Source organism: Arvicanthis niloticus, unplaced genomic scaffold, assembly GCF_011762505.2.
Source record: "Arvicanthis niloticus isolate mArvNil1 unplaced genomic scaffold, mArvNil1.pat.X pat_scaffold_676_arrow_ctg1, whole genome shotgun sequence".
Lineage (NCBI taxonomy): Eukaryota > Metazoa > Chordata > Mammalia > Rodentia > Muridae > Arvicanthis > Arvicanthis niloticus.
The window spans coordinates 1-61,890 of record NW_023046289.1 but is presented as its reverse complement, the minus strand read 5'-3'; the positions used below and the strand labels follow the sequence as shown (position 1 = coordinate 61,890).

Here is a 61,890-nt window from a genome sequence, read left to right as displayed (position 1 = left end):
CTTCCTCTTCTCTCTCTCTCTCTCTTCTCTCTCCTCTCTCTCTCTCTCTCTCTCTCTTTCTCTCTCTCTCTCTCAGACAAACAATGCCAATCAAATCCCCATATCTTCTGCATATAACTGTTCCTTCCTCTTATGACGCCTCCAACTGCTCCTTTGGAACTCATGTCCCAAACATGTCATGGTCATGGCTGAGACCATTCTGAAGGCTTCAGGGTTGGATGTCGCCCGGCGCTCTGGAAAGCCGGATAGTTTCCTTTGTTCCTAGCTGTTCCTAGACTCGCCGCCCTTCCTACCTCGTGGAGCGCATTGCACTGATGGCTCCTGAGGGCAGCACATTATAATCAGCCTCTTGGTGAACATAGCGTCCTCCCTTTTGATTGCATTGATTCATCTTGCATTTATTCTTTCTAAGTTTATCTTTTATGTTCTCTGAAGATTTGGTCTCATACTTGTTTAGTCTTTAAAAAAGAAAAACACCAGATCTTGAAAGACTACCTGGCAGCCCTCGTACCGCCTCACTGGTTCTGATAACATTTCCAGTTGTTGTTTCCCAGCCCTCGCTGCAGTTCGCCTCTGACCTTCATTCATTAACCAAATAGTTACTACTGGCATCTTCTGATTTCAAATACTGTATTAAATGATTAGGTACAAAAAGGGACAAGGGCCAGGGGCAAGCATGCTCCAACGCTGTCCCTTAGAAGGTAAAGCACAAACAAACACACGCTAACATAGAACACGAGATATAGAACCAGAGCAAGGTCATAAGGAGTGAAGGAGGACCACCTCCAATGGCGTCGGTGAAAGAAGACCTCTCTGAGACGGTGCCTTCTGCACTTTGGTCTGAGGGAAGCAGAGCATGAGGTTCTAAGTGGCCCCAGGTGTGTGCAGGTCCTAATGCAGAGCCAGATGACATGTTCCAGGAACAGCAGAGAAGCCTGCAGTGAAAGGCGTTTCCTAGGGGAAGCCTTGGAAAAGTGATGTAGGGCTATGACCTCTGGGCTTGGTGCAACAGAAAAGGAGTGTGAGTCTTACAGTGGCTTCAGAGAAAGCCACCATGGTGTTCCTTCAGTGTCTGCCATCCAGGTTGAGTCTGAGAAGCTGTGGCACAATGTGTTAAAAGTGGGATCCAAGGAAAACAGACCACGTCATCAAGGGGATAAGGAAATGATCCAGATCCATGTACCTGAGGGCAAACCTGATGGCTAAGACTTCCCAACAGAGGTAGTTTCTGACTATTCTAATTAGGTAGCATCTGTTTCTTTTGTTGATTTTTGTTTGTTTGGTTGGTTGGTTTTGTCTGTTTGTTTTCTCTGTGTAGCTCTAGCTATTCTGGAATTAGCTTTGTAGACTAGGCTGGCCTCAGACTCAGAGATCTGATCTGCCTGCCTCTGCCTTCAGAGTACCAGGATTAAAGGTGTGCACCACCCGGCCCTATTAAATAGATGAGGCAGTACTTTTTTTTCTAATTAAGGGAGGAAAATAGGAATCTCAAGAATGGGGGCCAAAGGCTGTTAAGAGGTTAAGTAGAATGACAAGAAAGAACGGTTGATTCTGCAACAGCATGCTGCAGACAACACTGACCAGAATGTGAGATTACCAGCCATTGAGTAGAATTAGCACAGTAGGAGCGGGGACAGACAAAAGGGGGTCCACTCCGCTCCACTCACTCAGTGGTGGTGTGAAGCTGAGAAAGTTGTTTTTGCTTTATTTTGTCAAAGTCCCATGGTACCAGAGCACACTTGGGTGTGTCATGCACACTTGGGTGTGTCATAGAAGAACTTTACAGAAGGGAATTGCATTGAAAGTGAGGCTGAAGGTTGTTGCAGGAGTCACTCAGTGAGAAGGCAAGAAGATGAGGTGAGACCCAGAGCACAAGTGGAAAGCTGCCAGTAGGAACCTTGTGTGGGTTCCGCTGTGGTAAAGCTCCTGTCCCCTGAACACCTGTCAAGATGCTCCTGGTGGGCTCAAGTGACTTCAAGATCTTCTCCTTTTGATGTATAACCAGCATGCCCTTAAAAGACACAGGGAAGCAAGACCTGAAAGAGACATAGTGCACACACCCAGCTGGGCCAGCAGCATGACTTCTGCACAGCTCCAAGTCCGCTCAGGATCTCCTGAGCCTAGAAAAGCTGGCATGTGTCGTGACACCTAAATGTCCACATAGCATGTCCTTGCTGGAGGAGCTCACAGGACGTGTTCTTTGTGTCAGTTCCGAGAGGGCAGTTGCTCTTCTGCTCCACTGCCCGTATGGCTGTGTAACGAATAGGAAGGCCCGGAGAGCTCAGGCTGCACAGGCAGGAAGCTACACAGTTAGGATTCCAATCACACCATTCATTTGTAGCCTCAGTGCTCAAGCTTTTAAAAAGTATGAAATGCGGCCCAGCGTATCTTCCCAGTGTAAAGGAACCATGGTAAGAAGGGTGCACGGTGCCGCAGACAGCTCACTTGAAAATAGCACATCCGATCCTGACGGTGAGTATAACCCAGCACTGCACTGAAGGCTCAACAAGTGGGGATTATTCCAGAAGTGCAAAGAGTCCAGACCTAGAAAACCAATGATATGATTGATCATATTAACAAACTAAAGGAACAAGATTTTTACCTGTTTGTAAAAATAGTGGTTGATAAAATTCAGTGAAACTCAATTGCTAGAAAAATTTAAGAGTATTTTCTTAGTATTAAACATCTGTGGCTAGTAACAGATTTGGGAGAACACAGTGTGTGTGTGTGTGTGTGTGTGTGTGTGTGTGTGTGTTGTTGTTGTTGTTGTTGTTGTTTTTATTGTTTTTGTTGTTGCGTGGTGGCTGTGGTGGGGGTTTTTTGATTTTTTTTTTTTTTTTTTTTTTGGTTTTGTTTTGTTGTTGTTGTTTTTGTTTTTGTTTTGGTCTGAGATAGTGTTTCTCTGTATAGCCCTGGCTATCCTGGAACTCACTTTGTGGACCAGGCTGGACTCACCTCAGAGATCTGCCTGCCTTTGCCTCCTGAATGGCTGGCATTAAAGGCATGTGCTGCCAGTACCTGGCTGGAACACAGAATATTCTGATTAAGTTTCAAGCTTCCATGTCCACCGGCAGTGTATAGGGGTTCTCTGCTGGACACCCTCTTCTGCATTTGTTAGTATTTATTTACTTAATGATTGTATTTTTTAATCTTCATGTGGTTTAATTTGCGTTTCTCTGATGGCTGTTGAACATTTTTTCATACATTTATTGTCCATTTGTATTTTATTTGTGAGAACTGGCTGCTTATTTCACTGGTCCATTCACTGGTTGGGTTGTTTATTCGGTTCTACAGAACATCCCCTACACACTGAAGAGAAAAATAACATATCCAAGAGGTTGTAGGCAAGGACAGACCACGCTAGGTTGCTGAGCAAACGAGGACTAGCTGGTCACCAATCAGATGGCAGGAATTAATATACACCTTTCACAGATCAGAATCACAGAACAGAATCCTCAAGAAGTGCACCTCACCTTCACAGACGAGCAACCTTAAGAGGAGAGACTGATAAAGGACATATAACTAGCAAGCATGTGAGTGTCATTATCCAATACCTAACAAAATGAGCTTCAAATAAAATTTAGCCAAACATATTTTTTAAAATGCTTACTGTTAAGGAAACAACGTAGAAATAATAATTTTAAGCATGCATACCACACATAGTGACTAAAACAAACTGCAGATGTAAACACATAAATTAACACCGACACAGTAACAAAGGCAAACAATAAATAAGTCACTTTTTAAATTTATGAATGCTCCTGGGATAACAATATTCACATGCAGAACAATGAAATAACGTTTAACCTCACCCTATATACAAGAGTCAGCTCAAAAATTGATTATAAACCTGAAAAAACTAAAACCATGAAGCCTTTGGAAGAAAGCACTGGGTGCTGATGTTCCCGACCTTGGGTTGGGCAGTGTAGGTGTGGACCTTCACCCACCTGGGAGCAGGCTGCTGTTTCTTAACCATGGCAACAAAAGCACAGGCAATAGATAAAGGGTTAGATTGGATTAGTTCAAAATTGAAAACATGGACTTCAGGTGATAACTGTCTGAAAGAGTCCACACAACACCACAGAGTATTTGCAAACCACACTGATAAGGGAACTAGGTCTGGAACATAGAATTCCTACAGATCAACAAAGTGTCCCTCAGTTTAAACACAGACAAAGGATTTGCAAGGAATCCTCCAAAGACAGTCCCTGGCGGTCCAGAAGCACTTTGGAAGATGTTCAGCGCCATTACTAATTAGTGAAATCCACCTGAGGCACCAGCCGCACACATTAGGACCTCGAGGATCAAACAGCAGACAGTAGTCAGTGTGAAGTTGAAGTCTACGTCCAGGGCTGGTGGGGAAGTAAGATGGTGTGCCTGCCTTGGAAAACAGATGGGCAAGTCTTCAGCATGTTTATCACAAACACACCACATGACTCAGCAGAGACTCTACCTTACAGCCAATGAAAACATATGCCACTCAAGAACTTACAAATGTTAGTAGCAGCTTTACTCAGTAGTCCCCAAATGGCCCAGATGCCCACTAACTGATGGATAGATGCATAAAATGTGATGCACTTGTATAGTGAAACATCATCCATAAAAAGGATTTGAGGCCTAATGAACCTTGAAAGGTTTTTTCTGAGGAAAAGAACCAAGCTCAATGGTCACAAAGCATGATTCCCTTTAAGTGAAATCTGGGGAAAAGGCAGACCCTAGGAAGTTAGAGTACCACTTGCCAGTGCTCATGAGGAAGGAAAACAGAGATAGCAACTGAGAAGTCTATGTGTGGTGTCAAAACTCTGGAATTAGCGACCTGGTCTTGGATTTACAGTCCTGCGAATATATTGAAACCCACTGACTAAATTGCACATTTTAAAAGGTTGAATATATAAATTATATTGAATGTCTTTAAAAGACAGTTTCCTTTATGCCTTTTAAATTCAAAACTACAGTGGAAAGAATAAATGAATGATTAATTTTTTTTAATTTTTGAAGAGAGGAAACTGCTGCTCATTTTGCTCATTTCGTTTGTTTTGTGAAGTTTTGTTTTGTTTTGTGTTTTTCGAGACAGGGTTTCTCTGTGTAACCCTGCTGTCCTGGAACTCGTTCTGTAGACCAGACTGATCTTGAACTCAGAGATCCACCTGCCTCCCAAGATTAGGGTGCTAGGATTAAGGATGAGCACCACCACCACCCAGTGAGAGAGGCGAAGTTGTAAAACACAAGACCTATTAATACAGAGCACAGTTTACATAACAAAGTAAGAATAGGACTATCATGGGGACACACTTAAACTACACAATTTACAGTCTAAAATTACACCTTTAAAAATATGATAGTTGAGTGTGAAATATAAATATACAAACAACATAGACATACTAAAGGCATTCACTTGTATTTCATTTTTAATTTTACCACAAAGTATTTTGATATTTATAGCAATAATATTAATAATAGCAATATGACTTTTCTAGTTGTACATACAGATTGCTTGTATGTTACATGTCATGACAAAGAAAAATGACTTCTATAGATGAAAGGAAAAAAAGAGTCCCCAGCACATGCATTAGGAAAGTAACCATAGTAAAGGCAGAGTTCTTCATCATCAGGGACAGGTGTAGAATGACCCATCAGAGGTGGTGTCAAGACCTGGCTGACATCAGTTGGCAGTTTGAACAAGCATTACAGAAAGAATCTTGGCACGCTTATAGGGAAAAGAATTTCTAGGGAAGACATTGGGTGGCTCAGCTCCTTGGAAAGCCGAGGTGACAGCTGAAGGAACCTCCTTGTGCCTGGGGAAGAGGGTAGTGGCACTGAGATACTCCCTTGGCACTGAGATACTCCCTTCTGCACTTCACAATTGCTCTAGGCATACTGCTACCACAGGATAAACCCCCTGTCTCTGCATTTCTCTCACTCCCACCATTTAATGGGGGCAGAAATGTGCACAGCAGAACCCAGGTCTTGGGCCTTCAATGTGTTAATGTGAAGGCAGGAAAAGGAGGCTCACCTACATTCTACTTCTTGGGTATGAGGCAGGGCCCTGTAGCATCTCCCCAGTAAGAAGGTGCCCGAATGCAGAGGAGTCAAAAAAAAAAAAAAAAAGACAGATTCCCGCTAACATTTGGAATGACTAGAATTAGAACCATACTTTCTATCACAAACCAAAAATAAATTCCACATGGATCCAGAATTTGAATGTAAAACTGGAGATCATAAAAGCACTTACAGAAACTATGCATGAATATTTATGGGATGTTGGTTGAGGGAAGTTGCTAAGCATGATGTAAATACAAGAATGCCATTAAAACGTTTGATCGAGAATATCGAGTGACCCAGAAAATGGCCCCTGGGTGTGTGGTAGAGGTGCTTGCATAGCCCTTACAGACCTTGGGTTTGATTCCGAGCACCACAGAAATGAAAGTGTATGTAAAAATAGATATGATTGCATTTTAAAATCACATTTTAGTAAAAATAAATAAATGTATAACCCTACCTCCAAAAAAATCAGAATGGCCTGTGTCTCAGTATAAGCACGGGTTTGTTACTGCGTGATGATGGTTATTAGAGATGGGTGACAGGGTTTTCTAACTTTCCTCACTGTACTGATCCCCTCTCACCCTCTAATTATTGCTCATTTTTAAATGTGGAAAGGATTCGGATGGTTGGATGAACATATGTAGTGTCTGGGTCTCCAGAGGCAAATTTAATGCTAACCTCCAGCAAAATGAGGATAACTTTACAGACCTGGGTCAGTCAGTGCTTCCCACGCCCACCTGCGTGCTTACACCGCAGGGTTGGGCTGTGCTCCACCTGGTGGTGCTTTTAAAAGGAGGATTAGCTAATTGAAACCCCTCTCTCACAAGCCTGATGTTGCCTCTTACCTCCCAGCACGGTGCTTCCGGTTTGGATTGGCTATGCCTTCCTTGTCTTGTTGTTAAGAGAAGCCATCTGCTTCAGAAGAAATGTTTAATTCGTGGCGTTGGCATCGAAGGGAAAGCCAGATGCCTCTGTTTCATTTCTTCATTGCATTACCTGCAAAGAACAAGCCGCCCCAGCATCTCTGGTTCCACAACCTTTAGATTTCTAATGTTTTGTTTCTTCTTCTCTGGAACTCCATCTCAGCTGAGGATTTGCTATAAGACACAGGTGGTGCCCTAGCCAAAAGGGAAGACAAAGCCTCCAGAAGGCCTTGATGGTATAAATATGAGGGAGGCCCTTCATGGTCCAGAAAAACTAATCAATAGTATGTCAGAGAAATAGAGCAAGCTACCTGTAGACGACAGAGGAAAATGTTTAAGTGCCGTACCACTTGATCCCACTCTTGGCACACAATTGTTCTTCCTATGAGATGGGGGACTCGTGACAGTTCCTTCTGTTAAGTGTCCTTAGTCTTCACCATTCAGATAAGAGCCAAGTAAATGCAGTCTTGCCGGGGCTTTTTCTAGCTGAGATTGGCACATTTTAATAGTTCTTCCTTCATGTTTAAAAGTAAAAACCTTCTTGCTAAACAGCCTGTCTCCTTGGGGGTCCCATTGAACATTTCTACACATTTCCTCTCAGTTGTAAACAGCATGACTCTGAACATCTGTATTTTCAGGAGATCCCTGGCTTCATCCTATCTGCTCATGAGGGAAGCCTGTTGCTCTTGGGCAGGAATGGGCTTGGCATGCAGCTACGTCTGCTATTAGCAGACTTAGTGATACAGTTTCCAGCCAAGTTACTTTGCAAGATGACCATAAAAACAGCATAAGCACATGTACTTGGGCCACACATCCTCTAAGAGCCTGTGTACCACTCTCACAGTTACATGTTCTGTGCTTTTTCTTCTTAAGTTGGCTTTGATGGCAGGGAGCAGAACACTAGCTAGATAGAAGAGCAAGGATGTGTCCCTTTCCTCTGACAGACATAGCAGGAAATGGTTCTTATCACAGCTGTTTTGGCATCCGTGGAGGAGTCCACATGTTGGTCATGGGAACTGAAGACATGGCAGCTGACAAAGAAGTGACCGGTGCTGTACTGTTGAGACATGGTTCCTTCCCTCTGGTACCCAACCCCTGCTGTTCAGAGGGTGTAATGGTAAAGGGGGCATGTGTGCAGGAGTCTGTGCTCTGTATCACGGTGCCTGTGCTCATGACTGCCATCACATCTGAGTACAGTCAGACTTACCAGTTCCTCATTGCTTCTTTCTAGGAGCGGCCTATTGCCAGTTCATGGACATGCTCTTCCCAGGCTGTATTAGTTTGAAGAAAGTAAAATTCCAAGCCAAAGTTGGAGCATGAGTATATTCACAACTTTAAACTTCTCCAAGCGTCCTTTAAACGGATGAATGTTGATAAGGTAAGAGGTTTGTTAGTATTTTGTTATTTTTGAATTGTGTGTATGTGCCTTCATATGTGGGTCTGTATGTGTAAGTGGCAGTGCCTGCAAAGCCCTTAAGAGGGCGTGGGATTCCCAGGAGTCAAGAATTACACGTGACTGAGAGCCATCCAATGTGGGCGCTGGGAAACTGACTCCAGCCCTCTGAAAGAGCACTACAGATACCTCAGCCATCTATCCAGCACCTTAAATACGTTTTAGTCAAAATGAACAACATCCATGAGGGATATACTTAGATAACTCCCCTTGGAGGGTGGCTGCACATATATAAACAACAGCTCTGAGTTTTTATGTGCATGTGAGGTTTTTGTTTTAAGAAATCCTTAATCCTGCAGCCATTAGACAAAACCTCTTAGCAGGAGTCCTAAATGTTATAGCCTGTTAGCTTCTCAGTGTTGCAAATAAGAAGCTTTTATGTTTACCAGATGCCTCTGGAGTTCTTTTGGGTATTTTGTTCCTTTGGAAAAAACAACTTGTTAACAGGGGGACCCATTGTGGATATGAGTCTCGTTCCCAAGACTGAAGCAAGTAATTTACATTTTCTAATCATCTAAAGGGGCTCCTCTGTAGAAGAGGACTGGGACCCTCCTTCCTTGTGGTTAAGGTACCGAAGAGATGCAGACAACAGTGGCCAATATAGTGTGTCCCTTAGGACCCCAGCCTTCGTGAATGTTGCTTTTCTCCTTCAGATTATAATTTTGCCCTAGAGTAACACAGATGGAAATCTTTTGTTCCCAACTTCTATGGGGCTAAGAACCACTGGTCTCTCCAGGAGTGCTGGCTGCTATCCAGATGTTCACTTAATAATATGTGTTTCATTATTTAGGGTTTCTCTCTCGTAATGTGTATGACTGACTGTATCTCTTATAATGAATTAGCATAACAAGGCATGAGTTGTAAACAAGGGGAAAGAGAGAAACCAGCAGAGAAGAAACATAACTCTTTGAAAAACACATAGTAATAAAAGGAATAAATAGGCTACAAGATAAAAAAAAAAAGATAGTAGGTTATAAGAGATGAAGGCTAGAGGAAAGATTAATAATTCAATTCAATTCACTGCTTCCCTAAGTAAGAAGCATTCTTACCAGAATGTTGAGAAAATCTGGCTGCTTCTTCTCAGAGTTTGTATTATATATTTTATGCTCTCAGCCAGCCAGAGTAGTTCCCAGCTGCTCTTAAGTCTGAGGCAGGAGGATTGCTCAGGCCTTAGAGTTTGAGAACATCCTGGACAATACATGCAAGACCACTATTTCAAATCAAAAGAAAAGAAACAGAAAATATGTTTCTCTGAAAAATCTTAACTTTTTATTCCTTTCCGCCCTTGCCTAATTTCCAGATAGCCCTTTTCCCAGCACCCCCAGCTGTGTGGGCTCTCCTTACGTTCCTTCAGGAAACACCTTTTTCTTTCCCTTTTAAAACTACTCTTGTACATTTGAAAGGAGAAACACCAGTCTATAGGTTTCTGGCTGGAACTTGCTGTAAATCAGAGGGCTTTGTTTGTCTTTCTATTAGTGGACACTCAGGGAACAGAAGAGCTAAGAATGTTGAAAAACAAGTTTGCAGTGGAAGGAGACTGTCCTCCCAGCCCGTCAGCCCCACCAGCAAGGATGCTGGCACAGGACTGTCAAATCCCTAGAGAGACACAGTATCATGTACCTGTCATGTCTGCCAGAGGGATTCGTTGATGTTTATTTCCTCAAACCAGGAATAGAAAATTAAGCCGAGAGCATGAGCCACTGCATTCCACCATCATGTAACGCTCCCACACACAGGCAGCAGATTGCTTCCGTGTTCATGATGGACATTGTGCTACAAGTCACTTACCAGTCAGTCTCGTCAAAAGCAAACAGACATCAACTGTAATGAAATCCACAGGGAAGTCAGGGGAAGTGTGAATGGACCAGGAATCCTTCCAGCGAGAGTTCAAGAGAAGCAAGAGGCGGGACACAGCAGCACCAGGACCAGGTGCAACTTGATGAAAATGTCCCTTCCAGAAACTTCTTTATCTTGTTCCACACCTCTGTTGGTTTCTATTGCAGCTGCATTTAAACAAATATTTTTGGAAAATATATTATTGATGACTTAGCTGACCATGTAATATAGCCTGGGTGTTTCCCTTGATTTTTTTTTCCAAGTTATAGTTGATTCTGGTTTTTTTTTTTTCTTTTCAGTTCCTTTCTTTTACCTTCAAGATTATAATATAAGTCTATCATTTCTGCTTCCCTTTTTTCAAACCCTCCCATCTGCACCCCTCCTTGTTTTCTTTCAAATTTATGGCCTCTATTTTTCATTAATTGTTGTTCATGGTACCAGAAAGTACCATGGTCAGCTTCCAGAGGAGAGAAAGGAGCACCAGCACAGCATGCTATCCCTAAGACTATAGAGTGGCACCGTACTTGGAGGTAACCAACAGCTCTCTACTTAAGACCCTCTCTACAATAGGAAAATCATACCTGGTACAGAAAACCTAGCTAACTACCCAGAGCTAGTAAACTCGTGGATCAGGGAGGGGATCCCACAGACTGTTTTCCATTCTCTTTTAAAGTGGCCCTATTGGCATTTATGACCATCAGTGGCATATGGTTTCCAAGGTGGCAAGGACTTGCTGCAGGGTTAGTGTCTTCCGTTTCCATTCATGCTGTCCTGTGAAGCTTTGCATTCCTGGTGCACTGGGCTTCTGTCAGAATCACACACATGCACATTTGCATCCTGAGACACAACTTAGTTCATCACTCTCTGTACCACAGTCTGGCGGTAGCGTATGCCTGCAGTCCACTTGAGAAAGTACAGCAAGATTATGAGTGTGAGAGGCAAACTGAGGTACATAGTAAGGTCCCATCCCCAAAAAAGCCAACAAACAAAACCAGAAAACAACAAACCACAATAGAGGGACTTATCTCATGTATAGGATATGTATAGTGATTCAATCTCCTTACAAAATACCAGGTCTGAGATGTTACACTGTTTCCAAGTTGAAGTGTGTTCCTATTTCTTGGCCCAGTTATATTGAGATAAACTCTTATAAGGAATATAGCTATCAGATAGGGCACACGAACCAGGGGCAGCTCAGTAGAAACAGATACTTTGCTAATGGGATACATGGGACAGAGCTCATTAAAATACAGACAAGCATCCCAACACACAGTAGAGGACCCATGAATGAGCAACCCAGGAGCACAGCTAGGGCCTCGCGGGAGTGCAGAGGACAGAGAGGAGGGTCATTAAGAGGGTCAATGGGCGCATACAAAGAAGGCACATGACATGCACATCAGCTTCACAGACAGGAAGCTCAGCTTCTCAGAGTAAGCTTTCCACTACAACCCAGAACCAGCCAGGATTCCCGATAACTCCCACAGGAACCTCTGGAATTTCAGCAAAGGATATAAGAGGAACTTGGTTACTGAGCTGTGATTCAGTGGGTCGCTATTTCTTTTATTAAAGGAACTGCAATGGTGCCATGCTTCCCACATTGAAGAGTTACTGGATTTTACCTCCTCTGTCACTGGCTGACTATTGTACAGGAACTATGAGACAGGTCACCCCATCTTGACAGCTAACGATAGTCCTTTTTCAGTTGTTCAGGAATATTCAGTTTCACAGGATAATCCACTCTGGGGCTTTTTGGTTGTTGGTGGTTGTGGTGGGTTTTGGTTGGTTGGTTGTTGTTGCTGTTGTTGTTGTTATTTTGCTTTTACCGAGTCTTTAAATAGTTAAAAGTTGTGTTAATTGTAGAATACTACTGAGAAGCCAGGGAAACAATCAGTGGTCAATAATTGCAGGCAGTGGGGCTGGAGAAATACTCAGTGGTTAGGAGCATCTGCCACTCTCACAGAGGACTCTGGTTCAGTTCCAAGCCCCACTATCTGATGGCTACAGAGAATCTGATCCAGTGACCTCTTCTGGCCTCAGCAGGCACTACACACACATGGTGCACATACATGCACATAAATCAAAATAAATAAAACTTTTAAATTCGTGCTTACAAAAGAATGGCAAGCAAGCATTTCTTAGGATACAAACACATAAAACTTCAAGCTAGTCTGAGGTCTGTGACTCATGTGGTGACCTGACGTTGCAGGTAATCCCAGTGGAGAAGCTGGTGAAGGGGCGTTTCCAAGACAACCTGGATTTTATTCAGTGGTTTAAGAAATTCTATGATGCTAACTATGATGGGAAGGAGTATGATCCTGTCGAAGCCCGACAAGGGCAAGATGCAATTCCTCCCCCTGACCCTGGTGAACAGATCTTCAACCTGCCCAAGAAGTCTCACCATGCAAACTCCCCCACAGCAGGTATGTCACGAGGACATCTGTCCTTCTTCTCATAGGAAATGGCTCCAACTCTACAGTGTTTCGGTCTGTGCTTGTGATTGACAGTACTTTCGTGCCTTTGGATGGTTTTCAGTATTGTCTGTTGACCATGCTGATATTTCTATGATCCATTTGTCGTGTGAGTCTAATCTTGATTTCAGATACTAAAAAGGCACAGCCATACATGCTCTATCTCTGTAGCTGCCTATTAACCTAATACCCTGAGGATAGATATTCTCTCTCTCTCTCTCTCTCTCTCTCTCTCTCTCTCTCTTAATTTTCCTGAAACTTTTTGAGTAGTTTTGATTTAGATCAAAGTATTTTAGTGCTTAATTGCTGGCAAAACAGATTATAATATGACTTGACACAGTGCTAAGTGTGGGTCATTTTATAGAGATGTTTGAAGGAAATCAGTGAGGGGTTTGCATGTTACTGCAGACACTTGATTTGTCGTGAGTCCTTGTCCTCAAAATTGAAATTATTGAGGATACATACCTAGAACTTTTAGGAATATTTTAAGTTTTGTGGGAAAAAAAAACCCTCTAAAATATCCTAGAAATATCCTTGCCATAAACAACCAACTTTACCAGACAACGTATGTTATTGTGAAGTGAGGTCATTGTTATACACATATACACACTGGTTATGTATTAAACCATTAACAGTGAAACACTCCAAACTTTCTTTCCATCACAAATGCAGAGCCCACTGTTCAGACCTATTACAATACAGACCTCTTTAAAGTTTTGCCCATCCTATAGTCAGTGTGGATTAGCTATGGTTAATAATAGACACAGGTAGCTTTACTATCATACGTTAGCTTCATACTTAGAAACCTTTTCCCTATTTTTTTTCTATCTATCTGATTTTATAGCTATATCCCAGGTAGTCTGTATGCCTTGGGAATCTGACATCTTCAAAAGATTTTAGACATAATTTGTTTTAAAAAAATATATTGTTAGAGGTAACAAGATCAGTGTGTATACTTGCCCAGTCTGTTAGATGAGGTCTTCTTCATATGGAAGGAAAAGAAAAAGAATACATATGTCTACGAGATATTTGGGGAGTAACTGGATTGGGCTGTGGTAATGGACGGATCCTGGAGTGAGCAAGCGAGCTGCCAAGCGTGACTTCCTGGCTTGTCTCCCACACTTGGAAGGATGAGGTTATCGTTTAGTAAGTGCTGAAAGAGCTCAAGCTGAGAAGACACAGTATTTATTTTAACATACTGAGTTTCAGGTTTCTTTGCAGCATCCAAAAGATGATCTGAATAACCATTGTGTGTGTGTGTGTGTGTGTGTGTGTGTGTGTGTGCGCGTGCACACACGCGTGCACCCATGCACACAAGCAGGAGCCACACATTTGTGAGTGTTGCTTAAGCGAAGCTAGAAGTGAATACAGAATGATAAGGGGAGGGCGTCTTCAGGAATTCCTAACAATTACCGAGTAAAGGAGACGAAACTTCCCTGGAATTCGGAGAAGATGCCAAAATGAAGAAGCTAAGGAGTGGCTTTCAGGGAAGCAGAGGAAGGAGACAGAGTGACCTATGGCTTCTAACTCCGCTGAGGAGTCAGTAAAGCGAGGCCTGGAGAGGTTCGGTGGATCGCTCAGGATCGCTCATCAGAAGAGGCTTGGGTTGGGGAGTGAGTTGGACATCAGTATTCAAGTCCAGGTTTGCAATGAGTGAGCCATGGCACTGAAGAGAACTGAGCTCTGATCTTTGGGAGTGAAGGGAAGAAGCTTTTTTAAAAGGATGAACATAGGCAAGGAAGTCAAGAGAATTCAAGTCATTAGTAGTGTGTGGAATGGACAGACCTAGACTATTCTTTCTTCCACAATCATACTGTGACCTTAATTCTTTGGCCTCAGCTCCAGCACTTGCCTTCCAAGCAGAACTGCAGTCTGTTGCCTTGTCCCCATTTTCCAAGAATTCCCTCATCTGTGTCTCACAGAGCAAACAGTGGGAAGTTTCTAGAAAGAGGGTCATGAATATTAATTGCAGAAATACAATGTACAGTAACACCTGAAAATAGTGTAGAGAGCTGATTCCTGTGGCGTGATTAATAATAGTTCAGAAAATCAGTGCCCTGAGACTCTGGGCCCTGGGGTCTGCATGGCAGCCTCTGAACAAGGCCAGGAGGGGTGTGGAGCACAAGCAAAGGGAGAGGCTGGATGAAGAAAAGCCATGAGGAGATTGGGAAACAAAATGTCATGCAGGTCCAGCTGGACACCTGTTTCACTCAGTATCCTTAGTAGAGCCGGAGTTGACTGTGTCCTCCCTGGGGCTGGGATTGAGAGGCCTGTGAAGTGAGCAGAACTTGGGCCAGAACCCAGGCAGGCTGATTTTCCCTCTTACCCCCGCCTCTGTGGCTGTTACTGGTGGACAGGTTGACTTTGAAACCAACTGCATTTTTTCTTTAATTCTAATAATAAACCTCAGAATATTTTTCTTCCACAATTGTAACTCTTCCTTATCTTTCTTTTTTTTAACCTTCTAACACTTCTGCTCTTTCACCCAGAAATAGACCACACTGCCAGCCCTCTCACAGAAGCCACAGAGGAGCTTGTCCTTTTTGATGAAATGCCATGAACCTGAGAAAGAAGTCTGTGTTTTCCAGAACTCGCCTTCTCGGGTGACAAAACACGGAAACATTGAAATCAACAGTTGATAAATTTGATTTTTTTTTTTAATGTCCCAGAAGGCAGTAGTTTCTGTTACTACTCCGGTACCTTGATGGTGTTTACTTGGTTGCTCTTACTCAGGGAAGAATGGTATTTTCAGGAATGCAAATTAATCATCACCCTTTAATCAAGTGTGTCCTGAATATTAGACATTATGGGTCAGTAAAACTTTACTGGAGAAAAATTACCACAAGACAGACATCACATGCGGGACACAGTTTTTAAGGACCACAGTTGGAGAAAGGCCCCTAGAAGTGCACAAGGCCCTGACTTTTCTCCAAGTCCTACATTCAGACAGTGGGTGGGAACAAGGCCAAGAAAATGTAAGTCAAAATGTTTCCCGAAAGTCAGGTGCTTAAACCTGTGAGTAGAAGAATCCTTGTGCTTTAGTCAAGGTTTCTAGGGACTTTTTCAGAATCTGTTCCTCTTTGACTGAGACATGTATATTGTAGGAAATGAGACTACAATATTGAAAGCATCATCCTATTACAGAGACAAGGATATCTGTTTCCAGCACGTGATCTATTGCAGGATATGTAGGTACCAAAGCACAGGCAGCAGTGAAAGATTTAAGAGTCTTAAGTTGGAAAGTTTATCAGAGTCTGCTAGTCTGGCCTTGTGTTTCAGATCCAGCTGTGCACGGGTCCCACATGTGTGAGTTTGAATGTGATATAGTAGGTCTCAGGGTTCTCTCAGAATTCTCTATTCAGAACACTGACCCTAATCTGTATAATGAGGTCTTGATGTATATGGTATGAGTTGTCCTTCACCCAGGACCACAAATGCTACCCCCATCCTTTTTCCAACTATATAATCCATTACATGTTTCCATGGATACAGACAATCAAAAAGAGATCAAGGTTTCAATATGAAAACAGAATGATAACTAGATTTTACTGATTTAGAACCAGATTTTTGATTATTTGTCTCCATGGAAACATGTAATGGCTTGTCTGGTTGGAAACAGGATGGGAGGGTAGCAGTTTGGAATACTTGGTTAATTTTGCACTGATGAATCTCTACTCAGAGATATGCCTTGGACTGATTTAACTCGCATGCCTGGCTGCTTCAAAGCATCTTGCATGAGTGACAAAGGGACCAGATTAGAGTGGGAAAGTGATGTGGAATGTAATGTCCATCTAATAATAATAGAGAGGACCCTGTCTGTGCTAACAAGGAAGGGAATCCTGATTCTGCAGCATCTGTGCTGTGTGGAACAGAGAAGGTTTCCTGTATAAAGCCGATGTAATCCACACATTTGGTGCATTCTTTTTGAGAGCATGCTAGATTTCTCTGTCATTTCAATGCAGATGAAAGCTTTTCTCCTGTGGCCTCAAAGAAGCATAAAGTATCTTGATATCTGTGTGTGGGTGGACAGCTCACCTCCGCTATAATCAACTTCAGTATAAACAGGTCTCATATCAGAGTGAATAGCTGCAGAGTAGCATCAATTCCAACTGAATTCTGAGGAATTGTGTTGTCACAGTTTTTAACTTGCCACCTGCAGCCGTGCGTTTAAATGCACATGTCACAATGATAGCTGTCTGTTAGGTGTCTGCACCCTCGTGAATCGTGACGTTTATAAGTGTAGTTGCCCTGATCCGACCTGCAATTCCATAGCTGTCTGGAGAGATAGGCTTTATGTGTGAAGACTTACAAAACTTAAAAGGAAATTCAGCATTATGGTTTCCATAGCAACAGCAGCTCAGACACACTGTAGATTCACATACGCTAATGTATTTAAATCAGACTCCCAAATATAAATATAGTTAGATAGATTCAGAGTTGCTATGGGGATTGAGCTTTCTCTCTCCCTTCGGGACCAGTGCATCAGCCTTAAAATCAGGTTAGGGAGAAATGCTAGTGGATCCAAAACAGACTGTACCAAGGCAGTGTCACTGGGTGTCTAAATAATCTTCACTGAATCCCTAAATGTAGATTTTAGTAAATCCTAATAGTGTTTTTAAAACACTATTGAATATTGGATATCCCCATTCAGTTGCTCCAAGCTGTTGTCTCGGTTTCCAATGTGACTGTGTTTCTCCAGCTGTTTGCTGAGCAGCATACAAGCATTGCTTGAACATCTAAAATCTAGATAGGCATTGTCTCTCACCATCTTTAGGGAAAGAAAAGTTTACGTACTTCTTTATGTTTTTAGTTAGTTTTTTTTTTTTTTTCTTAAGAAACATAGTGCCAAGTGTGGTGATGCACGCCTTTAATCCCAGCACTCAGGAGGCAGAGGCAAGCAGATCTCTGTGAATTTGAGGCCAGCAGACTCTACAGACTGAGCTCCAGGACAGCTGGAGATACAACAGAGATACAATAATCACAGTGGGGGTTTTGTTGTTGTTTTGAGGTTTTTGCCGCATTCTGGTTTTAGTTTTACAGTTCAGAATGTGCCCCCTTTAAAGTACCACATGTATTTGAAAAGAATATTATTCTTCATTTGAGAAGTGCTTTGTAAATATGTAAAACAAGGAGTTTGACAGTATGTTTCAGATTCTCCCTAGTTTGATGGGAGGAACTTGTCTATCCCAAATAACTGTTGCAGAAATAATTTTTAGTCTTTCTAAATTGGTTGTGAAATTGTCTGCGCCTCTCTTTAATTACTTCTGGCTTTGATTTCTGTTGTTGAGGAGTCTTTTACTAGTGCATATATATTTATGATTAAGTCATCCTATCAAATTGAACTTAGGATTTTTGAAACTACTCTTTGTCTTAAGAATAATGATAAAGACAGTGTAGTCACTACTGCTTTTTTATATTTATGGTTTGAATGATTTTTAATGATGTAAATATCCTTATTTATTAAATACCCACCTATCTGTGTCTTTATAGGTAAAGTGTGCCTTTAACCAGCATATAATTGGGCCCTGTCTTTTAAGTCACTTTGGTAATCTCTGCCTTTTTAGAGTGATTGATTAGCCCATTCATATTTAGTGTAACTAGTGGTTTTTCTTCACTTAAATCTACCAAATTATTATTGATTTACTGTTTGTTTCTCTCTTACTAAAAAGTTTAGTTTTTATATTTTACCATATTCAGTTTCTTCATTTCTGAACATTTGAGGTCCATACATATTCTTTAAACTGAAGAACTGTTGATATTTCTTATAGTGACATGCTAAGCAGTAAAACACTGTTTAGCTTTCCTTTCTCTATAAAGGTCTTTTATTGTGTATTCATTCTTAGTGTTTGCACTGATGAAGCACTTCAGTACTTCTAGTTATTTAAAGATGCTGTGGCCTCTATATATGTGTATATGACTTGGACAGCCTTTCCCCAAGCTTTTCTCCTTAACTTTGGCTTTCTGTTTTAACTGTGATGCCTGACCTTTCCTCACTCTCCATGTCAGGAAAGCACCAAAAACATCTTGTCAAATAGCAGTGTTGCACTCAGCCCCTACACCACCACCACCATCACCATTATATTCCATGGCCAGTACATATTAAGACACAGCTATATTGCTAAGCTGCATGTGGTTATCACTGAGCTATGTAAAGGCCTAGAGAAAAATTTAAGGAAATTCTTTGACGGCACAGATAATTAAACTCCTGAAGGGAACCCCCTACTGTCTATTAAGAAAAGTATCAGCAAGTTTCTTCTCATTGGACATCTGTCATATAAGAGATAAGTAAGAGATACCACTAACTATTGGGATACTGTCTTCTCAAAACCTAATCAAGCCTGTATTTTTCTACTGATGTGTTTGAGCTGCTATAGTTACATAAAATAAATTCATCTTATAAACAACAGAAATGTATTTCTTGCAAAGAAGAGGGCCAGCAAGTTCAAAACCAAGGTGCTAGGAGATTCAGTGTCTGATAAGGACCTGTTTCCCACAAATACTGTTCATAGACAGCGCCTTGCACTGTGTCCAGAGATGAGTCAGTGGGTCTCAAGACACACTCTCTTGAGCCTTTTTTCTAAGAATGATGCTTGCATTCCTTTTGTCCTCATGACTTCCTCTCCTCTGGAAGGCCTCACCTCATAAAACTGTCATATTGAGGGGGAGTTTAAATATATCTTGGTGCAGGGATGGGTAACAAGGTTTTACAACGTGGCACCTACCTATAATGGCCACAAAACTGTAGCATAGTATGTGAGTAGAACTCTACCAGATCACACTTTCAGGACATCTATGAGTTTAGAATATCAAACATAAGCAAAGAAGCAGGAAGAATTCAGGAATGTCAGATCGGAGCCTCTGGCAGTGTCTGTCTTTATTATCTGGGTTTGTCTGATTGCTGGGATGGCATTTCAGATAGATGATATGAATTCAGTTTGTGTTTTTTTAGTTATTTGTTTTCTTGAACCAAAGTCACATGCATAGTTTTCTTTAAAACTAGATTTTTGGAAATCCTGGAGAGCAGAAGCCATAAAATGCTGTATATGCATATATTTTGTTGTCCTGTAACTCATAAAATCTCACACACATACCCAAATCAAACTTTTTCATGAGCTTTAAGGATTCTTTAAAATTGAGAAGAAATAGGTCCTATCCATGGGTATCTGTGCAGTGTGCAGTAAGCACCACCTGCTGTAAGCCTTCCTTTCAGGTTAGTGTCCCTCACAACAGCCCTGACAGGCGGCTGTTAGTATCAGCCTCATTTTAGCATTTAGGACTCTGAAACCAGAACTTTAGTAACTTGCCTGTGTGAGACACATGGGATCTGAGGTCCGTTGATGATTCCAGAACCCCTGTTCCTCACTGGACCTCCTCTAGAATTGCACGTGCGCGCGCGCGCGCACACACACACACACACACACACACACACACAGAGTGTATCAGTGAAATATACCAATCACATTGTGAGGTTCAGTGAGGAAGATGAAGGCTGTGGGTATTACTAAGAGATGACCCTCGGAGTGGCATGCTTGCTTTTGATTTCTGCAGCATCCTCCTTTTTTGTCTGTAGTCATGTTGAATGAGGAGACGTGTACTGTATCTTAGCATATTCAGGAATACAGGAAATGTGAAGTCACTTGTTCCTGGGTGTTTATCTCTGATTTCCAGATTTTCCTATCCAAATACATCTCTGAACAAATGGTGTGAGAGATGCCAACGTAATGAATAATAAGCCTCACAAACAAAACTGGCATATTTCCACCCAAAAGGGCTGGTGGTGGGCCCTCCTGCAGCCTCGGGTCCTCTCATAACCAGCATGGGTTGTCCCCACATAGACACTCCCTGTATATGCTAACCATGTCTTCCTCTTCATGGGCTACTCGTAGTCTCTGAATACACACAGTAAAGTGAAATTTTGCTTTTCAGCCAACAGCAGACCTCATCAGTTCTCAGAAGGAAGTGATACCACAGTTGCTCTTGGAGTTACTCCTGTAATTCCACAAGCAGGCTATGACATTGTGCCTGTGAACCTGCTTTTATTATAGGTGTCTTTCTTAGTCATTTAGTATGTTGGACAAAGTAAAAAGCAGGGCTCTGTGTGTGTGTGTGTGTGTGAATATATATTGTATGTATGCAAATGTTTATATGTGCATGTGTGCAAAATATAAATTTGTATTGAAAAATATAAATGTGTATATGTGTGTATGTGAATATACATGTTGCGTGCATACAAGTGTGTATGTGAATATGTATTGTATATATGTGTATATAATGTCTGCACACATGCATGTGTATGAAAATATATTTGTGTGTAAATATATATAGTGTACGTGCATGTATATGTATATAAATATTTATATATGTATATACCTGTGTGTATGTATGTGTGTGTATGTGTATATATATATATATATATATATATATATATATATATATATATATATTAGAGAGAGAGTGTGTGTGTGTGCATGTACATGCGTGCACGTGTACATGTGTGTCACAGCATATAAAGAGGCCAGAGGACAATCTTCAGGAGTTCTCACTTTCCATCTCGTTGAGGCAAGGTCTCTCACTGTTTTTGTGCTGCCGTCCAGGCCAGCTGACAGTGAGCTCCCAGGTTCTTCTCCTGGCATCCCTCTCACTGCAGGAATGAGTGCTGAGCTCGCAGGAGCACATGCTGAACCTGGCTCTTCACATGGCTTATCATGGTCAGGGTCATCAGGCTTCCCCCACTGAGTCAGCATCCCAGCCTGAAAAGGCAGTGTGTAGCACTTTATGCGTTCCCTTTGAAGGAACAACCTGAACTACAAGCCAGTTCTGCCCTTTAGTCACCATTTGCCCACAAGCTGACACAGGAGGCCCATCTGTCTGATGAACTTGAGTTGCTGCGGTTGTCATTTATGTCAAGGAAAAACCAGCAAATTTCAAAGTCTGTCCAGCTGTTTCCAGTGCCTGCAGTGTACCTCACTGTAACTTAGAAAACAACACAGCATCTACATAGCAGCCCAGAAAATGCCAGAACAGCAAACAGTCCCTATTTCTTTGGCTCCTTGCATTTTTGTGTCAGCTTGGCTTGAATCATACTCAGTCATGTGGCCCTAAGGTATTGCTGAGACATTGTAAAGGATTCTGGGAGTACACGGTGATCCCAACAAGACCCATATATTTGGAGGAGTTGCAGTCATGGGAGGAAACTGAGGAACGTGTGCTCACTCCAGGAGAATTTTGAGGAAGCCCACCTGAACTGGCCGTGCCGCCTCTTCAAAGGTTTGCTGGGAAAAGTAAACCTCAGCCAAGACTTAAAGCTGAGTAGAGGTGAGCCAGCCAAGAGGCATGGTCAGGAACATTCCAGACAGAGCAGTGTTAAGGTCACAAGAGAATGTGTTCAGTTCAGTGGTTCAGTGATGTGCATGTTGTTTCATTTGGATGTTTTGCACCATGAAGCTGTAGGGGTAAACAGGTCCCTTGTTACTGCTTTCAGAAATAAGTAAGTATGTTGAAATTGGCACCTTAAAAGAGCAAAGGTGTTGTCTCACAGTGCAGGGCAGCTCCGCTGGCTTCTCTGATCTGGAAGGCACATGCAGCAACCCAATATCCGCTGGGCTAAGATCTCATCAGTGGCTCACCTGGAGAAGGAGTCACATGCTGTCCTTTCTTGGACCTGTGGGGCTGAGTCTCTCTGGGTTCTTTCTGTAGGCCACTCTTGCTTGGTTCCTGGAAGTCACTTGCACCATTCCAATGTGGGCCTTTCCAACAAAATGGTTACTCCTCAGCAACTGCTGCTTCATGAGCAGAAGGGAAGTCTGCCTGGTGTGTGTGCTAGCAAGAGTCCTCAACATAGTGACAGAATGGTGAGCGTGCCTTCCCATCACCTTTGTCAAAGTCTCTTGATCCGCACCACCTCCATGTTCTAGGATGAATGTCCTACAAATGTTGTAAACACCAGCAGACAGAGACCACTGGAATGGATGTCATGTTCAAGACTGTCACAGAGGATTACAGAGCTCATACTTTTATAATGGGGTCTGTTGGGAGCCACTGGAAGGCTAAAGCAGTATTTGCCCTGCCTTATGAGAGCATACACAGAAGGGGCATGCTCACATACAAGCTTACAACCTCACTGCTACCTCTAACTGCGGAGAAGAGAAAGTAGATGGTAGTTGCAGTGTGTGCTATGAAGACTTCAGGGAGGTATAGTCAACACAGCGCAATGATTAGTGGGATACGGGAAGTGAAGGGGAAAGGCAGTGTTGGAACCCGTGGTTGGCTTGGTAGGTGGCTGGTAGAAGCCGCAAACCCTGGTACAGAAGCCATATGCAGTAAGTAAAGGAGACTGGGTAGTTGAAGTGAGCTCTAACTTCCTGAGCTCTGACGCTTTTCTGGGAAGTCCAGACAAGATTGTGTTATTGGAACACAACAGGCTTGCCACCATCAGAAAAGGGACCTTGCATGTCAACGGGCACTCATACTGAAACTGAAAGCAGCACATCTAAAGTAATTACATACGGAGGTACCCCAGAAATGGCCATGTTACTTCATAAGCTTCCTTCTTAAATGAGCACTGCACGCCAGAAGTACAGTGGCGCCCATGATGGTGTTGTCATGGCAACGCCTGTGTGTCTTTCTTCTCTGTGGGCTGGCTCAGTCTGCTGGCTCCATCAGCCACTCCCTTCCCGCTACTGCAGAAAACAGGCAAGGGCCATTGCTATCAATTAGTGTCAGGATAGGATGTGGGAACCATTCACTTCGGTGAAAGAATCCTCATTGTTATTTCTCTGAGGGCAATTGAAAAATACAAATTTAAACCAAGGTGGTGATTGGTTTTACCATGTAATATGTTTGAAAGCCGGATTCATCTTCCACCAAGGTGTGAGAAGCACAGAAAGTCAGCAGTTTATTGCAAAACATACATTCCACATTGAAATAGCTATTTAAAAGTTTCAAAATCCTGAGCCATTTCAAGACATGAAGCACTTTTTTGCATTTTCCCCTCTGTGAGAAATTCTCTGAAACCAAAGTGACTCAAGCAGAGTCTGGAAAATACTGGAGAATCACATGATGCCTAAAAATAAGCACATCATCCCTGGCAGGGACCATGAGCAGGGCAGCAGAGACAGTATGTCAGGGCTCCCACTCGGGCATGCTCCCTGAGCTCAGCCTCTACCCATCCATCCCAGGGGCTGCCTTTGTGCAGGCTGGTCAGCTGGGGGAGGGGTCCTGGGGGTCCTCCGGTACTGCTTGCTCGGCTGTGACAGCCACACCCTCAGCAGTGAGGTGCCTGCCTTTCAGGGAGTCTCTATAGTAGGTTCTCCCAGAGCCATTTATCACATAGTGTAATGACCCCAGAGCAGTGACTGGGCGTGGCTGGCTCCCTGGTCTGCCTCTGCCTGGCTTCCCTGAGGCTCTCCCTTTGGAATCAATAGCACATGGCATCCATCTGAGAATGTTTCCTTTCTTTTTCTCCTGTTAACATTAACATTACACAAAATGTAGATTGTGTAAAAACAGGCATCTGGCAGCTGCAGTAAATGGTGTGGAATAAGGTCCCCAAACTGCAACATCTCAAACACTGTCCAAACCAAAACCAAATCTGTGGTGAATGACCAAGAGGAGCGGCTACAGTGGCTCCTTGCTGGCTCTTGTGGGTCTGTCCTCACAGTCTGTTCTGAGAGCAGAACAGTGACCTTTGAAAGCCAGCATTAAGACATACCCCTCTGCAAGGGCCCTGGATCTTGATGGAAGCCTGGGAGGACCTGTGCATCCACCCTCCAGTGTGTCTCTGTATCTCTGCCCTGTGCATTCTCTACCACAGCAAGCTGAGCTGACCCTGAGATGGTGAGACAGAACCGAAACCCATTAGACCTCCACACAGCCCGTTTTGGCCACACTGATTGTATCCATCACATCTTCATCTTGGTTTAAATCTTACCTTCTCGTTGAGGTCTTGAGGACCAGAGGATGACCCCTGCCTCTTCTGTGTTCTTCGCAGGGATTCTGGAGGATGTTCTAAGAGCCATTACTCTCTGTGAGGAGTAAGACTGTTAAAGCAAAGTGGCCAGCTCCTCCCCGCTTCCAACACACACACTCACACATATACTCACTCACATATACATGCACACATATGCGCATGCATACACACTCATATGCACACTTACATACATGTACACACACCTGGCTAATGGCTTTGCTACCCTGTTGATCCACAGAGTTCCCGAGGAGATTCAGCTCCAGTGGCCTGTGGGAACCCTGCAGGTCCATGAGAGTAGTTGAAACTGGAGAAGACCAAGAGCCTACCCCTCGTCACACATGCAGCTAACTGGGTCTCCCTGTCCATTCTGCTCTACCTTCTCCCGGAGCAGGGATGCTCTCATTGGCTTTGTCAATTACTAGCTTATTGTGTTACTGTTGAGTCCCATGTTCCCAGATGGAACTGAAACTCCACACAGACAAGCACCGTTTGTGCTTCATTTGCTACTTCATGCCAGTATCTGCTGAGTTTGCCAGCTACATGGTAGTTGATTGATTAATTAATTAATTAATTAATGAAGAGATAGTATAAGAACAAGCCTGCACTGTCGCACTCTGATTCTCAGTGTAGTTTCATTGGTGTCCCTCCTTCACTGGAGGAGGGACATCCCATGCCTTGGAGCTCATAGTGGTCTATGGAGGTTCTGGTAGAGATGAGTCTCTTCTTTGAGCCCAGCTCTTTCATTTTCTAGTGTCTGGAATAGAAAGCCTGTGTGTTTGATTGCTTTAAGCCAGATCTCATTTGCTGAGGAATGACAGTGATAACAGAGTGAGCACTATGTACTAGGCTTTGGGGTAGAAGTTGCCCAGATTTTAATCCCAGCACTTGGTGGGCAGAAAGCAGTAGACCAATGAGTTTGAGGCTAGTCTGCTCTGTAAAGTGAGTTCCAGGACATCCAGTGCTGCTCAGAGAAACCCTGTCTCAAAAAGCAAAAAGAAAAAAAAAAGGGGGGGGGAGGGTTCCCATGTTTTAAAAATTGTTTGTTTAGTGTGATTGTGTTTGCATGAGTTTAAGTATACCACATGCATGCAGGTGCCCTTGGGGACCAGAACAGGAGGTCATAAACCCTGGAACTGGAGTTAGAAGTGGTTATGAGCCTCTTGATGTGGGTGTTGGGAGCCTCAAGCATTTCTAACTGCTGAGCCAGCTTTCTCCATCCCCAGGTATTCTGTGTTTACTCCAGTGATCCTCCCAACTCTGGAAAGCAACCCCGTTCTTCCTGTCTTGAATTTAAATCTGGTAGGGTGGCAGCGAGTCACCCCACTTTAGCTATCAGCAGATCCAGGGTCCTTTAGATCCACGGGGCACAGGGCTCCGCTAGTGAGTACCACATCCCAGAGTCACCCTGAGATGAGATGATGGTGCCAAGTGCTGTGCCAGGTCTTCATTCCCACAGGATCAGTGTGGTTCATACTCTCTGCAGCCCTGAGCTGCTCCGAGAGGAACGGCTCATGTTATCAGCTGATACCGACTAGAAAGAACAGTAGCCTGGCTTTGCCACAGGCTGTCTTGGTGAAGACAGAGCCAGAAGGGCTTTGAATTGCTCCTTGCAAAATAAACAGCCAGCCTCTCAATGGGCTCATGAAAATCAGGGCCCCCAGAACCCTGTTAGAATTCCCTTGAGACTGAACCCTGGCCACCCCTGAGACCTTGATTTTTTTTTCCTTTGCAAAGTAAAATTAATGGCAGTCTACAAGGTGAAGGGATGGCACCGATTATGAAGGAAAAGACAGAGTCTTTATTCCTTGAGCTTGTAGAAATCAGTATCATATGGGAATGGTCTGTCTTCTTGCAGTCTGATGGCTCTGGTGTCAACTAATCTCAGAGGAAGGCCTTCCTGTGCCCATGGAATCTCTCTCCTCGGCCATCAGTCCAGCCCAGCTGTTTTCTGCCAGTCCTAGCCCTTTGTTTGATTTTAAAGCAAGTTCATTATCGCAATTAAAAGACAAAATATGTGTGCCAAGGTGAGGGGAACCAGGAAGTGATGTCAGATTCATCTGAGAATGATTAATTGATGCATTGGTGAGGTGTTGTCCACCTGCTGTGTTTCAGCTGTCCTATGAGGTTTTAGTGAAGGAGGCTTGTGGGGGTGGAACAGGAGAGGAACGGTCTCTCAAAGTAAGGAAGAGGTTAGTGGCTTTGTATCAGGGTGGGGGATGTCTGTGTCCATACACTTGAGTTTAACACTAATGTCCTTGACATTAGTATTAATATCATATAATTAGCTACTTTCCATTTATGGTTTTGGTAAAAGGAATCCAGCAGATTATGAGAAGATTTTTTTAAAGTCTTAAGAGAACTGGCCAGGAAGAGAAGAGACGACGACACTACTTTCCTTTGCTTCTTCCTCCCTTCTGAACCTTACCCAGCCTCCTGTCTCCAAGTGCAGCATTTTCCATACACATCAAGCAAGCTACTAATTACAGGCTTTAGACACAGCGATGCTCTGACTTCACCAAGACACTGAATCAAGCCACTCACTCCTTTTTACAACCGTGGATAAAATATCTTAGAATCATATTTATGCCCCAAATCCTAAAAGCCTTCATTAAGATGGAACTGCTCAAAGACAGGCATTGTGAATCACGTCCATCTCCGGTGGGGAAATGTTGGAGAATTATAGGGACTTGGGCAGAGTTTGTGTCCATTTCCCTCTGCTTCTGAACCCCCTTTTTATTTTGAAAGGGAAAATTAAGGGGGAATAGAAAAGCTTAAGGGCAGAACAGTCTCGTCTGAAACAGAGCTACTGCTGATTACGGTCTCAGGACGTTGCTGTAGGGAAAAAACTCTGTATCTGAATGGAAGTCAGTGACTGGATGGCCTTTAAAAATCACGATGGTTTCCACGTGTGCACCCTTGAAGCACGAGACCTGGGAAGATACAGCAGCAGAATGGATGGACATTTGGGCTGCAAAGAAGGCAGCCACCATTGAGGACCTTGGCTTTAAAGCCAGGAATGGACATTAGTCGAAGTGACCCGGTCCCTTGAGAATATGGAAAAACAAATATTAGCTTACATAACTGGATTATACCAATACTAACTTTACAGATAGCTGCATTTTCTTGATAACATTCTTAGGATGGTTAGTCCCAGTAAGCGAGAAAAAAATACCTGGCCCCAGAAGCTAGATATACTTTATGGTTGTTTAAAGTAAAAGGGAAAAAAAAGGTGTGACTAATAAAGAAGCGAAGTGTTCTGAGCTGAGCTGTGCTTGAAAGCAATACATACTATAGGCACTGGAAAAGAAAGAATGACGTCAGTGAACAAGAAGAAGCCAAAGATCACAGTTGTCTTCCTTTACATGTAGTGACTCTCTGGATGTGTGAGTTACATGAGGGTCCTTTACATGTGGTGACTCTCTGGGTGTGTGTGTGTGTGTGTGTGAGTTACTGATTATCCTTTACATGTGGTGACTCTGGGTGTGTGTGTGAGTTACTGAGGGTCCTTTACATGTGGTGACTCTCTGGGTGTGTGAGTTACTGAGGGTAAGTCTGTCCCCATCAGTCGCAGCACATGATGTTTTACGCGCCCACACTGTATCCTCCAGAAGAGGAGCTGACATGAGATACTCTGACTTGTATGTGAGGTGTTGCTAAGATGCCCTTATTCTGTACTTCCCTCTGCTTATTCATTTGGGGTAACATCCTCATTTGTCATTGATTTCTCTCTATCTGCTTCTCTCCAATCTAATCAGAATTGCAAAACCTCTTTCATTTGAAATATCAAATGCAAAGTCTTCTTGATCCATTACTGGGTTTTTCAAATGTGTGCTCCATTCCATGTCCTCCATGTGGGAGCTGTCTGTGTGTGGTGTGTGTGTGTGTGTGTGTGTGTGTGTGTGTGTGTGTGTGTGTGTGTAAGAGAGAGAAGGAGACAGAATGAGTATAAATGAGTGTGTGGGAGTGAGAGAGAGTATGTGTGTCTGTGAGTGTGAGAGAAAGAACTTGTATGTGTGAAAAAGTGTGTGATGAGTGTGTGTGAGAGTGAGAGAAAGGCGTGCGCCACCACTGCCCGGCAGCAGCTTTTAAGTCACTGCTCCTTCTTGCCCTGTTTGGGCCCTGACAGATCAGTGTTTCTTCATCTGTAAATTGAGGATGGTGTCCACTGTTAGAGGTTTGTAAGTGAGGAATTGTTGGATAAGTATTTAATAGTCAATGCAGCTAATCCAGAGAGTAAGGTCTTCTATCTGAAAATGAAGGGAGATTATTTCCGGTATCTTGCTGAAGTAGCTTGTGGTGATGACCGAAAACAAACGATAGAAAATTCCCAAGGAGCCTACCAAGAGGCCTTTGATATAAGCAAGAAAGAGATGCAACCTACATAGCCAATCCACCTGGGGCTGGCTCTTAACTTTTCTGTATTTTACTATGAGATCCTTAATAATCCAGAGCTTGCCTGCACACTGCACAATGGCTTTTGATGAGGCCATTACAGAGCTTGATACACTGAACGAAGACTCCTACAAAGACAGCACCCTCATCATGCAGTTGCTTAGAGACAACTTAACATTATGGACATCAGACAGTGCAGGAGAAGAATGTGATGCAGCGGAGGAGGCCAAGAACTAAAGGCATCCAGGGCACCAGCCTCCTTCCCCTCAAGAAACCTTTTACATCTCCATTCCTTATTCTACTTGGATTTCCTCTAGCAAGGAAGCCCACTCATGTGTATGGGATCAGTTGTTTATAGTCTTTTCACACTGCAGCTTTGGGAAAACTCCATCCCTTGGTTTGTGTTGTCTCCACCTTCCTGGTGTGCAGTTACTGCTGTAGAAAAGTATCAGTAGCTTCATTTCATATAAACACGAGTAACTTCCAGACACTTGTGTAGAGGACTAACAGCACATTTGGTATTTAAGTAATCTGAACCAGTTCTGCAAGTGGCTGTGTTTCATATTACTATGAAGATACAGGAATGTAGTGCATTACAATTTAAAGTAATTATAATAATAACCTCTTGATTTCTACATTCCTTTTCTGAACCTTTTTGGGGGTTTCCTTTCAGAAGCAACTTTTCCATGCTCTTATTACAAATTCCTTTTTAGTAGGAATCCAGAAGTGTTAGATTGAATGGGAAAGAGCTTAATGCATCTGGGCTTGGGGTCACAGATTGAAATGTCTCCTTGTCACATATTCTGGAGGTTGCATCTGTCTGTGACAACAGGAGTTTCCTTATGCATTCTTCATTTGCTGCTGTTTAAGTTGACAACTTCCTTCCCAATAAAAATTCACTCACGCCTCCTGCCCTCGTAGCTCTGGTATTCACTTTACCTTGTGATAGAAGTAGCATGTTGCTGCCAGAATACAAGCATTGCTTTGGGCAAATAAAAATGCATGTCCTTTCTTAATACACTAGAAAGGAGAAATAAAGTACACAAGTCCAAGTCTAAACTGTAGTACTTTTCCATGCAGATTTGTGCACATGTGCGAGGGTATCCGGTTTGTCCAGTGATTGCTCTTTAGAGAGTTGGACCACTATATTGTGTGTTTGCTAATCATTGACTGTAGTCCCAAAAAAGCCTTGTGAAAATGTTATGCCCTATGTAACAACAGAGTAGCATAAAAATAAAACTACATTTTATTAAAGAAAAAAAAAGAGAGAGTGAGAGAGATAGTATGTATGTGTGTGTAAATAAATATATGAATAAGTGTGTGAATGAGTGTGACAGAGAATATGTAAGTGGGGGGGTGGAGCAGCTGACAACTCCAACTCTGATTCTCTTGCCTTCCTCTTTCTCATCTCTACTGATATAGACCAGTGTGAAAGACCTGGTTTCTGGGTCCCAGCTGACCTCTACAGGATCCAAGAAACCAGTGCTATGTTAAGGCTGAGCCCATGGGCTCGGAGAACCAGAGCCACAGAGAGGTTCATGGCTGCCAGCTCTGACCTCTCCCATGAGCCATGTAAAACATGTCACCCAGCCTCCGTTCCCTTTCGATGGTCCTTCTCCTCTGCAGCTAACCATTCAGTTTGTTTCAGATTTCATTCGACAGTACCCTGGAGTCACAGTTAGTGGTAGCTCTGCATGGACAATGTTTAACAACTTCTTCCCACTTCCCTGTTCTTTTCTCGTGGAACTGATGTCAGAGTGTGAGGCCATGACTTCCTGGTACTCTGAGCTTAGTCACTGTCACTGGCCACATCTTTTGATGACTTACTTTGGGAGACCTGCCTAGAGTGATAAGTATATATGCATTCTCTTAGGAAGGCCTTTCTGTGAGCAGAGGCCAGTGACAGAAATATGGACAGCCCCACACCAAACCTGGCTCCTAACCCAGGCATCAGCTGACTGCACTCACTTCGTCGGTGGACTGGCCAGATTGCACATGGAAAGGAACCCCACATCGTAACTTAAAAAGGGGGCCTGGAAAGAAAACACAGGAAGGACCCAGCTGGGAGGCTGACATCCAAATGGTTTCTTTCTAGTTGGCTCTTCCAGTCAGTGACTTTGACATTGGCATCAGTACTTCAAAGCTTCCTGGGTGTCATTGCTGATTCACTGCCTCTGCTTGGGTGTTCAACAACATCTGGCGGTGCACAGAAGACATCCAGGTCAGGCACTGTACTTGCTGTACTTATCAGTGGCAAACCAAACAGATGCAGTTCCAGTATGGTGGTCTAGTTCAAGATGAGGCACTCAGGTGTCACCACAATGCTACAGTTGGTACAGCCTCTGAGGAAAAGGCACTGTGCCCTCCAGGGGATGAGACAGCACAAGCTGAGAACTGAAGGAAAGATGGAAGTCCTAGTTACTCAAAGGAGATAGATCAGATGTGAGATGGGGAGGGGTGTTACATGCAGAGGAGATAGAGCCCCAGCGTGACAGGCACAACATCCCAGATCACTGGCCTGTTCCCAAGAAGGCCAAGAGGGTACCATGCTGGGGCAATCTTGGGTGACTGTTACTCCAGAGAGGCTGCATCTTTATCATTTTAGCAGTTCTTGTGCATGGCTGTGGCAGACACTTACAGGGTTTTAGATAAGAAGCATTTCTTTCTGTACCTTTTCATTAGACCTCCTAGCTATTAAACTCTGAAAGGGCCTTATCATTGCCAAAGTGGTCTTCCCTGCCTGCTCCTCCATAGTCTGTTCTACAGCCGAAGGAGCCGTGCAGCAGAACTGAGAAGTCAGGTTCTGGAATTCTGTGTGAGAGAAAGTTTCTTACAGCAGTTTCTCCATTCTAAGCAAACCACAGTTTCCTGGTGCCCCCAGTCCACTCTGTACACAGTGCGGTCTCTGGGCCCACTAATCACCCTTTTCAGAGTGCACACTGACTTAAGTCACTCACATCTAACCATCTCAAGTCCGGTGGCCCTTGCCCTGTGCTTTTAAAGAAGATTCCTTTCTTCCTGATATAACAAAAGGGCATGTTTTTTAAAGGCTATGACATTGTTAAGACTTCCCAGAGGTGTGGATGACTCCCACCTATAACCAGTGACTCCAGGCACCTGAAGAGACAGCATATAAATTTTAACAGCTTTTCTGTTGGCTACAGTGTAATTAGGGTGTTGGTTGAAACTTGCAGCTGTTGCTACATGCCTGCCTTTATAATCCCTTGCCTCTGTCAGAAAGATTGGAAACTGAAGTTGGAAACCACAAACCAAGTTTTAATTGCCTATTTATCTATTTATCTAAAGTTGTTCCTTTACCAAAATGTATTTAGCCTAACATTTTACAAGGCACCGGGGTTGCTGACATGAGTAAGACATGTTCTTTGCCCTCTAAGAACATTCTAGAAGGGGAGAGGATGAGAGATTGCGGTGGAAATTCTGACTGGGCAGAGGGAACACACAGGAGATCATGTGGACAGGAGAGGACTGTTGCCTGGCTGGAACTATGTCAGTACAACAGCAAAGGGATGAGGGGTGCATCCCAGGAGAGGCCCGCTTCTTACTCTGAAGCACACCAACCTCTTTGTATATACCTAGGTGCTTCTGTTTGGGCTCCAGAAGCCATTCCTATGGCTGCGCTGTGTTCTAGACAGTAAGTCCACTGTGGGTTGAGTGTCCAGGGGGTGAAGGCTTACCTGAAGTAACAGTGTGGCATTATTAGGAACTTGGTAGGCTTCCTGCTATGAAGGCCCTCTCCCTTTACATGTCCTGTCTCCCATCTAAGGCTCCCGTTAAGTAACAGCTCTGGAGTTACTCTCTACTCGGGTACCACATATCTGTATTCTAGCATTTCTCGGCTTTCCCTGTTGGTCACGCCCCTCTCTCCCTCCCCTCCTCATGGCCTGAGAGACTTCGTGTTCCAAGGCATTTCATAACTTACAGCCATCATTCCTCATGCTAGGTAGGCTGCCCCTCCAAGCTGCTCCGTATGCCCCTTGCCCTGAGCATCTTCGTGTCTTGCCATAAGCTGTCCTCTCTGGTTCTGCACCATCAGCAGCTTTGCAAGACGTCCTTTTGTTGAAGAATGACATTGAGAAACCAAGAGTGGACCTCAGGGTGCTCATTACCATGTAGATGTCGCCATCCCTGTCCTTCCATTACTGAAGCTACGGACGGAGTTTACTAAAAGAGAAAGCAATTACCTGTGTACAGCGTCTCTTTTAAAGTATGAACCTGTCATGGGGCCTTTCTCAGAGAATAATAATTTGTGATGACTAAAGAACGTTTCCTGTCATTTACTTTTAATCATTCGTGTGTATGCAATATGTGATTTACGTGGTCATGTGTGGGGCACATGCATGCACCATAGATGGAGGATGGAATATAACTTAGGGTGTTGGTCCTCAAATTCTCTCTTGCTTGAGAGGGTCCTAAATGTTTGTCACAGAATGAGCCTGTCTCTACCTCCTATCTTACAGTAGGAGCCCTGGGCTATCACATCTGGCTTCAGAGAGGTTCTTGGGGTTTGAACTCAGCTCCTCAGGCTTAGACAATAAGGATTGACTCACTGAGCCATCTCCACAGCACCCAAAGTCTTTCCTCTGACTCAGCTTCACTGTAGCTGTGCTCTGAGGCCTGGAGGGAAAGGGTTAACCTGCTCACTGGAGCAGCTGCTCTCCAGGCGCAGTGCACTGCTGCCCCAGGACACTGTGGCTTTTGCTGAAGCTGATGGCTCTGACTGTATTGAGGAGGGGTTGGCACATTGCTTGTGGTTTTTAGGAAGCTCATTTTCTATCATGCATTTGCACTGTATCTGAAAATCTTCTTTAATGCTGGCTGTATTCATAATATATTCTGCTTGCTTCTAGGTGCGGCTAAGTCAAGTCCCGCAGCTAAGCCGGGATCCACACCTTCTCGCCCCTCGTCTGCCAAAAGGGCTTCATCCAGTGGCTCAGCATCCAGATCTGACAAAGATTTAGAAACACAAGTCATACAGCTCAACGAGCAGGTAACTCATCCCTCCACCCTTGCACCCTTGTCTCTGAGACCAGTGCTGTGTGTGAGGGGTGAGGAGGTCACGCCCACAGGCCTGGGGTAAGGAGTGACGGCAGTGTTAGTCACAAAGCTTGACGCCAAGCATGAGGATGTGGAGGGTGACACGGCCTAATGAGGCCACCCTCCCAGCTCCCTGTCCCTCAGGGCCCATCCTGAACTCCAGGCCTAGCCTGCCCACTCCTGGCCAGTCTAAAAAGTGTTATGGCTGCCTTAGAGTTCGGTTGGCTCCCTCCACATCCCTTCCTTTCTTTCAGCAGCTAGTGGTTGAGCCTGTTTTATGTGACGGAGACCATGCCGTGGTATAATAATAGCAAAATGGGTGACGCCATTCCCTCATTTAAAGCTACTGACAGCAGTGACACACCAGAGCCTAGTACTAAAATTAAATACAACACCAGTCCTCTACAGTGGCAGGAATAGGGTGCCCGGGAGCCCTGAACGACGGCTGTGTATTAAGTAGACATTTCCTCTGGTCTAATAACCCCTTATGATTATGGTAAACCTAGCTATACCAACCAACATTTCCAACTAGAGACCTTAGGTATGGGAGTAGGTGTGGCTTTACGGTAGAACACAGATCTGGCAAGCAAGAGGCCCTGGGTTTGATCCAGAGGCGTAGGTATGTTTTTTAACTTGTAATGCCTAATTTTTTTATACCGTTTAAGAATAATGAAACACTGGGTGGTGCTGTGCCCATTGTAGAAGCCATCCGCTTCCTGCACCAGGGCCCCGTGACTGCAGAGTCTTAGGCTATCTCCCCCCCCAACCCCCACCCCCACCCCCCCACCTCCCCCCACCCCCACCCCCACCCCCACCCCCTCACTACTAGCCTAGTAATGAATCTTCTGCTTGGTAAGGCAGGAGTCTGAAAAGTATGTTTTCAGTCAGGAATTTGTCACAGAGGCAGACAGCTGCCTAACAAAGGTGCTGCAAGTTGATCATATTAGCACTTGAGGTAAAACCTTAAGTCACCTTTGGACTCTGATCAGGTAACTGTGGAATGTTCTGTTACCTGCTCGTCTCCTGCTGGAGCCAGAGGGTTTTCAGAAATGACTTCTGCTCAGATAAAAAAGAAGGAGGAGGAGGAGGAGGAGGAGGAGGAGGAGGAGGAGGAGGAGGAGGAGGAGGAGGAGGAGGAGAGGAGGAGAAGAGGAGAAAAGAAGAAGAAAAAGAGGAGGAGGAGGAGGAGGAGGAGGAGGAGGAGGAGGAGGAGGAGGAGGAGAAGGAGAAGAGGAGAAAAGAAAAGAAGAAAAAGAGGAGGAGGAGGAGAAGGAGGAGGAAGAGGAGGAGGAGGAAAGGAGGAGGAGGAGGGAAGCAAGCAAGCAGGAATGAGCCTCAGGCCACAAGATTAAGACGACATACAAGTCTGAGTGGACCTTGTGAGAATCACAAGCCTGAGTTCATCATACTCCAGATCTGTGCCCCTTCCCAAAGCAACTGGAATTTTTCTGCAATCATTAGAAACTCAGGCTTCCAGTCGCCATCCCCACTCCCTCCCCTCCATCCACCATAGTTTCCAACCCAGTGGCCCAAATTCTGACCACGTGGAAACCTCCATTCCCTTGGTTGTGCCTTGCGGCCTGCCAGTCAGGCACTTCTCCTTGCAGCTGGCTCTAAGCTTCATAAACTCTCAAATCATATACACAAGGTCTGTTTCCAAAAGGCCTTGTCAATTCTTAGGACCACTCAAGAGAGGACAGAAGGAACAGGAAAGGGGAATAGTCTACCTGTTGTCCTTCCCAAGGTACTCCTGAGAGAGGCCTCGCTCCGCTTCCTGTCCCAACACCTTGATGTTGACAAGGTCATATACATCTACCTACACTTGTCCTTCAGAGGACAGGCGAGCACAGCCTCAGCCGCACAGATACTAGGTTCTCCAGCCAAGCTCATTGTCCTGGTGACCTGAGTCGCCGGATGTCTCCCTCTGGAGCCTCCAGGAGGAAGGTCCTGCGGCTAATGGGTGGCCCCACAAGTGCCCCAGTGTGGGAACTGAGAACACAGGGAGAAGGAAAAGCCAAGTGGAAATGCAGAGGCAGGACCGTGACTTATGGTGGTAATAGAGAAAGCGACAACTGCCATAAACTTAAGGAATTTTCATTTGCTTGGCTCTGTTCCTTACTCAGGCAGTCCCCCTTGATATACTACGAAAGCACACTGCACTGCGCTGCACAGTTCCAGCGATAGCCGTGAACCAGGCTCGAGGGAGGAAGAGGTGTAAACAAAAAGATTAGGAACTCTTTCTGGTCAGTGAGTTAGCCAGCAGGAAGTGGATCAGAGTCACTGCTGTCCCGGTGCCTCTGGGAGGACTTAATCTGTGGACATGCCGGGAAGGAGTTCGGAAAGCTGTGAAAGGAAACTTCCCTTATGGGATCTTTGAACTTGGCTTGTCTCAGCCTCCGTCACCTACCCATCTGCTGTGACCTGTGAGGAGACAGGATGGCATTTGTCTCTAATGGCACCATTCAAACGGAATTGAATTTGCCACCTGGTCTCTGATCATTTAAAATAGCTACTGGCAAGAGTATTTATTTGTTTGTTTGTTTGTTTGTTTGTTTATTGCTTTGTTGCCCAAACTGATCACATCAATTCTCCTGCCTCAGTCTCTTGAGTACTAGAATTACCGGTGTGCACCATCATGCCCAGCTGCTGTCAGTGTTCAGGGGGGCTGTTGACAGATCTGTACCCCTTCTCTAATCCATCAGTAAAACCAGTCTAGCCCAGCTCAGACTGAGTACCTCCACAAAAGCCACAGTATGCTGTGTAAACCACAGTCCAGAGGCTGAGCCTGGGTTTTGGGGGTTAACCGTGTGTCTTCTGTGATGAATGGAAATACCACCCATGCCGTGGTTTAACACTTGGTTCCCAGCTGCCTGTGCAGTGAGGGGAGGTTGTGGAAACTAGGAGCTGAGGCCTAGCTGGACGAAGCAGGGTGCTGAATGTGTTCCGCCTTGAAGGGTCTAGCCCAACCCCACCTCTGGTCTGGGTCACTACCGCCTGGCCAGCACCTACTGCTTCTGATGTCACAAACCATGTCCTCTGCTATGTCACCTGTGTCATGATGCCCCCCTGTCCCCGAACCGCAGGTCGTGATAATCCCTCCCTTAAGTTGTATCTGTGGAAAGGAGCTAGTGTAATGCCTCTGCTTGGTTTGGGGGAGCTGCACACTGTGATCCCTCTGCCTGACTCAGTGCAGGGCTGCAAGGGATTCTACAGCTAAGTTCAGACACAGGGTCTAGAATTAGGGCAGTTTTCTTCTCTCTGAAGTGCAAGCTGGTTATCTTGTATTTTTGCAAATGTGTAGTCTTGAAAGAATGAAAATTCAGGAATTGAAAAAAAAAAAATGAAAACTCACCTTCAAAAGTAGCTAGATGAGGGCATCTGTGAGGTCTACGTAGATCCCGACATAGATCTGTTTGTCAGATGCAGGGGAATGAATGGCTGATGGACCAGCATGTGTTTGAATGTCAGTAATTGCAGGGATCATGTACCAGAGGCCATATTAACACACACACACACACACACACACACACACAGGAGATTTAGATTTTGTACCTCAAAAGTGGAAAACCATGAGACTTCATCTCTTGCCCAGTGTCTGCGGCGCCAGGCCTTCTTCAGCACCCCCAGCCTCTTTTCCCAGAAATTCCCTGTGACCCTAGATTTATAGGATCATAAAAGGGTACACAAAGCAAATTAACTCATAATAAATCATAAAGAACTTTTACTTTAAGATAGTCCTTTGGAGTTAGCATGGTGGCACACACTTTTAATCTTAGGACTCAAAAAACAGGTGAATCTCGGCGGGTTCCAGGCCAGACAGGACTCTGACTCAAAAGCAAAAGCAAGCAAATTTGTGCACTAAGTAGCTGGTGCTATGCCTCTAACAGCACCACACAGGCAAACTAACTTGCTAAGGAGTGATAGTGTTCGTTTTCTGTAATTAGAGCATCATGTTTCTGTCAGAACAGTGTGCGCAGTGAAAGTACTACCATCCATGACTGAGTTGAGGGGTCTCAATGTGTGGCATGACAGCGCGCTCAGTGTGGAGTGTCAAAGTTCAGAGCCAAAGCTTCAGTGAAGGTGTTTGGTGAGGCACAGGAGAGCTTTGCCCGAAACACCTCACATCCATTGTGCATTGGATTTCTGATAAATTTTAATTGTTGAACACCATAGACTTTTACTACTGCCAGATATTTTTTGTATGCCCCCCTTCCCACCCACACATTCAGTTACACAAGCCAGTGTGGGGTCAGGACCCACCTCTTAGAATTTTTGCTCTACACAAATGTAAACAAAGTATTACAAAAGAGGAGGTCCTCGGGGACGAGGAACAGGGCAGAGTTTGGACCTGTGTGTGGCTGTCAGAGAGCTGCATCCTAAGATTTAAAAGTCAACAGCCACCCTGCCCCACCACCCCAGCCTTCTTCAGGACTGACACCACCCGAAAGTGGTCCTGTCTTTGTTGTTGGCCCAGAGCTTGCACTGACCTAGAAGTTAGAGACTCGACAACCCCAGAAGGTCCCTAGACCCACCCTGCCCTTCCAGGGATAACATAGAACCAGAGCCGGACAAACGGAAGCAGACGGGCACAGCTGGTGCTCCACCCCGCCCCATCTGTGTGCACCAAGATCTGCCCTCCCGATGACAGCTTGTGTCTGCTCTGACTCGGCATCTGAGGAGTGGATTTTAATACCAGTGATCTGAAGAAAGAAAGGGTCATTTAAAAAACACATAACTCTCTTACCTTCCTTCTCAGTGGACTATGACTGAGTGTTTGAGTCTGTTTGGGATGCTGTAACTAAATACCCTAAGCTGGATGTCTTGTGAGCAACAGAATTTTCTTTCTTAGCATTGGAGGCTGTGCGGTCTGATATCAAGATGTCAGCAGATCAGTTGTCTGGCCTCAGTGGGAGACCTAGCCTCACAGACTTGATGTGCCAGGGTCAGGGGATACCCAGGGGGTTCCTCACCCACTCAGAGGGGAAGGGAGCAGGGTTAGGGGGAAGGATTGTGGAAGGGGATCACTGTTGGGGGGGGAGGGCAGTGTGTGAGATGTAAAGTGAATAAGTATAATTTTAAAAAGAAAAAAATGTCAGCTGATCAGTTGTCTAGCCAGGCCCCAGTCCTCAGGGTCTCCCCATGCTGAGAAGGATCCCTAAGTGTCTTTCATACACAAATCTCATTCACTTCCCAAAGGCCCTGCCCCGTGATACCATCCATCACATTGTAGGGTTCTATTGTAAGACATTGTGGGGAGAGACAAACATCCCGGATCACAGCAACAAGATGTGGTCCGGCACTTGTTACCAAGAGAGGAAAGGCTTGTCTAAGCCCAGGTATAGCTATGCAGGTGAATGGAACACCCTGATGCTCCTGAGACTGGCGGCCAGGCCGGCTGCTTCTCTCTTACACTTGTCCTTCCATTCTCTGTCTGGTCCGGCTCCATCATCATTTTCATCGTACACAGACATAGCTGGTCACATATTTCTTACTCTGCTTGGGGTTTTCTCCTCTACCCACCCTTCTGCAGGTACATTCACTGAAGCTAGCCCTGGAGGGTGTGGAGAAGGAGAGGGATTTCTACTTCGGGAAGTTGAGAGAGATTGAGCTGCTGTGCCAAGAACATGGGCAGGAAAACGACGACCTCGTGCAGCGACTAATGGAAGTGCTTTACGCTTCCGACGAACAGGTGGGTGTGTGACGCTCCCGGCTCCTGGGTTCTGAAGAAACTCCTGTTCAAAGTGCAGCACATCCAGCCGTCTTAAATACTTCCCTGGGGTCTTGGTGATGATACAGCTTAGCTGGAAGCCTTGATGGTTCCAGAGAGGTAAATGTGCTGGTCACCAAGGCCTGTCTGCCTGTGGGATGTGCATCCACCGGTTAATTTGGGAGGAGCTGAGTAGAGATGGAGACTGGGGCTGAAACACACGGAGAGCTTCAGCTTTGAGCAGATGGACAGACAGTGAGAACTGTATGAAGATCTGTTTTTCTGGGGATGGTTAAGTGAGAAGACAACCTTTCCCACCACGTGAGCCCCACAACCGTCTGTTTTTATTACATACCAACTTTGTAGGAGGACCTGCCGCTGAGCAAGTGTGCAGGGGAAGGCAAGGCCCAAGGTGTAGCTTTGTGAACGTAATGAAAAGGTGTGCTGGGTGTGGTGGAGCAGACAGGAGTGTCAAGAATCAAAGTGAATCCAGGGCTATCCTGGGCTACATGGGATCCTGTTTTATTTTTAAAAATGGTAACCAGGCTTGGTGGCATATGCCTTTAATCCTATAACCCAGGAGGCTAAGGCAGGTAGAACTCTGTGGGTTAAAGGCCAGCCTGGTCTACATAGCAAATTCCAGGCCAGGCAGCCAGGGCTACATAGTGAGACTTTGTCAAACCAGCACAACAAAAGGAAAAGAAAGGAAAAGGGAAGGAAGAGGAAGAGAAAGAGGGAAGAAGAGAGGAGTGGAGGATCGGGGAGAACGGGCTGGGGCCAGGAAGGACACTATGACCAGCAGTTGACAGGCAGGACACAGAAACGCTGCCGAGTCAGTGCCGTCTGTGTGCAGGAGGGCATAGCCTGCCTGGCCCGAGGCAGAGTGAGAGACCTACTGAAGCTTCCCCCTTGTACAGAGCTGGGCTAGGGGAGGCAAGAGGCCAGGGCTGAGTGTCAAGCTTCTCCTTACCCTAGGTCAAAGCTGGTGAAGTGTTTGGCTCTCTGACACAGCGGCCTGTGGGTGCTCAGAGGGAACTATGGGAAAGTCACATGTACAAGTGTTTCCTCGGAGCATTAGTGAGCCACCAGAAAGTTTATGTTTGTTTCACGCGTGCCTGTAAATCCTAGCATTGGAACGTCCATCGGCTACAGGAAACTGTCCCGCGCTTGGGCACTCCCCGCCATTGCTTTCTTCCCTCTCCAGTTGTTTTTGGTAACTTCTTTCTTGGTTACTAGTAGCTCAAAGTGTGGATTTCGAAACCTTGGGACCCTGCCTAGTTAAGCCCCAAGGCCAGAATGATGTCACCAAATGTGGCTCTCAGCAAGGAGGCTGGTTTGTAGTGTGCCTGAGACCATTATGGATGTCCTGAGGATGTCCTGAGGATGTCCTGAGGATGTCCTGAGGATGTATGGATGTACCCCAGTTGCAGTGGCTGCCTCTAAAGCTTGCTTGAGATGACATCAGGTGAGCACACCTGATGAGTGTATGTGGCTGCCCTCTGTGCTGGCGGGTGCTAGCTGGAGCAAGGCCATCGTGCATGCTTAGATCTTCCCAGCAGTGCCCTAGAAGCAGGAAGGAAACCTTCCCCAAAGTCAGAACTGATCCCAAGAGGGAGGAGACCTGGTCCTGGAATATGGCCTGGTGAATTGTGTGACATCATTGAATTGCTGGCTGGGGATAGGCAGGTGAGCCTAGGGCAAGAACTTCACTGTCCTCTAGGGGGTGGCTTGAGGAGGCCCTGCCTGAAGGTCTACACTCAGTGTCTTTCTGCTATTCCAGCCCCACACCCACTAGAACCACAGAACAGTTCTTGAACTGTGAGCACACACAGGGCAGATGGCCCAGGAGCACTCGTGCAGAAGCTCCATCAGTGAGTAAGGCCAAATGGGTTCCTGTCTCAGCTACCTGGAGTCTGAGACTGACGCCTGGGCCTTGTGCTTTGTGTATAGACTGTAGCAGATGCTCTCATTCTCTTGGGAATCCTATCAAGTACATATTGTCCTGTTTTCTAGATAAAGGGAAAGAGACAGAAGAGAGCTTTGGTACTTTGTAAGTATCCAGAGTCTGAACCCAGAGCTCTCTGTCCCCTCTTTGTTTTGGGGGGCAGTTTGGTACTGAAGATTAAACTCAGCCTTGTGCATGCCAGGATCAAGCTGTACCACTGTGCAGCACTTAGCCCTTGGGTTACCATCAGGTGAAGAGAAATGTTTAAGGAAGAGAGACGTGGACATGGGCACACGCACTCAACTATCCCACAGCCAGGAAGAGAGTTAGAGGAACCAAGTATTACCCAGAAGGGGCATAGACTTCAGTCTCATGTGTTGCTGAAGGTGTGTCTTCACATGCGGTCCCTGGCTTAGTGTTTCCAGTTCAGGATACATTACATTGCAACTCTGTGTCTGGAAAATTCCCATGATATAGCAGGCTACAACAAGATTCCCATGAGGAATAAGGCATTTGATCCACAGTGTACCAGGAGTTCTTGCTGCATATGTGACAAGACTTAAGACCAAGGTTTCTAGACCTCGTTTCTACAATAAGAAAGGGAAGATATGTGTTCAGACACCATGCCAGATGGGTGTGTGCCATGCTGTGCAGAAGCACACGTGTGCACACTGGCCCACTCTCCATTCTGCTTCTCTGCTGAAGGCTCAAGGAGTCATCCAATCCAAGAAACCTTGGAGACTTCAGGCATCTGCCTTCATCTCTGAGGAGCATGGGTCCTGCTTCTGTGGCAGCCATTCGGAAGCATAGCCAACACTAGAAGAAGTGGGTCTAAGAAAGAGGCTGCCTACCCTATAGGGCTTCCCTCTGGAAATGCCTCTGTGTCATCATAAACTCCCATCCACAACCCTCAGATCCTCCATTTGTCCCAATGCTGTGTGCTGTGTCCCATACCTGGGTGGTGGGCAGGTCTGTGCTTCTGTGTGGGTCTGAAGAGTATGGAGTTTATAAAGAAATGCCTGTATTTTGCTTGAGGCTTTTAGCATGAGGATGTTTAACCACCTGAGATGACAGAGGTGTCAGGCTTTCCCAGAGGGGAACGTGGGTTGAAAAATCAAAGGCTGGATTGCATGTGTGCTCTTTGGCTAAACTGTCTGAGCAAGGTTTGGTTTCCCAGGAGTATTTGCTGGAGGAACTTCCATTTTTCTTCTTGCTGGTGACTGGTCACTGCCTCTTAGAGTCAGGCAATCCCAGAATATGATGTATAGATATAAAACTCCAGATTAGAGCAGTAATCAGGTTATTCAGCCTTGAAGTATAGAAGCATGGTGGAAGTTTGCAGAACAGATGGATCGCCAGTCAGGTATACAGTGCCTCTTTACCAGCCTCAGTATATTCCCCCTTCTTATGTAACTTGGACCACGGTATCTTGGCTTAATCACTGGCTTCCTGCCTGCTACTGCGTGGGTCCTCTCAACAGAGGTACAACAGCTAGCAGAGGTAGACTAGCTGACAAACAGTTGCTCATTTCCTGAGGTACTGTCGTGGAAGCCACTGTTAAAGTGAACTGAAGACTTTCTTTCTCCTCAGCACTTTTTTGAGACAATCTGTTTCTGTCACTGGGGAATCTGCACTCAACTGGCCTTGAAATGCTACTTGTCCAGAGATAGATGCAGCTCCTACCTCAGGGGAACTCAGACCTAGGGAAGGAGACAGCCAGGGACTCAGCTGACTGGAAAATGTGGCAGATTGTGATAAATGTGACAACAGAGACACAAATAACTTGTGTGAGACACACACTGCCTGAAGATCCCAGCAGACGTCACTATAAAGATGGCATTTGGGTTGGAAGTTGAACTGTGACTAAGGACAGTTACAGAGCCAAGATGGGAAAGAAAAGCACAGCCAACTGTGGCTGGCACCAAGTGGGGGGTGGGGGGGGGAGGAGGCCAAGTGTCTGCCATTTAGGGATCGGGAACATCAGCTTCTGGTGACCTCGGACCTCGTTTTCTATCCACCATGGCCAAGATCATTCTTTGACACTCTCTCCCAACCTGCCTCTCTTTCTGAGGGGAAGAGAGTAAAAGTAAAGAATAGTAACATTGCTCACAGCTAAGCATTTAGAGACGTAGAGGGGTTGCCATGGAAATGTTAGTATTCATCTGGTGATATACCAGTGTATCAGTCCTGTGTTCAGCATAGGTTTTATCAAGCTACCGCTGGGGAGCCTATAGTGGCATTGTGAAGGTCCTAAGTCAACTTGTGCCCAAGTATTAGCAAAGCAGCTAAACAGTCATGTTAGCTATTTACCCCAGTATTGCCCAAAAAGCATGCGCTGCTGATCAGCAGTCTCTGTAGGTGTGTGTCATCACCAACAGTTTCCCATGGCTGGCACTTTCAGCCTCGGGGGTGGGGGAGAATGCTCTCTCCAGCTAGAGACTGCAGAGCCAGCTCCTTGTTCAACCTTGACCTGAGGCGAGGAGCCTTGACTAGTGGTGAGCAACAAGGACCTGCAGCTTGTTCCTGGCTCCGTGCTTAATGGATTCTGGTCCTCCTGCTTTCAGGCCTGAACTAACTGTGTTATCCCATAGTTAACTTCCAGCGGTGAGGAGATTCTCTGTAAACACAAAGCACACCCCAATGTGCAAGGCTATACATAAGAACAATTATGTTAGAAAAGTGTGCTTCAAGCAGCTGAGGGCTGAGGATACAGTATGAAAGCCAGCATGGCAGACTGGGGGCTTAGGATGAGCAAGTCAGCATCCCCATCATATTGGAGGCTAGTGGCTACAGAGGAAGCTGGGTAGTAGTTACCAGCAGAATACACACAGAAGCAAGAAAGAAAGACAGAAGCTTAGCCAGAGGAGCAGGAGCCATTAATACAGAAGCAGGGTTAGGGAGAGAGACTTCCAGAAGTACCTTTTTCATGTGGGGAATGGACCCTGGACCCTCCCACATTCCCCTAGAACAGAGGACTCCTGCTCTGATTGAGGCCAGCACCTGCTTTCTGATCTCTGACCACCCACACTGCCAGTTCCCCCTGATGTGCCACTGTTGGCCAAGGCCCTGACTCCTTAGGCTGAGAAGGCTGCTACTCCACATGTTGAACAGAGGCAAAGCAACTGGCAGCTGATGCTGCCAAAAGAGCAGCCAGAGCAACACCCCGGGCCCTGGGATGGGAGGATCGGAGAAACAAGAGAGAGCAGGATGTCTGCCCATACCTTCCAAAGATGGGACACCTTCCAAAGGCGGTGGCAATGGTACAGTCATAGGCATAGTCAGGGCTCACATTTACCAAATCAGGTGGCCAGTGACCAAGAGCCAATAAAGGGCAATGCTAGAATCAGTCTCAGGTCTTCAACTCGATGTCACTTTGCACTTTCAGCTGCTGTAGACAAGGTAACTGTCTACTGATTGTTTGCACATTTGAAAATATATTCCAAAATGTTCTTGCACCAAGAAATTACAATCACAACTCACATTTACCATATTGACATGAAAAACATGAATCCGAGCAAGTTCCCAGCTCTAACTTACTGCTCCTCTGTTAGATGAAAGGAATGCAGTGCTGACTTGATCGGTGAAGCACACTTTACACTTGCTGTGTGTGTAGAGCAGTTGCACTGTAAGCCCAGAGCCGCACAGGTCACAGATTGCAGAGCTGGGCAGAGAACTCATAGTCAGTGCAGGTAGCCGTTACATTACTGGTCTCTGAGAAAGTGCCGTACAGCCTTGGCTGGTAGTCTGTCTTGGTCATTCATTCTGGAATCCATTTCTTCCCCTTGACGTGGCATATGTCGAATATTGTAGTGAATGAGATGCAATTCAATTGAACAGGGCTGCCCATCTCAAGAACCTCAGTCTCCAATAGAAAAGGGCTCCAGACATCAAGATTCCAGTGAGTTTCCTTTGAGGAGTTGAGGGAGATGGTTGGGTTTTGTTTTGTTTGTTTTTGCGAGGCTGGGGGTCAAACCTTGTGAATGATGAGCACATGCCCTCCCACACCCCACACCCCCCACCCCACACCCCACACCCCACACCCCACACCCCACACCCCACACCCCACACCCCACACCCCGAGTGAGTCTTACAGATGCAGAAGGCGGAGGGAAGATACAGATCTGACACAGGGAGATGGTGAAATCCTGTCTGAATTGGATTTTAATGGGCTTGCGTTGGCCTACAGGAAATAGCCAGGTAGGAAGAAGATAGGCTTGGCAGACCCAGAGTCAGTTTGTCACATGTCTGAATGTGTCAGCATGCATGCAAAACTGAATCTTGAAGTCCTGTGCTACTCCTGAGGGGCAGCTAGCTACTCTCAGTTTGCCTTACCCTTTCTGCTTAGGTGGTTAAGAACTAATTATTCTTTGTGACAAAAGCTGAGGCTGAGACGATGGCTGTGATCTGCTTCACTGAATAAATAGGACAAGTGGAGCCAAGAGGAGGAAAACTGACCCCATCTGCTTCCTAGTCAGGAGCAGAAAGTAAGCAGGTAGGGCCTCACACGCCCTGAAGATTCGTGGCAAGGTCCTGGAGCCACAGCTTCTAGCACAGTGCTGAAAAGGGGCCTCTTTACCTACAGCAGCCTGTGAAATGTGTTCTCACCCCTTTCCTTTCCCTCAGAAACTAACAGGTTACTTCTCTGGTGTCTTCAGTCTGCTTCATATTGGTGTTAGGTGACAGAAAACATCTCCTTCATGAAGACATTACCCAGGCATGATGAATGGCAACATCAGAGGGAACAGGAAATAGGTCAGAAGCAATGCATGATGGGCTGTTGGGGAGGGACGAGCATTCTACACACTTGTACAGGCCTGGGGTACTGTTTGAGGCTTCTTTGTGGTTACAAGGCTGAGGAGTGGCTGTGTCTGGCTTATCATATCAACTCTTACTGAGGAGAGCAAAGTGTACAGCTTGTTCTATGAAGGTATCCTGGGGAAACAGTTGGAAGAAGAGATGAGTTCTTAACGCCTGGTGGTTGTGCTTTCCAGAGCAGTCCTGCTTGGATGGCACTGGGATGTGAAGGTTTCCTGGATATGGGGTTGACACCAAAAAGCTGGGAAGCATTTGTGTGTTGAGTTGTGCCTGAGCCTGGCACGCTCCGGAACCTGGGGTTTAGGTGATTCATCTGATTAGGTCTGATACCTCACAGGGCCTGGAAGTAAACCCGTGTAGCTAAAACTCCTCCCCTATCCCACAGGAGGGCCAAACAGAAGAGCCGGAAGCAGAGGAGCAAGCCCGTGAGCAGCAGCCCCAGCAGCAGGAAGAGTACTGAACCGTCTCATCAGCTCTTGACACTTCCATCGTGCGTGGGGACTTTCCTTCCGGAGATTGGAACGTGTGTGGCCTGGAGCGAAGTAGAAGCCAGCTGTTCCCAACCTGCTCCCATCCACAGCGATCTTGCATCCGCCAGCCATTGCTCTTGGTTCCCACTTCCTCTGCCAAGATGCATTAGCAGATGGCCACTCTGGTCAGCTCCCTGCCAGGTCATAGGGTCACATACCTTCAACTTCACCTCCTGGCTGCTTGAGACTGGTTCTACTCCTCCCTCATAACAGTGTCCCGCCCAACACCACCACCACCACCACCATCACCACCACCACCACCACCCCTTTTTATCCTGGTGTGAAACAATGGTAATTTGATATATGGTATTTATATTGGCATTTTTCAACCCAGTGTCAGTAGATGTCACGCGCATTTGTGGTGCTTTGATGTTTTCGAGTCTAACCTCTCATAAATTTGGTCAGATAATTAATTGGAACAAAGGGAAACAGATATTTGATATGAAAGCCATATGACAGTAGCTTGTGTCATGGGGAAAACAGTTTCTCCCTCTACTCACAACACTAAAGGGAAAAAAAATGGATTCAGAACTATGACTTCAGGGCCCAGCAGTGTTGATAGAACAGCATATTAGACCACCACACAGTCGTTAGTTTTCAGACATTCGCTCACAGACAATACCATCTCAGCTTTGCCCTTACTCCGTGTGTCCCCACCCTCCTTCCCCCCAGGTTCTCCTGTTATTTTCTTTCTCAGGGTCCTTTCTTTGGTGGGGGTCCACTCCCCGAAAGATGTTGTCATTGGCAGTCTGCAGTTGCAAAGGTGGGTAAGGGTGGTCTCAGAAGGCACGAGGCTTCCTGCCTCTTCCCTCTTCCTCCTTGTAAGGGCTTCAACCCAAGTCCTCCAATTCACATTAAGGAATCCATACTAAAGGAAAACTTGAGGGAGGTACCCTACACGCCAGCCTCCTGCACCGCGTCAGTGCTGGCTGCCAAGGTTGGAAGCGAAGACTTGATTGATAGCATGGTTTCAAGAGAGAAGTGTAGCCACACACAAAACCACCCATGACTCCCGTCACCTTCTGGAGTAAGGACTCCACCCTCTGCCACAAGGGGCCCTCCTTGTCACTGTCATTTGCTAAACCATGGCAATTCATAAACGGGAAACATTAGTGAATTGAAAGCATTCCTTGTTTTTTAAACTAATATTTGCACATTTTCTTAGTCTCCTTCCTGATGGTCACCTGTCCTCCCCTTTTGACAGATGGAATTCTTTCCTAACTCCTTCCATTTTATTTGATTTTAGATTTAGGTTTGCTGTCTCTGGCCATATGGCCAGCAAGTGCAGAGAAATGAGAAACAAATGTGCCCACCCCACCTTCCACTTAAAAGAGAAAAAAAATCTCAAAATAAATTTCTGAATTATGCATCATAAAGCTTCGAAATTTCTTTATTAATTGATGGGATACCTTAAATTCTAGCGTTGAAGCTTCACAACAAGAGAAAGCTTTCCAAAATAAACCTTCACAGCAGCGTTGTGTGTAACTGAGGTCCATGTGGCAAAGATGGCTTGTATTTCTGAAATGATCACAACACGCTGTGCAGACGTGAACAGATGTTCCATGGTGTTTGGTTCTCCTTCCTTCTCTCTCCTGCTCATTCAGCCCGTCAGCGCATCTCTCTGAGGCTGGGAAGCCTCTCCCCTCGCAGTGACGTCCTCCCATGCCTGGCCGAGGTAGTGGCTGTGCTCCACAGAGCATCAGGCATCATGATGCTTTCCTGAGCCTTTTTTAGTCACTCACTTTGTTTTTGGTTTTTTAATAGCTATTATAAAGAGGTACAATAAGCAGCTATTCACAGATACCTGGGTGGTTCCTGTACCTGCCCAGGACATCTTAATACCCAGGGATGGGGGATTCATGGCCACACTCCTGTGAATGGGTACCAGGGAGTCAGGATCTTTCTTCTCCCAATACCTCTTGCTGGAAGCACTCTGTTCCTCCACCTCCCTGCACTACTAAGCTGGAGACCTACTGGCTACATGTCTGAAAAGAATGTCACCCTGGCTAGTGTACTCCATCTTCCTTCCTAGTGGCTCAGGCCAGGCCATTCATCCATTTTAGAGAGAAGCCGTACCTCCTGTGTCCATCTTAAATATCTTGTGAAGTGCTATGTCCCGGATGGTGCCATGGATGTTTTGGGGGAATCCTTTGCAGCTATTTCCACCCCTGACTCTGGGCATCCACCATTCGTGGATGGCAGAACATATTCATTCTCTTATCTTGGCATTCAGGCACACAGTCCTCTAAGCTCCAGCTCAGCCACAGAACATCACATTGGTCCAGAGGCAACCCAGCATGGGTCCCTGCTCCTCCCTCTCAAGAAGTTGATTTTTGCCTCAGTTTGCCCACACCCACTGTTGGCCGTAAGTGCTTCCATTACCACTGTCAGATTGGAAGTGATTGAAGCAAGGGATGAAGAGAAAGCTCCCATTCTAAGTAGAGAAGCAGGAAAACAATGTTCAAATTCAAACACCCTGTTGAACTGAGAGAAGTAAATTCCAGAAGGGAACCAAGATTTCCTCCCTTTGCTGGTGAGTGTTTCCATTATTCCGTTAAGGTTTAATATGCATTCAAATTACTTTTACTAAACAGTACACCATAAAGCTTTTGTTATATATTAAATGTAAACTGAAAGGAATGTACACATATGTATTGTTAATTATAAATATCGATAAGTAATGGCATAGTAGATGAAGAGGTCTTATTCAGATGCATCACGTTCATTTGACATTACCCACCTATTGTCGCATGGTAGGATAGCTTTTTGTCTCTGAATATGTGAATAACTTGACTTGCGTTGATCTTTTTACATATTTAATAAAAAAAAATATATGTTAAAATCTGCCTGGACTTAAAGATTCTTGCGTTCTTATCTGAACAGTTGTCTTCCAGTGAGTACTTGTCTGTGTGACAGGATATCTGTGTGGATTCACAGATCAGTAAATACTCTGTTGCTGACTTACACAGGGAAAGGGAAGGTTTCTTCATATGTGTTGATGGATAAGTGTTTTAAAGGGAAGTACAGGTTCTTACTTGAAATCAAATGTAACAACTGTAATATCTTAGAATTTACTGTTGTTTCAATTTTACTAAGTGTCATAGTTAAGATTACTGTTTCGGTGATGAAACACTATGACCAAAAGCAACTTGGAGAGGAAAGGTTTTATTTGGCTTACAAATCCTGAATCATTCACTGAGAGAAGCCAAGACAGGAACTCAAATAGGGCAGGAACCTGGGGGCAGGAGCTGATGCAGAAGCCATGAAGGGGTGCTGCTTACTGACTAGCTTCACATGGTTTGCCTATTTTCTTATAGAACCCAGGACCACCAGCCTACAGATGGCACCACCCACAATGGACTGGGCCCTCCCCCATCAATTACTAGTTAAGAAAACGCCCCACAGACTTGCCTACATGAAACGTTTCCTCAGTTGAAATTCCTTTTTCTCAGATGACTATAGCTTGTGTCAAGTTGGTATATAAGTTTCATTCCTCTACAGAACACTCACTAATACACTAATAATAATTTCTATCAGAAGGACCCAGCGCTTTGTATGCTGTGTGTCACTCCCATTGATTGCTGAGTCTCAACAGCAATTTAGCAACATAAGCTATAGATGGAATACAGAACTTAAAACTACTGAAATAAATGGAAAAGACATATACTAAAATTGGCCCAGCAGAGAAGGGAGTCCCTGAGGTACCAAAATATGTAAGAAACCAATGACAGAGAAAGGTAGGAGCCCCTCTGACCTCAGGTTACCTGCAGCAAAACAGAGCATGTGCAGGATGGGGGTCAGGAGGAGTCAAGATCACCAAGTGTTAGAGAAAGCAGATGCTGTGTAAATGAACGATTAGGAACTGTTTGGGCCCAGAGCCTCAGACCTCAGACCTTCCCAAGATCTCTGGACAACTGCAGTCCTTGGGAGTGCCTTTCCCTTTCTTTTCTTTTTTTCTTTTCTTTCTTTTTTATTATTATTATTAATCATTCCATTCATTTACATCTCAAATGATACTCTACTTCCCGGTTATCCCCTCTACCAACCCCTCATCCCATGTTATCCCACTTCCTGGTTACCCCTCCACCACCAGCCCATCCACATCTGCCCTCCCCCTCCCTTTTGCCTGTATGAGTTCATTTCTTCACCTGCACTAGAGCCTACTTGCGTTGGATTCCAGTGTCTACTGAAGACCAGCTGAGCCTTGTGGACTAAAGAACTTTTGGATTCTTGGAACTTACCTTTCATAAGCAGCTATTGTTAGGTTAGCTGGACCACAGCCTGTAAGCTATTTTAATAATTCAGCTTTAAGCACTGGATCTCATGACTTGATGCCAGTGCAAATATGCATATATGAGATTTGTTAGGATATATTAAGGATATATAATCTTTGTGTGTGTATTATATGTATGTATATATATATATACACACATTATATGTGTGTGCATCTCATACACGTGTGTGTATATAATTAATATGTATATATGTAGGGAAATAGATTCATCTTTTTTCTATAAATTCTGCTCCTCTAGAGAACCCTGACTAGTCCAGTACTCTAAAATAGGCAGCTTCCTTACACTGAACTTGAAGGCTGTCACCGGTAAACACTGCTAATGGTTTCCGGTGCTAAGGCAGTGCCAGAAGGCATCTCTGGGCCTCTCTGAGCCTCTCTGTTCCTGTTTTGCTGAACTGGGAACTCAGAGTTTTGCAGTGTATGCCTGAAGGGAAGCTGAGCTGAAAGAGAAAAAACTACAGATGCCCCAAGGACCTTCAAGCATCCAGGACATGGGCTCTGAGTGCTGGCCTGAACTCTGACACACCCTCATAAGCAAAGGCAGGCCCAGCTGAGGTTAATAGCCTGACAGTCTGGCTTTTTATTTCCTCTGAAAGAAGATGTGATGTCTGTTCAGGTTGCCAAATTTTAATCTCATAATCAGGTTTCTTGTAATGTTTTGAACGCCTTTATCAAGACTAAGTATAAATTTTGTGTTTCTGAAAAGTAATGACACATTAATATACCTTTAAGTAGGAACCAGCCCTAGTCCTGTGTGCTCTTCCAGAGAATTACAAGCCAAGAGCATACTTCCTCCTGAGCGGTAACCTCACACCCTCACACAGTAGCCTTGCCTCAGGGCTGGGAGGTCATCTACACAAAACAAAGGGTTTTAAAGGTAGGTTTCTAAGGCTGAGTGTACAGCTCAACTCTAGAACACTTACTCAGAGGGTTTGAGGACCTAGGTTCAATCCCCAGGAGCAGATTTCTCTTGGTAAACGGTTGGTAACTCTGACTGCTGAGTGACCCTATAGGAATTAGGAAGTACTGGAAAATCCACTTTTATATGTGAAGAATTTCCCTTGATCTCTTCCAGTGTGATTTAGACAAACGTACTGTGACCTCCACTAATGGAAAGTCTGCACCCCAAAAAATACCAAATAGAGTGAGTTATGTTATTTTTTTCAATTTTTTTGCAATAATAACATAAATAATAAGTTTATTTTCATATTGTTGTTCTTCTTGTTGTTGTTGAGAGAGGATCTTACTGTGTAGCCTTGGCTGGCCTGAAACTCAGGATATAGATCAGAATTCACAGAGATCCACCTGCCTCTGCCTCCTGAGTGCTGGAATTGCAGGCATGTGCCAGCATATCTGACCTTGTATATCATCATCACCGTCAGGGGTGCGTGTAGCACACGTGGAGGTCAGAGGACAACAGTCAAGAGTCAGGTTCTCTCTGTCCACCATGGATTTAGAGTATCACAGCAAATATCTTTATCTTCTGAGCCATCTCACCAGACCCTCATTAGTCTTTTTTTTCTTTTCTTTTACTGGATATTTTCTTTACTTACATTTCAAATGTTATCCCCTTTCCCGGTTCCCCCCTGGAAATCCCCTAGCCTATTCCCCCTCCCCAGCTTCTATGAGGGTGCTCCCCCACCCACCTACCCACTCCTGCCTCCCAGCCCAGGCATTCCCCTACACTGGGGCATCTAGCCTCCTCCCATTGATGCCTGACAAGGCCATCCTCTGCTACATATGCACTGGAAAAATGGGTCCCTCCATGTGTTCTCCTTGGTTGGTGCTTTAGACCCTGGAAGCTCTGGTCAGTTGATATTGTTCTTCCTATAGGGTTGCAAACCCTCTCAGCTCCTTCAGTCCTTTCTCTAACTCCTCCATTGGGGACCCATGCTCAGTCCAACGGTTGGCTTCGAGCATCTATGGGTTAAAGTATGTTGTAACTTAATTTTTCAAATCCTATTTTTAATGATGGTTCTTAAACACTTTAACCTCCCTTATACCCACCAGAGGTAGTGGGAAAGAAAGGATACATGGGAAGTGGACCTGTTTAGAAAGGTTTTTTGGAGCAACTCCTGTCTGTGTTGTCTGGAAATCAGCAGTTCAGTCCACACGTTGGTAGCAGCAGCTCAATCCACTCACAAACACTTCATGGATACACCAGCAGTCCAGTTGAGTGGAGTCAGGTTAGCAAGCAATTACATGACCTAGCAGAAACAGCCAGGCCTCAGCCTCAGCTTGAGTCAGCAGGAGGGACCCAGAAGGACACCAGGAGAAGGTCTTGGCTATGCCTCTCTCAGGGAAGTGAAGACCAGCGAAGATGTGAGACCCACAAATGTTGCACAGGTAGCTGTACCAGCAAGCCAAGCTCTGTCTCCATCACTCTGCAGAGTCCTATTTATACCCTCCAAACATCACAGGTCCTCCATGTGCCTTGACTCAGCACATTTATCTAATCAGCCCAAGTACAAGGAGTCCCAACTAATGAAACTCAACTATGCAATGTAAGGCGAACTGATACATGCTCGTCGTTAGCAAAGAATCCTTTATCATGTGTCTTTTCACGTGCTTGCTTTAGCAGAACATCCTCTCTCCTGTATCTGCTTCAGCCACACATTCCTTCACAAATCTACCTTAGTCTTTCACCTGTGTCTGCTCCAGGAAAACACTCTTTTATGTGTTTGCCCTAGCAAAACACTATCCAACACAACTGACTCTCCAAAGAACCCTTAAGTTTCCATATCAGTATGTCAAGACAGACTCATTGTCCAGTCACACTAGCCTGAAGAGAGAGTGTGAAAGAGAAAGTCAATATGGATTTTACCAGGGAACATTATTTTTTTCAATTTTCTTGAGAGAATAGTTCTGAAGTGAGACAGAATGCTTCCCTGTTCCAGCTTCTACCTGAGATGCTGAAGCATCCTCATTTGCCTGAGCATCTGAGGGTATGCTGAGAGGCTGCCCTTGTAGATCTAAAGGGTTTTCCCTTATTTGACAGCAAAATGAAGGAAATCAAGCAGTGTTTTTAGTAAGCATAATTTTTAGTAAGCAAAAAACCACACTGCAGGTAACTCCTGTGTATAGTTAGAACAAAATAGTTTTTCATTACTTTATAGCCAGTTTACGTTTAGCTTCACAAGTTCACCTCCAAGGACAAGCTATACATTACATTTGTCAGATGGCCTTATGAAGTGACATCATTGACAGCCAAGAAGCTAGTGGTGTGGTAATCTCGAATGTCTATTCCCTACCTGGCATACAGGCTGCTATGAAGTCCTCCCCTGTCATATTCTTGTGTGGCTGTCTTCTGTGTCACATTCCACAAAGCAGTAAAAAAGAAAATATCAGGGTGGTAAATGGATGCATAGGAGCAGCCCCGGTCTACCCCGGGTGTTTGGAACACTTCACTGCAGGATTTATGAAAGCTATACTAGGGTTTCAAAGCTGTGTCCTCTGAGGTTTGCTGGCCAAAACCCCCTTACTAGAAGCCACACAACACGGCTTCTCTCTGAAAGAACGAGAGTAGAAAAGGGACAGCAGGATGAGACATAACACCCCTCCCCCTTTTTTTCCTACCATAAGAGGGTTTTTAGAACCCTTCTGGGGTCTTCCATGGGTTGTCCTGTTTTTACTATCAGCTGTATTTGGCCAATAAAACCAGCCCTCCTAAAAATGAGGTTAGTCACAGGCTGGACCTGTCTTCATAGACAAGTGAGGTGAGAAGCCAGGTCCTGCATGGGAGCTCAAGATCCACAGAGCCAGGGTGAGGGAAGGCTTTGGAAGCATCGCATGAAGATCCACCATCCACACAAAAGAGGCAACCTTGCCAAGGTCCTTCCCTGTCAGCTGACAGCCACTGGTCAGGTGACTACTCCAGAGAGCCTGTGTCCTACAAACCAGAGAAGCTGGAGGCTGCATCACAGATAGTGCCCGTTGGCAGGCACAGTTCTGGGAAGAGAAGGACATACAGCCTCATGTGGTTGTCTAACTGGGATAGAGACAACGCTTGGGACTCTCCCCAAGAAAGCACAGGAGGGGAAAATCACCACGTCCAATCTTCTGTCTCCAATTTTGCTTTGTAGGCAGGCTAGCTGTAGGCCCTGCTGCCCTGGAACTTACTGTGTAGACCAGGCTGGACAGAACTCACAACAATCCTCCTGCCTCAGTCTCCCGTGGGCTGAGATTATAGCATAAGCAACCATACCCAGCTTTCCAATTTGTCCTTAAAAAAAATCAAACATCAAGTATGAAGGCAGACCAGCAGACAGAAGCAATCTTTTTCTCTTAAAACCATGTCAACTGGTTCCTGTGTCCTGGTGGTACCTACAGGAAGAGAGTTCTGGACCTAGCAAGTTCAGGTTACCTGCCTCAGGGATGAGAGAAGACAAGCCCTTCACACTGTTTTTGTCATTTGTTCTTCTTCTTTTTTTTTTTTTTTTTTTTTTTGGTTTTTTGTTGTTGTTGTTGTTTTAAAGCAGCATATTATACACAATTAAAGCAAAGAGAAGAGAATGGAAGAAAAGAGGTCGAAATGAAACCAAACATGAGGTTTGTAGTTCTATACACACCCCATCCCCTAGACTCTACCAGGACTGAAGGGAAGACAATCCCGAGTATCCAAGTAGCCAACACAACCAAGGATAAAATCATCGCTTAATTGAAAGTGTCCATTAGAACTGGGGAGTGGCTCAGCTGGTAAAGTGCTTGCCTTGCAAGCCTGGTATAGTTGCACGTGCTAGTAATCTCAAGGAGATGGAGATAGGCAGCTCCCTAGAGCTCACAATCTCAGCAGCCTAGCACATGTGACAAGTGCCATGCAGTGAGAAACTATCTCTCAACAAAAAAAAAGAAACAAGTGGTTGGCTCCTAAGGAACACCACCCGAGGTTGTCCTCTGTCCCCACCCCTCCTACACCCTCACTGTATATATCCAGTATATATCAGTAAGGGCACTGATGCTAAGGCCTGAGGAATTTCACATACACACTTATGCACTCTCACACACACACACATGTACATACAGACACACATGCATATACACACACACATGGATACATACACACACACACTATCCATGAGATAAGCATATGCCAGTAAGCACACTGATTCTAAGGCCTGAGGGATTTCAGCATAGCTCCTGCTAGATGCCATCCTAAGGTGATGTAGGGAGCCTAATTTTTAACCACTCTTTCAACACAGAAAGTGACTGCCCTAGCTAATCCTGGTGGCACAATGGCAAGATGCACTTCAGTAGGATGCAGTCCTTCAGGGACCAACTGGGCATGTAACAGTTCCTGGGAACTGGCTTGCATCCCAAGACAAAGAAGTAGTCAAGGGTGGGGGAGAGGACCAGCCCTGCCAACTGCTTGTAGTGTCAATGCAGCTACATACTGGATGGCAGGGTGTGGCCTTCTGTGGCCCAACTAACCAGAGGGCAGACGCTGAATGCTGCTGAGTAAGGGACCTGTCTTTCCCAGAAGTCAACAGACAGGGGTGGAGCGGCTCTCTGGGTAATGCTGGGGATCCTGGCCACACAGGCCACTCCCCATCCTGGGGATGAGGAAGGGACAGTCTCACAGGGACACAAGCTTACCAGAAGCATGGCCTCAGCTTCTGGCAAGTTTCTTTTTGTTTGTTTGGTATTTCAGTGTAAAACAATTGGCTTTTAATCTTTGGAGTTTTAAAATTATGCTGGAGAAGCCATGGGTAGAACTCAGTGGTAGAGCGTTTGCTTAGCACACGCAAGTCCCAAAATCACCATCCTCAGCACCAAACAGTTAAGTGAAATTAAATCTGAAAGCCAGTCCTGGAGAAAATTCTCTGACAGCTGGTGAGTTTCCCAAGTCTAAATGTGAAAGGAGACTGGGAGACAGCAAATCATGCTGTATCTCCAAAGCCACTCCACTGTGCAAAATGGCTTCACACATGCTATCTATGCAGAGGAAGAAGACCTGAGAAGTGTGTGAGCGGGCGCCTCCCAGCTGCACTGCCTCTAACTGTATCATTTCAGTAAACTGACATCCATTCTTCCTTTCTTTGGTTTTGAATTTTTATTACATTTATTTATTCTGGGTGGGGCATTCATGCCAGAGTTTGCACAGAGAGGTCAGAGGACAAGTTTCCAAGAGTCAACTTTCTTTTTCCATGTGGGTGCCCTGCAGATCAAACTTAGGTCTTTGTGCCTGGTGGCAAGCACCCTTACCCACTGATCATCCACCTTGTGGGCCCTATAAATTTGATAATATATAGTATACCTATCTTACACAGCTGTTTTGAAAAGCAAACTAAAATGACAGATATAGAATACTTTGCATGGAGTAGATAATAAGTTATAGCTATCTTTAGTAATCTTGACTTCAATAGAAGCCCTGTGAGGGAGGTAATAATATAACATTGTTCTATTACTACAGTATATAAATATCACATGTATATTAATAGTGCTATATTACCCTTGTGCCAAGCATTGCAGCACTGTTCCAGCCTGCAGCTCAGACAGCCCCAGGCAATGTGTGCTAGTCACATGATCCTGAAAGGCCTTCTCACCCAAGAGTTGTATTAGGAACCCAGAAATCACATAGTTTGAGCCTCTAAGCTAAGTAATTAGATGTTCTCCTACCCACCTCTTTCTGTGGACTGCACGTCAGGAACCTTCAAGGTGGGAGCTTAAGCCAAAGGCTGGAAAGGGAGGAAGCCTCAAGGACGGCTGTGGTGATCAGGAGTCAAATATAAACTTGGTCTAAGACAGAAAGGCAAAAATGGCCAACAACACAGAAGAGCAGACCCTCAGGAGAGAACTAAGGAGGATTTTAGCTAAGACTTTCTAAGTCCAGTTAGGTTCACTACCCGTTCCATGCCTAACTCCCCCAGCCTGCAACTGAGCATCCAGCCATGTGACAGCACTTCAGCAAAGACTCCGAGTGGGCACTGCCCAGCTATGCCATGGGGCCATGGGAAACTGAAACATGCCATAGGCAACCACAGGCAATTATGGAACCATGATGATTATGAAGGGCAGATTTTATTTTGATGCGTGTACAGGCATCATACAAAAGGAATGTGGTTTGCTATAATAGATGTCAAAGATTCAAGCGTATCGCTTTAGTAAGCTTCACAGAATATAAATGTAAAAGAAGAGAATTAGACCATATGATTTCTGAGTTACCCTCGAGGTCTAAGAAATTCTCATTCCTAAAAGCAATATGTCAAAAGAATGGCTTTGAGCTACATGCCCCTTTCCATTCACTCCCAGACTACATTAAAAGACCATGTGTTGACCGTGTACACTCTGTCTTGGCTGTGACATCAGTTTTGAGGCAGTGACGCCCTTCCCAACCTTTTCCAATGGCTTCACATGATGACTTGGACTGAAGAGCCAGAACCACACTGAACCAGAGACAGAACTCTGATGTCAAATTCATCTGGCCAACATCTTTTGGCACAGATGATTGAGCTACCATGTGTCAAGGTGGTAGGGAGGTGTCATAAGCTAAAGAAAGCTCATTAAAAGTTGCCATTATCTATAAAGCTTCCTCTTCCTGCCCTGCTGTCTCTCCCAAACTTCCTTCTGAAAACACCTTCTTTGTATTGAGGGCTGGGAAACCTGGGCTCTGTCCAATGAAGAGGTTATAGGAAATGTGCCCTTGGAATAAATGTCTTTCATTTGTTGTAATTTGAAAACCAGCCTTGGGTCATTTAAAGCACATATTTTACCAGACAAACTGTTCACTTTTAACATAGAAATCACACTCCCTACCTTCCTCTATACTCCCAACTTGTAAACATTGGAGAAGAGAGACTAGCCATTGACTCATTCATCAGGATACAGCTCTTGGTAGCCTGGTGAGATCTCAGAGCACACTGCTGTAGACACTTGTGATAACACCATGGGAATCTGGTGATTGTTATGGGTTCAATGTGTTCCCCCAAAGTGTGTGTTACCACTCAATCCCCACACATGAGTGATGGCAGGTAGGGAGGTGAGGGAGTCCTAAGCACTAAATCCCTTCTCATGAGGGATTTAGTGCCCATCGTGAAAGACTTTGAAGATGTGATATATATATATATATATATAATATATATATATATATATATATAATCTTACAGTGACTTAATAATGAGGTGATGCATCTCCCTCACCCTTAGTCTCCACAGCCTCCAAAACTATAAGAACGGCCATGTGGGTTGGCTAGTTGGAGTTAAGAGCAGCCCAGACAAACATGTCAAATTATATAATGGGATTATTGGCTGGGAATAGACATAACAGTGTAAAGGATAGATATCTGTTCAGCCCTTGTGCTGATTAAGGCTTATTATAAATATAAAAATTGTATGTTTTTTTTATCTGGGAACTGAACATTCAAGGTGGGATAGAAACCCCAGATTGGGATTAAAATTTTCTATAACAACAACAACAAAAAATGATACCACTTTATCACAGGTTAAAGCTTAGAGACTGAATCAATTCTATCAACAAAAATTACAGGGCAGTGTTTAATTTAGACTCTTCTTATATAAATCCACATGACTAAACCCAAAAAGTGATGAACCAGAAGCAAAAAAGGCCAAGTTAGAAAAAACATAGCAACCTTGTACCCAATGTTTCTCACAAAGTGATCCTTGAACCCTTGCAGTCCCTAAGTGTCCTCCACTGAGTCCTTGGAACCAACACTTGTCTTCACGGTGATGCTAAGATATTATTTACCTTTTACACAACTCTTTCGTAGGTACACAGTAGATCTTTCCTACATCTAAATGTGGGGGGAGGTGGGGTATCCCAGCAAACAACACAGAAGCAGACACAACAATGGTCCACCTGGCCAGGAGCACACTCTCAGTAGCTGCAGACAGCCAGGTTGAGACTAGGAGAGAAGCTGTTGCATCCTAGGTTGGATGGCAGATGCTGTAAGCTGAGATGTCCTGCAAACTGCTGTGAAGGTGAGGAGTCAGAACCAGTGATGCTCAAATGACACTGTCAATAGGACAAAAACAATCTACAGATTGAGAAAGACCTTCACTAACCCCATATCTGATAGAGGGCTAACATCCAAAATATACAAAGAACTCAGTAAGTTAGATTCCAGAGAACCAAATAACCCAATTAAAAATGGGGTACACTTACTGACACAAATTGGTATAGTTATACTTTAATTGTATTTTGAAAGGAAAGTTTTATTTTAACAGGAAGGGTAATATGTAGGAGGAGCTAAGGTGGGAGGAGTAAGGAGAGGAAGAGAAAGAGTAAGGAGAGGAGGAGGAGTTAGAAGATGGGGGGTGGGAACATGGAAGCGGATGTTCGTGTGTCAAAGATAGTTGGTATATCTAGGTAGGGTATTGGGTTACACTTCTGATTGTATGGGCCTCTTGTTATTGAGCATTACCAAACTTTGAAGCCTTTGATCAACATTTTAAAAAATTGTATAAAAGCAAAAAGGAGGAGGGGGGATGGAATAGGGGTTTTCTAGAGAGGGGAAATGGAAATTCTGGCATGGCATCTGAAATGTAAATAAAATATCCAATAATAAATAAATAAATAAAATGGGGTACAGAGCTTAAACAGAGAATTCTCAACAAAGGAATCTTTAATGGCTGAAAAGCACTTAAGGAAATGTTCAACATACTTAGTCATCAGGGAAATGCAAATCAAAATTACCCTGAGATTCCACCTCTCACCAATCAGAATGGCTAAGATCAAAAATTCAAGCTACAGTAGATGCTGTGATGAGGATGTGGAGAAAGAGGAACACTCCTCTACTGTTGGGGATTGCAAACTGGTACAACTACTACTCTGAAAATCAGTCTGGTGGATCCTCAGAAAACTGGAAATAATTCTACCTGAAGACCCAGCTATATCAGTCCTGGGCATATACTCAAAAGAAGCATTTTGGGAGCAAGGTGGAATAGTGCAAGAGAAACTCCATAGAATCTACACCAGTGAAAACTCTAGTAGTGGAGGACAAGGAGCCTGAGACAGCCATCCTTTCTACCCTGTCAAGGCCTCAGGTGGAGGGACTAGGACACCAACCAAACCTCTGACCTACAGTTTGTCACGCCTGGATGATATCCTGTGACTGGAGTCTAACATAATCATCATCAGATAGACTTCATCCAGCATCTGATGGGAGCAGATGCAGAGACCCACAGCCAAACATTAGGTTGAGCTCAGGGAGTCCTGCAGAAAGGAGGAAGGATCGGAGAAGCCAGAGGGACTGAAGATGCAAGAACAAGACCCACAGAATCAACTGACTGGGACTCAAGTACGCTCACAGAGATCATGAAGCCTGTAAGGTTCTGGCCTAGGCCCTCTGCATAAATATTATGATTGTGAAACTATGTGTTCTTGTAGGACTCCTAACAGTGGGAGTGGAGGTTCTCTGACTCTTTGGCCTGCCTTTTGGACACTTTTCTCCTACTGGGTTTGCCTCCTTCAAACCTTGATATGAACTAGATGCCTGGTCTTACTGGAA

At 44.8% G+C, this 61,890-nt stretch overlaps 1 pseudogene across 1 annotated transcript; it reads left to right on the top strand.

Annotated features, from left to right (window-relative positions):
• The first annotated feature begins 7,989 nt into the window (after window positions 1-7,989).
• On the top strand, window positions 7,990-49,980 carry LOC117702305 (microtubule-associated protein RP/EB family member 2-like; annotated as a pseudogene). Its single transcript, XR_013070373.1, has 6 exons — window positions 7,990-8,082; window positions 8,163-8,343; window positions 12,461-12,674; window positions 33,951-34,090; window positions 39,668-39,826; window positions 46,990-49,980. The product of XR_013070373.1 is annotated as a microtubule-associated protein RP/EB family member 2-like (transcript).
• Window positions 49,981-61,890: the final 11,910 nt, after the last annotated feature.